The 72,089-nt window shown below is 36.1% G+C and overlaps 1 protein-coding gene and 2 long non-coding RNA genes across 3 annotated transcripts; 1 reads left to right on the forward strand and 2 right to left on the reverse strand.

Moving 5' to 3' along the window:
• Positions 1 to 41,733: 41,733 nt before the first annotated feature.
• On the reverse strand, positions 41,734 to 42,036 carry LOC123690529. Its single transcript, XR_006751154.1, has 2 exons — positions 41,896 to 42,036; positions 41,734 to 41,778 (listed from the first exon to the last, which is right to left on the reverse strand). It is a non-coding gene; the product is annotated as an uncharacterized LOC123690529 (long non-coding RNA).
• Positions 42,037 to 43,401: 1,365 nt separating this feature from the next.
• Positions 43,402 to 51,102, forward strand: LOC111003211. The gene is made up of 3 exons (XM_045633862.1): positions 43,402 to 45,228; positions 48,390 to 49,423; positions 51,081 to 51,102. Exons 1-3 carry the CDS (start codon positions 44,524 to 44,526, stop codon positions 51,100 to 51,102), a joined length of 1,761 nt encoding a protein of 586 aa, XP_045489818.1. The 5' UTR covers positions 43,402 to 44,523.
• Positions 51,103 to 68,850: 17,748 nt separating this feature from the next.
• Positions 68,851 to 69,746, reverse strand: LOC123690484. Its single transcript, XR_006751104.1, has 2 exons — positions 69,368 to 69,746; positions 68,851 to 69,166 (listed from the first exon to the last, which is right to left on the reverse strand). It is a non-coding gene; the product is annotated as an uncharacterized LOC123690484 (long non-coding RNA).
• Positions 69,747 to 72,089: the final 2,343 nt, after the last annotated feature.

The raw sequence follows: 72,089 nt of genomic DNA on the forward strand, positions 1-72,089 counted from the left end.
AGCATTTGATTGTGTCCAACACGAGACCTTAATCGGGAAACTCCGCCACTATGGCATCAAGAATACCGCACTGAATCTTCTGACTTCGTACTTACATGGTAGAACTCAGAAGGTCGAAGTGAATGGTAAGAGGTCCTCTGGGTCGGCAGTGGATATGGGGGTACCACAGGGCTCAATTCTTGGCCCTTTCCTCTTTCTTGTTTATATAAATGATCTACCTTTCATGGTAGAGAAAAAACATCAGATAGTTTTGTTTGCAGATGATACGTGCTTGATTTTTAAAATCAAAAGACAAATAACCAATTTTGACGATGTGAACAACGCTCTCTCTTCGATTGTCCATTGGTTTAGTATGAATAACCTTCTGCTTAATGCTAAAAAAACGAAATGCATTAAATTTTGTGCAAGAAATGCGAGGGTTATGGGTACTAGACCAATTATAAATAATGAGGAATTGAATCTGGATGATACAACTGTATTTCTTGGGATCACCTTGGATTCAAAACTTGGCGTTTATTTCTCAGATATGACCACAAAGCTTTGGGATCCTTACTCAAATTATTTTGGATACTCTTCTCAAACATATCTAAGCACTTTTTGGATACAAGTTTTTGCCTAGCGCGTAACAGCGAAAATTCATCGTAGTCTCTTGGATTCCTATAAGTTTTCCACCGTTTGTGAGCTTTTAATTTATCTTTTATTATATGAATCAAAGACCTTGAGTACCAAATAGGAAATTTACTTTTACTAATATTCCGGCTCTTAGGAACAGAACTTGAAATTATTTTATTTAAAATTACATAAAAATTATCTGTCACTTCATCAATAGTATCTCCAATTAAAACATTTACCCAATCAATATTCGACAACGCTTTATTAATATCCTCATAGTTAGCGCGACGAAAGTTATATTTTATTCGTGCTTTTGGGATGGTTTCACGTAAATCTAAGTCGGTAGCATCGATTTTTAAGCAAGGATGATATATGTCAGATTTTACTAGGGCCTTATCAGTTTTTGAACAGTCGATGGAAACGTTACTTAAAATTAAATCTAAGACATTATTACTACTATTAGGCGACAAATTATGTTGTTTTAGGCCGGAAATATAAATTTCATTTAAAAACATTTCGGAAATATTTTGTATTTTAGAGGTTCCTTTTTTTAATAGAATGGGCCCCAAAGGCGTCCAATTAATATTTGAGAGGTTAAAGTCACCGGCTATTATAAAGTTATCGTTTAAATTTGTGTCTATTATGCGGCTATACGAGGAAATAAACGTTTCAAGTCTTTCAGCCTGCATAGAATCTGGAGGTATGTAGACAAGGCCGATGTGGAGATTGCGCCGGCTATTGACTGCCAATGAATTATGGGGTATAGTTATCCAGAGTGTTTCAACATTATTGCAGGCCTTTCATATGCTTTCAATTGACAAGATACATAGATGAGTGATGATAAAAATCTGCTATTAAGCCATGACTCGGTTATCAAAATAATATCAAAAGTACAAGTAAGAAGATTTTGATAAAATTCATTTGTTTTTGTACGCAAGCCACGAACGTTTTGATAAAAAAAGGTTAAACTTTTGTCAAACATTGGAATACATAGAGATTGTACTAACTTTAATGTAGACTTTTAATAGAAATTTGTTATTTGGCTTTGTTATTACGCTGTTAAAACTATATTTTAATGACCAATTCAATCCAAGTCGAAATGAATAATTTAAGTAATCTACAAAACTAATAGTGAATTTATACACCGTTAATATCATAACAAAATATTGGTTCATATGGAACCAGGAAATCTCGTCTAGTAATTTTAAGAAGCAAAAACAAAGGAAGTAGTTTAAGTCTACCATGAAATACATAACAACTCTCAAATGGTACATACGAATAATACATAGTAGTAGGTGTAACGAACTATTTTTGCCAAATCCCGTTCGTAATTTATGGTTATAGCAGGGGACTCTTCGTTTCGGCGTAAAAAAATTCCACAGTTACGAACCCATACGTATTTAAAACCTTTATCGATTGCCAGCGCTTTCGCCTCCTTAAGAAGATGCTTATTATCTGGGGTCAAATGCTCATTTACGTAGAATCTTTTCGAGTCTCCTGACATCCCTATATCAGATGTATGGATTCCCCGTTTTTTACGTAGGCCAGATAATATTTTGTCTTTTACTTCGCGTGTCTTCAAGCGCACCACGATTGTTTTTTGCCAGGCATAGATTGCATCGGCTGTACACGATTGGCGAATTCAATATCGCCCGGTTGCAAATCCACATCAGCATGTTTTGCGATTTTTTGTATTAGTGAGCGTGTCGACTCGTTACTAGTTTGAGGTAAACCTACAATCTCTAAATTATTCATCCGGTTCCACTGTTGCTGCTTCCCGATTTGAGATTTTAGTTCACCTACCATGGCATTGCAATTCAAAAGATCATTCTTAAGTAGACTCAATTCCTCCCTCAGAGATTTTGTCTCTTCGACGTATGGAATAATGAAAGACTTGATTTCTTCTCGCAACTCCACAATAAGAGAAGCTTTTAGAGTTTCAATCAGTTTATTCTGTATATAACCTAGTTTAGTGTCGATTGCCTGGTTTATTCCCTCTGTAATTACCTTCTGCAAGTCATCCCTTGACAAGTGCTTGTCGCTTTGTCCTAGATCCTTTTTATGACGCCGCGTGGAGGCTTGCTGCTTTTCAGGCGATGCATCAGGGCAGCGCAGTCCTCTTCGCATACAAGGTGGGCATATCCAAGTATCACTCGATTCCTCCATTGTAAGTCCTGTACATTTACTGTGGCAACCTCTAAAGCACTGTTTGCATTGAATCTGCGTGCTTACGTCTAGGTCTTTAGAGCATGCAATGCATTTAAGCATTTTAACTAATAGTTTATTCTTTTTTCTTTATTATATATGGAAGAAAAATAAAAAAAATAAAAAAATGTAATGCAAGTTTAACAATATGTGTCTGTGTTCTCGCCGCTCGGAATCGAACTGGCCTCTGTTACACACTGCGATAAGAGCTTCATGCACAGAGCCACGACGTCCGTGACGGCACAGCTGAATATATCTTATAGTATTAAGAATTTAATTTTCGTGAAGATCAATGACTAATAATATTAATTAATATATAAAATAATTGTATTTCTAGTCACGCACTCACTTTGACAGTACTGACCTTGCACTAAATCACTTCATGTATCCACAATATAACTGATTGTAGGTAAATTTAATTCACTGTATTCACTGTATTCTTCCGAGAAGATCTAACATGCACTTTTTCTGCTTTTTAGCGGCTGATAATGTTCAAGATAGTTCCTCAATAACACAACTCGATCGTCACATTTAATTTGATTATTTCCGTTTATATTAATTTTTAAATATTAAATTTATTGAGACGATACGTGTCGACGCGGACGCTACCCTCAATATATCGTGTCGGAAAAGAGGCCAGGTGTGTAGTGTAGTACGAGAAGGGATTTCTTTCCACCGATAAGTCCAAAAGCATTAAAATACTTGTGATATTCGTAATTATAACATTAGCATTATGAAGTTTGTAGACAAAAACGATATAATCGCAAGCAGACGGATAGTGATACATTGCTTGCAATAATATATGGGTACCATTTTGCACTACGTGAGCGGTCGCGCAATGTATCACGTTCACTGCGAGAGTCCCGAATAACAAACCAAAGGTTAATTTCCACGAAATCTAGACATATCGATAGTGCTGTGCCAATTTGTAAGCAATGTCGATAATGACTAAGATACAATTGATTATTATCAATAGTACAAAGTATAACTAAAATAATTACGACCAATTATTAATATAGATTTTAAGTGAGGTATTCGTATTTTTTTTGGATTTAAGTTTTATGTAATTTTTCAATTGAAACTGACATAATTATTATGATTAAATATGTTTTAGGTTTCCAACAGATCCAAGTATAAGAAAACTGTGGATTGAGACAACTGGTAGAATTGATTGGATCCCTACTAAATGTAGCACAATTTGTTCGCAACATTTCGATGACTGAATGATGACAATCGGGACTGATTTATTTAACAACATAAGTCATCATCAGGTTGGCTTATATTCTAGTGCGAGCCATGTGACAGATCTAACTAAGGGTATTATAGAAAAATATATTAGTGTTAGATTGCATTTCATTTTGAAAAACCGTAATTTAAAAGAGAGCAAGCGTATGCTACTTTATAAATAAGTATAATAATTTTTTTATTTGTGAACTGGTGATAAGCACCAAAAATATAAGGTTGAGAGGCAACCGACTTTCTCTAATAAACATGGTAGATATTCCATGTTAAATCCTAATGTTAATAATAAAATTGGTTTTAAAATTCAGTTATGTATTTTTTATTTCATTCACTTTTATTTATTTGCTTCTATATTCGCATAAATACATGTTCACAACATGCATTACAGAAGTCCACAGAGTCCACAATACTTGCAAAGTAATAAGCAAGATTACATTCATTTTATCGATATCAACAGTCGACCTTTTGTCGCCCTAGCATAAATGAGCTTTCACGCGTGTATGAGTGTATGTCAAACGCAGTGATTGCGTTAGTGTGAAAACCAATAGCAAACTCACGATTTAAGTGTGTGTTGTTTACTAGTGTGCGTAATCCGCGTAGGCATTGGTCTCATGCTTGTAGTGAAGTTAAAGAGTGGGAGACAAACGGTGACACGGGTTCTGATACAAATCAGGAACTATTTCCTTTCTAACCTCCTTTATATTATGTTCTGTGACTAAACCGCATTCAAGACGGATTAACCCATCTTCTATTATTTTTGCAAAATCACCAGCACCCAATAATAAATCAATTCGACTTGGCATGAAACAGGTAGGGTCAGCCAACTCAATATTTAGTAAATCACTTTTATTCATAATTACTTTCTTCGCAGGTATTAATGATGAAATAGTTTTTAGAACGTAGACTTCAGTGTAAATGTAAGTAGAATTAGCTTTAATAGATAGCTGGACTTTAGACTTTAGGCAATGCTTTTCTTCACCGATACCCGAAACTGTGCCGTTGACTTTCTCTTTCTTTAAGTTAAGAAGTTCAACGACTCTGGTTGTTACAAAAGTCGCTTCTGAACCCTGGTCAACAAGGGCACGGAGTGTATGATAGTCACCCGAGCTTGATTTCACGTGAACTAGTGTAGTAGCCAATAAAACACCTTGACTCGATTTTTCTTCGCTGGAATAATGTGATGCTACTTTTGTTTCAATATCTTGTGATGTCAATGAAGTTGTTTTTAGTGATGCAGGAGCTTCCTGTTTCCTTTTTAAATGCAGAAGAAAATTATGTTTTCTCCCACATAACTTACATGAAATGTGTCGCTTGCATTCAGTCACCTTATGGTTTGGTAGCAAGCAATTAAAACACAGGTTATTTTTTAATGCAATATTATGTCTGTCTTCCACACTTTGCTTAATAAAATCTTTGCAATTATGAATGTAATGGTCTTTGTAGTTAGAGCATGAGGGCTTAGTATCAACACCTTCTTTAGCCACGTAAAAACTCTTAAAATTTAAAATTAAAATAAATTTAAAATTTTTGAGGCAATCTTCTAGTTTATTTAAAAGCACCTGCTGTTCAGCACTAACTGTTGACGTCATGATTATTTATATATATATTGTTTATATTTTAAATATATCATAAAACTTCAAAACGTCTTTATTCTTCACTTATTCACATTTATTGTTTCTGTGCAAAAAACGACAAATCAATACATCAAAAACCGGTTTCTTATCTAAGGAATGCGGCCGAGCTCACTATTTTTTTGTTTTGCACGTTTACTTCATCCGGCTCGATTATAGACCAAATGTTCGGTCACTTAAGGTTCAATATTCAATATCTACCACTATACTAATACCACATATTGGTAAATTAAATTTAAACACGTCTTCTCTCTTCAACTCATTTATTGCAACTCATGACTAAACACCGACATAATAATAATAAATATGAACTGGTTATTTAAAGAAAAAGAACTATATTTAAGTATACCTACTAAATTTAATGAAAATCGTTGGAGCCGATTTCGAGATTCCAGTATAATATAATTAATATTATATATATATATATATATATATACAATAATTGCTCGTTTAACAGATATAAGATAAGACAGTAGTACAATATTCCGTTAGCTTTTTAACTATCGGTACAATTTAAATAGGATTAAGATTTTATTGAATGTAAAAAATATTATTAGTATTATAAAGTGTTTTTCATTAACAATACAAGTAACGAACATGTAAGCAAGCGTCGTTTTATCTCAGAAATAAGTGAAATCTTAAATTCCGTCATTTCTAAGACTTAGCAGAGATTCTTTATGTCCCTCAAATCCTTGAGTGGAGGGATAACAAATCCGGCAGCCGGCCATATTGGGTGGAGATATTTAAAGAGATGCAAATGGCTCGGAAAACTGCCATAATTGAATGAACGAGGCCATTGCTTACCCTAGAATGTATTGACATAAAATAAATGGAATTGGAACTATTTTAGTATTCAATGTACAGCAAGAGACGAGCATAGACGAGAAATGTAACATCAAAATATACATTCAGTAAAATGCTTTAAAGAAAATGTGTGACGGTTTATTACAATATCAATGTAATATTGTTGGATAGTCAACAGAAATTGAATAATTAAACCTAGTCCGGAAATGTTTCTTCGTCATTAATTTTAATACATTAATAATTTTCGGATAAAAACACTTAGTAGATTAATAAAAATCTAATCTGTTATGTCATTACTTAGTATGGCCCCTCCCTGCCACCTTTGCGACGGAGACAGTAGAATAGAGTGGTTATCCCTAAAATTGTAATAATAAAAAATGACACAAAGTCCATTGTTTTATATAAAATGATAATATGTCAATAAAGGAAAGGTTACCGGCCAGTGTTTTTCAAGTTGGTTTACTTAGTCGAGTAGTTTAACTGACTGACTGAGAAGCACTTGTAATTTTCAAGACACTACAATATCTTTGATAAAATGAACTGTTTATTAAAATCAGTGGAGTTTTGTAGTTCAATGCTACATAAGATACAAATGAATTGATATAATGGTCAAATGGCCCTGAATTATTCCAATCGAATTCCAGTTTGCAGTGAAAATGTGTAGTTACTAATAGAATTTTAAGTGAAATAAAATAGAAATATACTATTACGTCGAGTAAAAGCTTGATAAGGCTTACTGAGGTATTAAAGGCTCGTATTCGCCACGTCAGCATAAAGAAATTGCGGAAACCGCATTCTCGCTTCGGTGACTAAAACAAATGACCTTAATATTATCCTTGGGTGAGATAACGCCCTGGGCTTTTTAAGGTTATTTAAGGAGATTTTTGTGTCTGGCATTGTTAGTTACGGATACTTATCTTTAGTACATTTTATTTATTTTTATTTATTCACACTTCGTTGAAAAGAAACACAAATGACACAATACATAAAAGTTACAAGGGATGCAACGGGCGGCCTTATCTCTTCCAGGCAACCCTAGTAAGCAAAGAAAAAAAATTGAAATGATGAGTGCAAGAAGTGCCAGAAGTTATATATATTTATCTATAGAACCTTACTCTAGAGAAAAATAAATAAATAGAATATTAATGACTTACTAAAACTAAAAAGCTAATCTTAAGGATTCATGAATAGCTCATAGCGATGTTATACAAGAGAAGAGGAGATGATTACTTAGTTTGTATTATTTCTTTAGTATATTCCCTTAACAACCTGTCTATAACGCATTCGAATATCGAGCTAATTAAAATCTAATAATAAATTGCGAAGTTTTATTAAAATGATGATGTGCTTGAACTCGTAGACTTCAGATAATTTGTTTCACATAACGGCTTCTATATACACGAGCTATGTTTAAAAAACAAATGAACGTTTCACCCCGCGAGTTATGAGCGAATTATCTATTCGAGTAAGACAATCGCGCTAGTAATATCCTGGGGCAGTGGTACCTAACACTTGTTATGGGGTCATTGTATTATATTTAAAAAAAAATCTTTAATACACAACTTGTCCCCTGATATGTGCAAGTACTAAACATAATAATTCCAACGTTTTCCAACGAAAAGTTTTGTAAATAATGTTATAAATTCGCTCTATTTAGTATAAATATTTTAACCGGTAAGAAATGTAGTTTCGAAAAACCTTTAACTGTCACTGTCACTCAACATACCTAATACACTCTGTATTTATCGGTCCGGGTACATTTTATATACAGGTTTAAGAGTAATGGTAAAAATTGCCAAAAATACAAAGGAATAAAGACCTTTATTGTAATAAAACATTATTTCTCAAGCTAAATGCTTGATTCCGCTCTCAAATCACTCCTGAAGGTGTCAGGTTGCAATATTTTGGTATTCTGATAAACAATAACCGCGACAAAAGCGCCGCTCAAATGAGATTGTTTATATTTGGAACTAAAATTTAAGACTCACATCACTTACGCTCAAAAAGTCTTGCTATTTTGCATTCTGATGAATGTCCCTTGGACACAAGGTAACCTTGTACAAGGCCTGCGTCCGACCGTGCATGACATACGCTAGCGTAGTCTTCGCGCACTGTGCCCCCTCGTATATCCACCGGATACAGGTGCTACAGTCGCGTTTCATGAGAATCGCGACTGGCGCACCCTTCTACGTGAGAAACGTCGATCTCCACTATGACCTGGAGCTCCCTACCATAGCCCAATGGATGAAGCTGGCGTCCAAACGCCACTTCGACAAGGCTAAACACCATCCCAACCCATTGGTGCGTAAAAGCATCAATTACTACCCCCCCAAGCCGAGGTTCGAGTCTCACAGGAGACGCCCTTGCGCGAGTCGCGGGAAACCCACCCATTCAGGCTAAGCTAAGCTTGCCCGTGCTGAGCTGTAAAGGCCCAAGGCCAATCAAGCAAAAACATAGATGTTCGAATTGGATTTATTACTAGATGTGGCATTGATGGCATAGTCTGATATAACAGGATTATATTAATTACGTTTTATATTTTAATAAGACTATTTTATTTTTAGTTTATTGTTCTATTTAGATATTTTAGGTAAATATATTTATATGATTTATATGGGTTCATAAAACATTTTATGTACCTATTGGGTTTTATTTGTTTTTGTCTAATAGAAGTCATTACTCATTAATATTTAAACTTTAGCGGTGTAAATCTAATCTACATAGGGTGTATTGCTTTATTTTTATATAGATATTTAATCACTTATTTGTATGTATTAACTGCTCACACAGTTTTAGTAGCTTTTTGAACCGGGCATAACTTTGTTCTCCTTTTACAACCGATGGTAACTTATTATAAATTGTAACACCCTCAAACTCCAGATTTCTTTTTCCATAGTTAGTTCTAGGAGGGCGCGTCACCAAGTAACTAGCGCGTCATAAGTTAATCTGTCGTGTCTCTTGTTTTGTTACAAATGTTATATTGGAATTAATTTCCTTATTTAATATTTTACGTATTAGAATACAAGTGTAGTATATGTGCGTTTGTTTTATGTTCATTATTTTTGTTACTTCGTATATCTTATCAGTTGGTGTCCGTAATTTATAGTTAAATATTTTTTTTATTAATCTATTCTGAACTCTTTGAATTGAATCTAAATAAGAATTCACTGCAGTACCCCACATTTCAATGAGGTAGTCGATATGAGGCTTTACCAAAGAAATATAGATAAGATACCGCACCTTTCGAGGGAGACAATCTGTTATATTTCGTAGTGCACCTGTGAGTGGGGTTAGTTTAAGATTGATTTTTTCTAGGTGTGGCTTCCAAGTTAGGTTACTGTCTAAAATAAGTCCGAGATATTTTTTCTTTGGTTTTTCATTCAAGTAGTTTTTCGTATATTTTAAGTTCGAAATTATTATTAATTTTTTGCCTGAGTTGTAATTTAAACTAATTAAATTTTTTTTTCAATATTTTGTGCAATATTAGAAATTTGTAAACAATCCGCCAGAACAGTGTGTTAGTGTTACAGTGCGGATTATCTGCGACAGAGCAGAGTTAAAATATTAAAATATAATAGATATTAGGGATAGGCAGTTAGCATTACGGTACGAAATAATTACCAAAGTTATTCACTAAATTTTGAATTCGCGCCAAACTGCCGCTATCACTTATGTAATCTGTGCTTGCTTAAATAATTAGATACGAACAAAGAATAATAACAACATAATCATAATCAGCAATATTCATATTTTCACGAAACAAAGTATAAAAATATTGTATCAGCAATTATATTTTTCTGTATTTACAATTTTCTTATTAACAAAAAATGTCACATTATAGCAAAATTGTTCTTGTCAATGTCATGTCATTAGACTTTGAAATTGAATATTGTTTTTCGTTTCTGAACGATCGCAATGTAACAGCTGATATGTGATAAAAGAAAAATTAACATTTGTTATGTTATAAATGTAAATAGTTGTATATTTATTACGTTACAGTTGTTATGTTATAAATGTAAATAGTTGTATATTTATTACGTTACAGTTACTAAAACTAATTTTCAATGGAGTTAAATTGAATTGTATTTTTAATGATAATTATGTTTCCTTTTGAAAAATTTCTGAACGAAATTCAAAGTAAAGCGAAGTCCGAAGAACATACAGACAGCGAAAAAATTAAAAATATCGCTCATATTTTCTGAATTTTTCCCTTATTCCCTGTGTTAGTGTTTAAAAATTAAAAGTGCACTGATATTCTTTCATAGTGGCCAAAGTGACGCCATACCCCATTATGAGTTATTCCACTCGGAATAAATTCGAGGTAAGCCATTGATTTTCTTTTGTTTGTATTTTCATAACAGGTGACCCCACGCAGTTTTCTTTGTTCCAACATGTTTTTTTTTTAAGACAATTTTGCCTTTGAACGCAAATCGCCGCAATTTATTTATGTAGCTCACAATTGCGTAATAAACGTATCGAAGAAGTAGGGAAGGATATTTTCATCTCAAAAAATCTTTTATAAATATATATAATTAATCTTTAACCGGTGTAACGACCTAAGTTCAATCAACTCGAGTCAACCGTTACACCAAAATCGTAAATTGTGTGAGAACTTGACATAATTTTATGCCATACATTAAACAGTGCAAAACTCATATTATGTATATATATATATATATATAAATATATTATACGTAATATATTTCTATTACTTCATGCAATGATTTTTTTTCCTGTATGCCTTGTATAAATATGTAAATAATATAATAGAAATTAATTCAATAATCATATGTTTGTTTTTTTATTACTGGGTAGTTATTTTTCATTATATTATTTTTCCTATGACATATACAATGTTTTAAATAATCAAGTTTATGATAAGATAAGTGTTATAAAGCAATGAAAGTGATAATTATGTATGTTTGCAAACAGTCCTCCGTTTTACAAGAGCTACAACCCAGTTCTACTTGTGTAAATTAATAGTTTGTATTTGATTAGTACCACACAAAGACCAAGGCAACTCTGATTGTATCTGTTGCTTTGATTGACAATAAGGCAATCAGCATTCTCTGCTTGACACATACTGTGTGATATTACCTTATTGTAACATTTTTTATACCATGAGAACAGGTGTTTGATAATTTTAGGACGGCCTAAAATTATCAAACACCTGGGATCCAATAATATCCAAATTAAAATCTCAAAATAAACAATCCGCGAAAATGGAGGACACCGTGAGCAATTTCTGCAAAAACCCTACATCTTTTAGTCGATACCAACTCCGGGGAAATAAATACAGATAACACAACATTTTCTGCAGCTGTAATACTTTTTTGACATTTAACACCTTTGTCTTCAGTCACCGTGACCACGCACGCTGTAAAGCACGCGAAACGTCGGTTTAAATTTAAAATTATGTACAAATAATTATAAGTTTAAATACAAATACATAACTATAATCCGTTAAAAAAGTGTTTTTCTTTAAATGTGTAAAAGTTATGTAAATAAAAGACAATACTTTGTTTCAACAAATAATCTCTTAGGTGCTTTCTCGTGTAATCAATAAGATTGAGTGCTTTCAAATTATCTTTAAAAGACAAAAAATTAATTACACATATGACTTTTGGAAGGTCTTATTTAAAGAATTATAATTACATAACACACCTTATAAGATTTTTAACATAGCTAACACAATACAATTATTAAGTAATTAAGTTGTACCTTTGGCTTTATAACCAGTCCACTTAATTGACTTCTCATCATAATAATATGTTAATTTAATCCTCATTAGAAACTATTCAAACTGTCAATATGGCGTCGGCAAACCACAACATTGATGGTGTTCTCCAAACTTTTTGTCCGTGTATACATAACCATAGAAATATTTTTATGTCATATGTCTAATCTTTTTTATTTCTGCCACAAATGACTCCATCGTACGCTATAGCCTTAGCATTAGTCAGCCAGTTTTTTTAATGTTGTTACAAACGCAACGCATGAATATCATTCAGGCCGTTAGTTAAACGGTTAGGCTGTTAATTAATTAAGCTAGTTGGCTGCGACATATACATAAATTAATATGTTTAATGTGATATAATGTATTAGGTATCAAAATTATGGAATATACTCGCTCTTGATGGCTCCAATTGGCAGAGGATCGATCTTTTTGACTTCCAAAGGGATGTTGAGGTGAGTGTTTATTAAGTTCTCTGTAGTTCTAGCATTAATTCGGTATCACGATGCTCTATATCCTACAGATTTAAAGGATAAAACATTTAAATACGTTTCCATAAAGTGGTTGAGAGTGGGGGGGGGGGGGGAGTTTCATCTCCCAGGGCCGCCAATCTCCTAATCTCCCCCTGCAAAAATTATATCAATTTGTTAAGGTGGCTCAGCTTATGCATTGTTGTCTAATTTCTTTATTAATGGCTGTGCTATAGGCTCCATTTTTGCGAATATGCATAGAAAACATGTAGGAAATTTATTTTAATACTTTCAAAAAACGTTCATGTACTTCTAGGAACTTTTGAATTTGCTTTGCAATTTTATTTCAACAACACCTTGAACCAATGCACTAATTCATTTTCTTCAGCGAATGCCATAATTTTTTGTCAAATTCCACATTACGTCATCATTATCAGAGGTGACGATCGGCAACCGGCCCATCGCCCTCAAAGTCATCCACAAAAGTCGGTCGTCTACCAAGCATAGAACTCGTAGACGGTTCAGATTCTGGATCACGTCCACTTCGAACACACGATATCCAGAGCAATCAGTGTCCAATATGTAGGTTGTACAGAAAAGCAATCTAAAAAAAGACCCATTAATATAGCCAAGTTTGCAAAAAAACGTAATTAAAGTAACGGAATGAATCTGTCAGTGTAATTTCTGTCAAAAATCTACATTCAAAATGGCGGGTTACGTTTCGTTTTACATGTTCTGAAATACAAGCTGCTTCACATATTACAATAATTAATAGAGAAGTATAATTTACTTTTAGTTTAACGATATTCAATGCAACGCACAAAAAATTTTTTTTCATACTTAGTCTAACCGGGACTTAACTCCGGGAGTCAAAATTACTTGGAGGGGTTCCTATGTATGTCCCGAGATACCTACATAATCAGTATCATCAAATTCACGCGAGGTATTTATAAATTCAACCCGTCAATAGTTTCCACAGCATATCGGAATATTAATTGGTCTTATCATTTGGGTTATATTAATTAATTTAATGGAAAATAAATAAATAAATAAATATTATCGTACATGATTTAAATTCTTTGTTCGACTTAAATGTAGATATTGCTGTAAAGCTGTGCTCCATCCAAAAGTTACCGCAGCAAATAGGTATCTTTATTAGTCTTTATCACATATATTCAAGTAGCTTTGTTGAAAATTCTGTAGCCTATGTACATATCATAGAAGAGTTCTAATAGCGATAGAATAATTCTAATTTATTAAGTTTAAAGTTTAAAGTCTTAATGCAAATAAATCTAAATTTAACAAGAATGGCTGCAAGTAAAACATAGACATAACATTTATTGCTTACAAAACGCACACAGAAACACACAAAATAACAATAATCAAAGAAAAAAAGAGGTTGTAAGTCACTTTACGAATAGAGAAGAGATTAAGAGAATGAGAAGGCTGGCAGTATTTGAGACTATAAATCTCAAATCCTAATGTTTAATAAATGTTCTTGATGACACTGGAATAAACTAGCGTTTAAGGTACAGGCTAGGCCTAGTTTAAACGCTAGTGCTCATAGATGTATACTATGTATAAGGTTGACCACAATGAATGTTGTAATATGTGTAATGTGTTATTTGTTTTTGGGTCTAATAAAGAAAATTTTTATTTTATTTTTTTTAATTTATGTGTGGGGTATGTTATATATAGTGTTATTCTAGTAGCTTTTGAGTGTCTCTCGTCCCTGATATGATGATGATCTCTCATCTCTAATCCCTGGGTCGTAGAACCCAGGCTGTGCATTATTCGAATTTGAAGGAGAACATCGTAAGGAATCGTGCCTGAGATGCCCGATGGCGGCACGAATGGCTGATCACCTACCTGCCTATAAGATATGATCATGTTACAGATATCTGAGGTCTAGACCTAAAACTATTTTATATATTAACAATGCGTGCGTAGCGATTAGCTTAAGACAGCTATTGCATATAATTTCATAAACATGTGTTAATTAAGGCATGATCACCATTAAACCGATTCCTCAATCCTGTTGTGCTCTTAGCTTCAAAGTACCTGATGGATGCGTCAGAAGGCTAGCTTGGACTAAACTTCTGAAAAGGCCATATGATTTGTTTTAGTTTAGTTAACGTTTTAAGGTTAACGGACCTTTTTCAACCGTTAAGTTAATTTTATTATTTGTTAGTGTATTTTCATTTATTCCTGTGTATTAAGGGCTGGATTTTTTTTGTTACCGTGCCTCATAGCATATGCCTACATAGCGAGCAGATGGTTGGGATGATAGTGGGTAGCAGGCCATTTTTTTGTTTTTTTTTTTAATAAACTAGCTGCCCCCGCGAACTTTATTTCTCCTTAATGTGATTTTGCTTGGCCTACCTTTTAAGTACATACCGAAATAGAAAATTTTGCTATGCTACCGCAGAGACTGGGTATCTAAACTTATTAGGTTTTTCTGTGATTTTTCTCTATATAAACCTCAAGAATTCAAGTTTTAAGTTCTTAACTAGCTCATAAAATAGAGGTTGATCGTAAAGGGCAGAAATAAAAACAAAGAAAATGTCTAAAAATTAAAAAAAATTTTTTGGAGTTTACCCCTTATCACTTAGGGATTTGAAAAATTAATAGTATCCGCTTCTCAGACTTACTGAAAAAAAATTGGCATTAGGAGTGTCCATGGGCGGCGGCATCACTTAACATAAGGCGAGCCTGCCCGTTTGCTCCTCTTCCATAAAAAAAAAATTCATAAGAATCTGTTTTCTCGTGTAATTACATTGGCTTTTTCTGATTCCAGGGGTCTGTTATCGAGAATATATCACATAGGTGTGGGGGTTTCCTTCGGCAACTGTCGTTACGTGGGTGTAAGAGTATAGCAGATGGGTCTATGAAGACCCTTGTGCAGGTAATTTATTGAATGTGCCATTTCAGAGTTATTCTGAAACTGAGCACGTCGAGGCAGAATATGAAATTCCACTCCACCATTGAGCGTTTAATGGCAGATTTTGGGCATCACCACATGTGGGAGCTCATCAGCTCAGCTCACAGAAGTTTTGTGAATTAATCCGACCTAGCACATTAAATGAAACTAAAAACATAAAATTTTACATTTTATTTAAAAAATAATAATTTAAATGTTCAAAATATCCGTTCTGTTACAAATTCTCACTCTTTTAATAATTTCTCTCCCTGTCGATTTACTTATTTTTGCATGGTGGATGTTTGAAAAAAACGCACTTGATCATTAGTCTCGCGGATTCGTAAGGGATTCTGTCTGGACCAAATGCGATTATTACGCCGGTTGTACATACCGTTGTTACTAAAGCTTGACTCGTCTGACCAAATAATGGTGTTCAAAAAATTTTGATTTTCTGAAATTTTGAGTCTCTCGATATGTTGGCAAAAATTGAGTCGTCTTTCAGCATCTCCCGGCCGTAATTTTTGCACTAATCGCCCTTCAATCAGCCAGTTGCATGGTAATTGTGAGCTCATGAAGAAGAACCTACTACACTTTATGTATCGCTTTATTATAATCATGTACTTATATCACGTAAAATCTCGTATCTTTGAAATGATAATGTTAATTGTTGGAAGCATGGCCAAGTCAGAGGAAATTTCTCTGAACAAAATTTTAAATAAAATGTAAAATTTTATGTTTTTAGTTTCATTTAATATGCTAGGTTATTAAGGAAAAAATAATGCTTATGAGTAGCCCTTTCAAACGCTCTTATAAAATACATGTAATTTTCGTGTCACATTTGGCGGGTTCGATACCCGGTTGAGGTAGACGATTTTTAAAAAATCTGTGAATGCAGTTCTACTTATTATTAAAAATTAAACGATGTCTTCTTTGTGTAAAATATCCTATCATTAATATTTAAGGTACTTTCCCTCCGTGTGGTATCGCCGTGGGACGCCCTGTATATATGTATATGTATATGTCAGAGAAATGTTGCCTTTGAAAAATTAAAAAAAAAATCCTTTATATAAATAACTTTATAATAACTTAGACACGTGTCCAAGTGTAACAGACATATCCTTGAAGGTGAAATATCTTGTCTCCTTAAAAACCGAACAAACTACTCCCTCAAAAGTTGGCTATTATGGGTGTTCATAGTTCATAATTATGTACTATATAGACTCTGTGCCTTGTCAAACAATATTAAATATTGGTTATCAAAGTATTTTTGAATAACTAGAATCGTAATTCCTTGACCTCTTCCCCTCCGGCGCCGCACAGTTTAGACGTGTTTTAAGTGAAAGTGCAGTTTAAATAATATTATTTATTTCCAAAATTTAAATAAATTTGGCATCAAAATTGTGTAACGATACCCGGCTCACATGAAACGTTGGGAGGTTTAGTTTTTCGTTGAGACTCGCAAAAATTGTCTCCGTTAAGTGCTGTGATCCTGGTACCGTGCCTCCATCAGACGACCGTAAGCCCCTCCACCGGTGCGTTAGCCCCTCCCACAATACACTGCTCTGTCCCTCTTTGCGCATACGCAAATCAGCTTACGCAATACGGGAAGGACGCTCGCCAATCAGGGCTGCTACACTTGTTTTTTTTTTTTTTATTTTTTTTTTTTTTATAGAACAGGGGGCAAACGGGCAGGAGGCTCACCTGATGTTAAGTGATACCGCCGCCCATGGACACCCTCAATGCCAGAGGGCTCGCGAGTGCGTTGCCGGCCTTTTAAGAATTGGTACGCTCTTTTCTTGAAGGACCCTAAGTCGAATTGGTTCGGAAATACTTCAGTTGGCAGCTGGTTCCACAGAGTGGTGGTGCGCGGCAAAAACTGCCTGGAAAAACGCGCAGTTGTGGAACGGCGGACGTCGAGGTGATACGGGTGGAATTTCGTATTCTGCCTCGACGTCCGATGATGAAACTCAGCTGCAGGTATTAATCCGAACAACTCCTCTGAACACTCTCCATGGTAAATGCGGTAGAAGATGCAGAGAGACCCCACATCTCTACGTAATGCCAAAGGATCAAGCCGCTTGGAGAGATTTTGGTCGTCAACGATTCGAACCGCTCTTCGTTGAATACGGTCAAGTGGAAGAAGCTGGTACTGGGGAGCACCCGCCCAAAGGTGGGAACAGTACTCCATGTGGGGCCGAATTTGCGCTTTATATAGTTGCAAGCGGTGGCCCGGAGTGAAGTACCGTCTCGCCCTGCTGAGCACACCGAGCTTTTTGGAGGCTAATTTTGCCTTTCCCTCCAAGTGACCGCGAAACTGAACGTCGTTCGATATGTCAACGCCAAGTATTCCAATGCTGGCTGTGGCTTTAAGGAGAGTGTTTTCGAAAAGAGGAGTAGCGACAAAGGGTGTTTTTTTAGCGGAAAACGCGCAAACTTGTGTCTTTTTGGGGTTAAATTGGACTAGGTTTAGTCTGCCCCAGTCAGAGACTCCACGTAGTAGGGTTTCTACTTCAGACACAAGTTTGTTCCGGTACTCATCGACATCTGCCCGAGAAATACTTGCCCGGCCAGTGTAAAGAGTGTCCCCAGTGCTGTCATCCGCATAGCAGTGAATGTTGCTAAGTTGCAACATATCATTGATATGCAGAAGAAACAGGGTCGGGGATAAAACACAGCCTTGTGGGACCCCAGCGTTCACGGGTTTAAGGTCGGAACATGCTCCGTCGATGACGACCTTGATGCTCCGATCGGCCAGAAAGCTGGAGATCCAATCGCATAATTTCTCGGGAAGCCCATAGGCTGGAAGCTTCGAGAGCAGTGCTCTGTGCCACACCCGATCGAAGGCTTTCGCTATGTCCAAACTAACCGCTAGAGCCTCCCCCTTGGACTCAATTGCCTCCGCCCATCTATGCGTAAGGTATACAAGAAGGTCACCAGCCGAACGACCACGACGAAAGCCGTACTGAGAGTCACTTATCAGCTGGTGGCCCTCCAGATACTCCAGGAGCTGGCAATTAATAATGGATTCCATTATTTTGGAGAACAAGGAGGTTATCGCTATTGGGCGATAGTTGGCCGGATCGGAGCGATCGCCTTTTTTAGGGATCGGATGTATCGATGCGATCTTCCAGCACTCCGGGACAGTGCCAAGCGAGTACAGGTACCGGAAAAGGCGCGTTAAGACCGGAGCCAACTCAGGAGCACAAGTACGCAGCACAATTGGAGGAATACCATCCGGCCCGCTCGACTTAAGTATGTCCAAGGAAGATAATGCTTTACGGACAGCACGTTGCCGGAATGTAACTTCCGGCATCGAAGAATCACACCGTGAAATGCTCGGTGGTGATCTCCCTCGGTCATCCAAAGTCGAGTTGGACGCGAAGAGACAGCCTAAAAGGTCGGCCTTCTCCTTCGCAGTGTGGGCCAGCGAGTCATCCTCCCTGTGCAATGGTGGAATGGAGGGCTGACAAAAATTCCCTTGGACAGCTTTGGCTAGAGACCAGAAGGCTCGAGTCCCCGAAGGGAGTTGGGCCAATCTCTCGCCAAATCTGGCAATGTGCTCTGACTTTGCTTTAGTGATTTCCCGTTTGAAGGACCTGGAGGCTGAGTTATATGCTTTTTTGAGTTCGCTGGTATTAGCATCACGAGATTTCGCCGCTTCTGCCCATGCCTTAAAGCATTCTCGCTTTCGACGCGAGGCAGTCTTGCAAGAATGCTTAAACCAGGGCTGAGACTTGCCACCGATCGGCACCGCAGAAAAAGGAATAAAGAGTTCCATTCCCTGCAGAACCACTTCGGCGACAGAGGCAGCGACGGAATCTGGAGCTTCAGACGAAAAGCAAATAGGCCCCCAAGGGTAGGACGCAAAGAAAGACCGCATCCCGTCCCAATCTGCTGACTTGTAGTGCCAAATACGGCGAAAACCCAAAAAGCGCGACCGCGAAGGGCGCGTAGATGGCACAGTACTCCGGACCACACAATGATCCGATGAACCCAATGGCGGGTCAACGGAGACTTGATAGTTCTCCGGATGCGAAGTCAGCAGAAGGTCCAACAAAGAGGGTTTATGACCGTCCACATCTGGTATTCGCGTAATCGCAGGGACCATTTGTGTCAGGTCGTAGGCTAAAGCAAAGTCGTGAAAGGATCTTCCCGCGTGATCGGTGGTTTCAGAGCCGAGCCAATCGGCATGGTGGGCGTTAAAATCGCCAAGTATCACGATTTCGGCGGTAGGAACCCTTTCAAGCAGGGAATCTGTGGCCATTTGGATGTGCTCGATGAGTCGGTCAGTTTCGTCATTTCCGCTATGGGACCTATACAGGCACGCATAGAATCGCGGATGGTCATCGCAGTCTATGCGGAGCCAGAGGTTAGATAGGTCCCTTCCTTCAAGCGTCCCAAGGCGACGAGAACAGATATCCTCTCTGACGTACACGCAAACTCCCGCCCGCGGCACAAATGAATGTTCCAATTTGTACCCCGGGTAGGAGAGGTAAGAAGTATCAGCCGGGGAGGATATCTGAGTCTCAGTGAGGAAGAATAAGGCCGGCTTCGCAGATTCAAGGTGAAAGTGAACCGCGCTTAGGTTTGAGTTGAGCCCCCTAACATTGGTGAAGTCCACTGTGAGCGTGGAAGGGGTTGCCTTCGGCGAATTCTTCCGTTTGCCCCGAGATCGAAACCTAAAACTAGAACTGGATGTTTTGTTTAGAGCGCAGTTTTTGCCCACCCCAGAATACGAAGGGCAGCCTGTGCGTCCACCACCGGATACTGATTGTTCCGATGATGGACGCCCAGAGGGGGATTCTCCACGTGTGGTACCCCCCTGGGGTAATCTTTCTTTAAACTGCACCGTCATACTCTGGGGAAGGGGGGGGGGGGTGGGCTCCGGGAGTCTCACTCACCGAACGAAACGCGAGTACAATAAGATAAACCTATTGCATCACTTCACGCCGGTTTTCTGTGAGACAGTGGTACTGCCCCGGTCGTGCCTGCCCATTTGGCTGAAGCCCGAAAGCAACAGCATGGCACTCCCACTAGGAAGGGGGTTGACTGATTGCACTGGTGAAATAACCTCTTTCACAGGTTATTTCACCAGTGGGCGATGGGGTCGTCAGGTCCCTACGCCGAAAAATCTGTTGCTGACATCTTTATCTGTTCCAACGAATTTTGAACCTTAGCTTTGACAACTGAAGTACATAATGAAAAAATCTTCTCCAACACAAGGAAATATTCAGTTGGAACGCGATGCAGGTGATAGCTCAACACAGGAGAGCGACCACGTCAATACTAAATCGCGGCAAAAGCGAAGACCTGCGCGCGACGAGAAGGACGATTTCCTCGTTCTTAAAAACGAAATCAGGGAATGGCTGCGATCTTTCCAACGTGACCAAAATGCCAGGCTCGACAAATTGCAAGACCAACAGAACAGCCGACTGGATGCCATGGAAGGTCGTATTGCCGAACTTTCAGCTAAATTAACAACTGCTAATAACACTAGTCAAGACATTGGAAAGTCAGTAGAAAGAAAGTAGAAACTTTGCTCTGGGCTTAACATAGAGATACACTCAGGTGATATTAGAGATGTTAGCCGATTCACCAGCAGGAAAGACAACATGTGTTGGAACCTCACCGTTGAACTTTCGAATACCCTTATAAAGAACAATATTTTAAGTGCGATACGTAAGTACAACATTGGGAATACAGCTAACAAGCTGAATGCCAGCCATTTGGGACTCGGAGGTAATAAAGCAATTTATATATCAGAATACCTAACACCTAAAGCAAAGCGCATTTATTTTCTTGCAAGGGAGTTTACGAAGTCAGAACAGTACGAGTACTGCTGGTCTGCTAATGGCAACGTATATCTTAGGAAGAAGTGTTACAAACTATTTTAGAGTAGGAATTTAGTAAAGAGAAATAAATAAAACAGCTGAGTTAGACAATGGTGCGAACCGCTCAATATCTTGGAACAGACAGGGGCGATATATTTATTATAACAGACTACATTGACAGATACAGACTACATAATATTAAGTGGATGCGTTCAGTTTAACATCCTCCCTTGAACGCAAACCCATAGCGATGAGGAAGTGCTGGTGTTTGGGCTTCGGTAGGGCTTTGGTGAGGCAGTCAGCAACCATCGAATCAGTGCCCACATATTCAATCTTGACATCACCACATTCAACTTTGTTCCTCAGATAGTGGTGACGAACATCAATGTGTTTACTCCTAGCATGATAACTGTAAGTACCTGTAAGTTTAATAGCACTTTGATTATCACAGTACAAAGTAATAGGTGTAACCTTTAAAGAAGGCCACAGTTCACAGTGCAACTGTCTCAGCCACATAGCTTCTTGAGTAGCAGCTGAGAGCGCCATATACTCTGCCTCAGTAGTAGACAAGGCAGTTTGCTGCCTTTTTGAATTCCAAGATATCGCTGCACCCTGGAAATTAAAAATGTATCCAGTACATGATTTTCTGTCTTCAGTACAGGAAGCCCAATCAGAGTCTGAGTATCCAGTGATTTCTTCATCAACATTACTTTTGTATACAAGCTGTAGATACTTTGTACCTTGTAAGTATCGAAATAACCTCTTAACAGCATTCCAATGCTCTTCTGTATGAGAACTATTATATCGACATAATGTATGCACTGCATAGCATATATCTGGCCTTGTTCCTTGTGAGATGTGAGTTTTCACATTGCAAGGCTTGCTCCAATGTTTCAGGATCTGGCTCAATAGATTTCTCAATTTCATTCTGACAGAGGAAGGTAGGCATAGCTCTGTGTTTTCTAGGCCTTAAATTAATTGTGTTTATAGGTGATTCACTCCTGGATATAGAATGCTCCGGGACATAATCATCATCACTTGCACAGACTGCACTATCAATTTCCTTTAAAGTCATGTCAGTAGTATCATCTAAATTATCTTCATTTATAACTACTTGCGATTCAGTAAGTGGTAGAAAAGCAAAATCTTTATTTACACTTTCTTCTAGGAAGATTACATCTCTGCTTCTCATTACTTTTCCTTCAGTTTTGTCAAACAATCTATAACCCTTGGACTCTAAACAATAACCTACAAATATAAGCTCTTTTGACTTACAGTCCCATTTTAACCTCTTCTCCTTTGGCACATGCATCATAGCTCTGCAACCAAACACTTTAATGTTACTGATATTAGGTTTAATGCCGGACCATAATTCCTCAGGAGTTTTATATTGTAAAGACTTTGTTGGTGAGCGATTGATAACATATGCAGCGGTGGCTACTGCCTCAGCCCAAAACTTCTTAGGTAGGCCAGAATTAATAAGCATACATTTAGCACGTTCTGTTAAAGTTCGGTTCATCCTCTCACTCATGCCGTTCTGTTCGGGGGTATAGGGTATAGTGAGTTGACGTTTGATACCAGAATCCCTACAAACCTTATCAAATGCTTCATTGACATACTCCTTTCCATTGTCAGATCTTAGTGTTTTAATTTTAGCATTTAATTGATTCTCTACTAGTAGCTTAAAATCTTTAAACTTTTCGAGTACTTGTGATTTAGAGCTGATAAAGTAAACAAATACCTTTCTAGACCAATCGTCGACAAAAGTGACATAATATCTGGCACCACCGAGAGACTTTTCCTCCATTGGCCCACATACATCTGAATGCACCAACTCCAGAAGGGCGGAAGCCCTTGTGCCAGCATGTTTGAATGGTTGCCTTGTTTGCTTACCTTTTAAGCAAGTATTACATACCACATGCTCCTCTCTACTTGATTCTATATCTGCTCCATCTGTAGACTCATTAAGTTTCTGAAGATCATTATAATTTAGATGACCCATCCTTTGATGCCATAGATGTACAGATGACATCAAAGCATAAGTTTCATTATGAACCACATATAAATTGTTCTTTATATATCCAGTGAGAATTAATTTAGACTCTTTATAAACATTACATGTATTCTTACTAAATTTTACTTGACAGTTATTCTGTGTCATTTGGCGGACTGACAGAAGATTAACAGCCAAATCTGGCACATATAAAACATTTTTTACTTGTATTGTACCAACTTTTAATTCACTTTCACCATCATATGTTTCTATATTTACTTTACCACAGCCTTTTACTGTTAATATTTTGTTGTCTGCAACTTTAATGTTTGTTACTAAAGCAGGTCCGTAGTCATAAAGCCAATCTCTCTTGTTTGTCATGTGCATTGCAGCTCCTGAATCAATGTACCAGCATCCACTCTCTAGGCCTGGTGAGGCTGGAAACGCTGCAACATAGCTAGAAGAAGTATTAATAGTTTCAGACTTATTCTTTTGATTTGAGCTGTTTGAGGCACAAAATTTGGCTAAATGACCATGCCTATTGCACCTAAAGCACCTAGGACCTTTACTATTTGCTTTAGAACCTGAACATTTACTATTCTTTGCCTTGCCTTTGTAGAAATTTGAAAAAAAAACAGATGAGTTGTCCGGAGACTTTACATCCTGTAAAATCTTTGTTTTAACTAAATCAGCAGTGATGGACACACCTGAGCTTTCCATAGCCATAATCATAGGACTATATGACTCTGGTAACCCGGCTAATAATAATGTGCCGAGCCACTCATCATCTACAATGAATTTTATATTACGAAGCTTGTGTGCACATGTGATGATTTTGTTGACATAGTTCTCAACACTACCACAACTTTCCAGATCTGTTGTAATTAGTTCTCGCAGAAGACCTACCTTCCTCAACAAGCCGGAGTCATCAAAAGCCTTTCTCAGGTTATCCCATACCTCAGCCGTGGTGGCATCCTGGATATGAACATAGTTCATAGGGTCAACTAGAAGGACTATTTTTGACCTTGCCTTCGTATCTTCGGTCTTCGTAAAAGCCATGCCCGATGTCTCGACACATTTCCACAAATCTTCATGCTCTAAAAAGGTTTTCACCGCGAAACTCCATGTAGGATAATTATCACGGCCCGCCAAACGATCAATTTGAGCAAAACGGGGGTCCGCCATTGTAAGCTGAAAAGTTAATGACGTCGCGACGTATCACGAAATCAATTTGCATCAACGTGATGCCTATCACTTTATAAATCCTACTTCCCTATTTCTATCCGGGCGTCTGGGCCCATAACCTGTTACAAACTATTTTAGAGTAGGAATTTAGTAAAGAGAAATAAATAAAACAGCTGAGTTAGACAATGGTGCGAACCGCTCAATATCTTGGAACAGACAGAGGCGATATATTTATTATAACAGACTACATTGACAGATACAGACTACATAATATTAAGTGGATGCGTTCAGTTTAACAAGAAGAACGGCTTTCATTACATTCTAATAAAAAATGAAGATCACCTTAACTCGCTAAGTAAAGCATGACTGGTGTTAGCTGTAGTTATATGTTTTTTATTGTTATTATTTATATTTAATTTCCTTACTTTTTCAAAACTCCATACAAAGATTAACACGTTCTACAAACAAAATATACTCTATACAGAACCACTCCACAGATATGACAGCAAAATAACTGAACCATTAATTATTGCTATGATTATGAATATATCAAATTTATCAAAGTACCACCATGATAGTGATAGGCCATATACCTTATACAATTGTCTACTTTTCCCTATTATACTATTCGACAAATATGACTCAATCGGTAATACAATCCTAAACACATTTAGATACAATTTTATGCCATTTTTTCTATCTATTTGAAAATTCGATAATTTGGGTTTAATTCGCGACATAGATGATACAAATTTCATAACCAACCAATATTTTAATTATCCGGAAGACTGTAAAGTTTTTTTCGAATCCACAGACCTCACCATTGTTACTCAAAACATCCGTAGCATTAATAAAAATTTTGATAGCTTTCTAGTGTTTCTTATTAGGCTTCAATTTAAGCCTGATTTAATTGTCCTAACTGAGTGTTGGATTGATGAAAATTTTACAGGTATTCACATAGATGGATATTCATGTACTTTCTCCCACAAATACATTAACAAATGCGACGGAATCGTAATTTTTCATAAAAATAACATTAACGTTAATATAACTGAACCGGCATTTACAGATGCTAACTGCTTAGTTAGTCATTTAAATAATAATGTTGTTATCATATCAATTTATAGATCACCTTCCTTCTATAATGTTGATAATTTTCTCGACTCACTCGAAAACCTCATTTTATCGTACAATGGACACCCTATCTATATAATTGGGGATCTTAATATCGACATTAAGGAGACGACCGACGATCGAAGAGCTCATAAGTTTCTTGAGCTAGTGAACTTCTACGGTCTTATACAAGGACACTTCTTACCAACCCGTGGAGGTAATTGTCTAGATCATGCACTCATTAGATCACATTCTCAATCACGCGTGGCTGTCTGCCCATCCCAAGTGAATGATCACATGTCTGTCATTATAGGAATGAATCAGACTAAACACCTGAATAATAATTTAGTCAAAGCCTCTCTTTTGATAAGTAAAGTTATAGACCACGACCAACTGTATAAAGATCTATCAGGGGTCGATTGGACCTTTCTTTATAACATCGAAAATATAAATGAAACAGTTGGTGCTTTCACAAGTACAATTACAAATGCAGTTAACACCAACACAAAAATCATTTATAAAAGAAATTCTCAAAGTATCAGAAAGCCATGGATAACACCTGGTTTGCTACGCTGTGTGAGAAGAAGAGATCAGTTGCATATCTTATCAAGAAAACAACCTAACAACGAACCGCTCCAAAAGCAATATACGCAATACCGAAATTTCTGTAATAACATACTTAAAAACCTTAAAAATTTACATGAGGCTAACACCATCCTTAAGAACAAAGACAAAAGTAGGAAACTATGGAAATCTATCAAAAATATATGCCACCTTAACCCAACTAAATCAAATTCTAATAAACTTCTTGATCTACAGGAAAACCCTGAAAAATCTCTCGATATTGTAAACAATTACTTCAGTTCGGTAGGTAATAAATTGGCTTCCGATATATTGTCTAAGACAAACCAGACTGAACATGACCTTTGCTACAAAGTATCAATTTCCGCTAATTTAAATTCTTTTCTTTTTCTTCCTTGTGACGAGCGTGAAGTCATAAAAATTATTAGTTCTCTTAAGCCAAATTCTGCCCCAGGTGATGATAATATTAGTAAGCGAGTGGTCATTTTACTAAAAAACATTGCTGCACCAATTTCTTATATCTGCAATCTTAGTATTGAGCAAGGTATCTTCCCTGAATCATGGAAAATAGCTAATATCACACCTATCTATAAATCAGGCAATAAAATAGATATTTCAAACTATCGTCCTATTTCTCTTCTCCCAACCCTCGCTAAAATCGCAGAAAAAATCATTAACGTCAGATTACTGAATTATTTGGAAAAAGAATCTATCCTTGCCGACAATCAATACGGATTCAGACTAAGTAGATCTACAGAAGATGCTACCACAGGACTGGTTGAAACCATAAGCTCCAAATTAGATGAAGGACAAAGATGTATCGGTGTTTTTCTTGATCTTGCCAAAGCTTTTGACACTGTTTCAAGGCCATTACTACTTGAAAAATTAGAAAGACTAGGAATTCGTGGAAATATCCTCCGTTGGTTTCAGTCCTACTTATCCAATCGAATGCAGAGGGTTCGAGTTGATGGGCATAGCAGTCAACTAGAAAACGTCTCATGCGGTTTGCCACAGGGAAGTGCCCTCAGTCCAACGCTTTTTTTAGTATACATTAACGATTTATGTTCACTTCAGCTCACCAATGCTAAACTCTTCTCTTTCGCTGATGACACAGCTATAGTCTTTTACTCACACTCTTGGGAACAAGCCGCATGGTTAGCTCATTTAGGTCTTCGCCAAATCTCTCAATGGCTTTTAGATAATCTCCTATCTCTAAATACGTCTAAGACCAAATACATATGTTTTCACATCTCGAAAACCAGCAAACCAAACCCTATCCCCCCTATTAAACTACACTCATGTCTGAACCCTTGCAACAAATGTAACTTTCCTCTCCTGGAACCCACGAAAACAACCAAATACCTGGGATTAATTATAGATTCAAGGCTTTGTTGGAGCCCTCAAATAAACTATCTATGTTCACGAGTTCGCAAACTTATAAATGTTATCAAACGCCTTAGAAAACCTTCTGACCCACATACAACCAAGATAGTGTATACTGCATTATGCCAGTCGATATTATCTTACTGCATATCGGTATGGGGTGGAGCGGCATTGTCCTCGATGCTTAAAATTGAGCGCACCCAACGTGCCATTCTTAAAATATCCTTCAGAAAACCTTTCCGATACTCAACCTCAAAATTGTACAGCGAAGCAGGGCTCCTAACTGTAAGACAACTTTATTTAATGGCAATATGCAGGCTTTTTTGGAAACAAACACCCCCTACACCAAATCTAACCAAACGCAAACCTTTATATAAACAACCTAAACATCGCACTTTTTTCGCTCAACGCTTTTTCTCCTTCCGAGGTCCTTTCATCTTTAACCACCTTATTAAAAATAAAATTATCACTAACATTTCAAAAATCACACTTCATACTTTCACTAAAAAACTCAAAAAATATCTTGTTAAGCTGTCCTATACTAACACTGAAAACATTCTTATCGTACAAAAATAGTATGGGTATAAATTTGTTAAGTAGAATTAATTAATTAAGTAACGTTTAGATGTAAAAGGAAGAGACTGGCTGCCCACAACACAGGGAATCCTAGTGTGGGGGCCAGTGCACTCTACTTTATAGAAACAATTAATGTATTTTGTGTCTAATAAAGTTATTTCTTTCTTTCTTTCTTTCTTTCTTTGGCTTTTTTCCATTTATTATATGGTATGTTTTTAGTTTTAATTAAATTTAAAACCATATATCAAATTAGTCACTTTTGACTCCATAATAAACATGGCCCCGTGTATCATCAAACATAAATCTTAGTGTCAAACCACTGTATGAAGTTTGACATATTTGACAGCACTCAAGACGAAATTGTGACTTGAGATACAGCGTAAATAAAAGGCCGCACTTTCAGTGGGTCTGAATCATAAATTTGATTCTAAATTTACCAATTCTTAAATACTTATTTTTTTAACCGGGGCAAACATAAGGAGGCTCACCTGATTTTATGTGATCCCGCCGCCCATGGACACTAAATACCAGAAGGCTCGCGAACGCGTTACCGGCCTTTATCTTTTTAGTTGTAAAACTACATATATACATATGAATTATCAAATAATTGTTTAACACAATTTCGTCGAAATGTAAATAATAATTTTGCGTTTTGTACAATAAGCTAGTTGTATAAATGTTGTAAAATAAATGTCAGACATTGTCGATGGCATGTGATATCTCGTGTTATTAATGTCAAACTTTACAACGGTCATTAGTAAAATCGAATCAGCAGAATCGACGTTAACGATGACATTTGACCACTAAAATCTGCGTTTGTGTCTGAGATTTGAAATTGCTAAAATACCGTTGGCGATACTGTAATGTGATGTGCGATCTTGATATTGAAAACAATATTGTTTGTGATAAGATGAATTTGCAACTTTTTTCATTTACGTTTCTCTTTCCGCATATATTATAAATCTATGTCGTTTTCGGTTTTGTAAATGTCAGAACTTGACATTAGTCATAATTGTGTCGTCAATGTCAAATTTTGACATGTGTCATAATCGACAAGTCAATGTCAGATCTTAACTATTTTAACGTAAGATAAGGCGACAATATGCTTATGTATATATAATATATCTAATCGCGTTTAAATAAAAAATAAAATACGTTTATTTTGGAACATAAGATCTTCTAGGTATCACTTATTCCACGTCAATCAATTCAAGCTTGTAGGCATCCCTACTCATCGGCAAAGACAGAGGGTGTACGCCGAGAGAAAAAGCTGGCGTAAAAAACTCTCGGTACTCTTTTAAAAAAGCAAATCATCAAACAATATTTAAAACAAATATATCAAATTAATTAGAGGCAGCCTGCCCAGCACTAGTCCCAGGCCCTTTTATCAACTAGATAATTGTTAAACTGAACGCATCCACTTAATATTATGTAATCTGTATCTGTCAATGTTGTCTGTTATAATAAATATATCGCCCCTGTCTGTTCCAAGATATTGAGCGGTTCGCACCATTGTCTAACTCAGCTGTTTTATTTACTTCTCTTTACTAAATTCCTACTCTAAAATAGTTTGTAACAGGTTATGGGCCCAGACGCCCGGATAGAAATAGGGAAGTAGGATTTATAAAGTGATAGGCATCACGTTGATGCAAATTGATTTCGTGATACGTCGCGACGTCATTAACTTTTCAGCTTACAATGGCGGATCCCCGTTTTGCTCAAATTGATCGTTTGGCGGGCCGTGATAATTATCCTACATGGAGTTTCGCGGTGAAAACCTTTTTAGAGCATGAAGATTTGTGGAAATGTGTCGAGACATCGGGCATGGCTTTTACGAAGACCGAAGATACGAAGGCAAGGTCAAAAATAGTCCTTCTAGTTGACCCTATGAACTATGTTCATATCCAGGATGCCACCACGGCTAAGGAGGTATGGGATAACCTGAGAAAGGCTTTTGATGACTCCGGCTTGTTGAGGAAGGTAGGTCTTCTGCGAGAACTAATTACAACAGATCTGGAAAGTTGTGGTAGTGTTGAGAACTATGTCAACAAAATCATCACATGTGCACACAAGCTTCGTAATATAAAATTCATTGTAGATGATGAGTGGCTCGGCACATTATTATTAGCCGGGTTACCAGAGTCATATAGTCCTATGATTATGGCTATGGAAAGCTCAGGTGTGTCCATCACTGCTGATTTAGTTAAAACAAAGATTTTACAGGATGTAAAGTCTCCGGACAACTCATCTGTTTTTTTTTCAAATTTCTACAAAGGCAAGGCAAAGAATAGTAAATGTTCAGGTTCTAAAGCAAATAGTAAAGGTCCCAGGTGCTTTAGGTGCAATAGGCATGGTCATTTAGCCAAATTTTGTGCCTCAAACAGCTCAAATCAAAAGAATAAGTCTGAAACTATTAATACTTCTTCTAGCTATGTTGCAGCGTTTCCAGCCTCACCAGGCCTAGAGAGTGGATGCTGGTACATTGATTCAGGAGCTGCAATGCACATGACAAACAAGAGAGATTGGCTTTATGACTACGGACCTGCTTTAGTAACAAACATTAAAGTTGCAGACAACAAAATATTAACAGTAAAAGGCTGTGGTAAAGTAAATATAGAAACATATGATGGTGAAAGTGAATTAAAAATTGGTACAATACAAGTAAAAAATGTTTTATATGTGCCAGATTTGGCTGTTAATCTTCTGTCAGTCCGCCAAATGACACAGAATAACTGTCAAGTAAAATTTAGTAAGAATACATGTAATGTTTATAAAGAGTCTAAATTAATTCTCACTGGATATATAAAGAACAATTTATATGTGGTTCATAATGAAACTTATGCTTTGATGTCATCTGTACATCTATGGCATCAAAGGATGGGTCATCTAAATTATAATGATCTTCAGAAACTTAATGAGTCTACAGATGGAGCAGATATAGAATCAAGTAGAGAGGAGCATGTGGTATGTAATACTTGCTTAAAAGGTAAGCAAACAAGGCAACCATTCAAACATGCTGGCACAAGGGCTTCCGCCCTTCTGGAGTTGGTGCATTCAGATGTATGTGGGCCAATGGAGGAAAAGTCTCTCGGTGGTGCCAGATATTATGTCACTTTTGTCGACGATTGGTCTAGAAAGGTATTTGTTTACTTTATCAGCTCTAAATCACAAGTACTCGAAAAGTTTAAAGATTTTAAGCTACTAGTAGAGAATCAATTAAATGCTAAAATTAAAACACTAAGATCTGACAATGGAAAGGAGTATGTCAATGAAGCATTTGATAAGGTTTGTAGGGATTCTGGTATCAAACGTCAACTCACTATACCCTATACCCCCGAACAGAACGGCATGAGTGAGAGGATGAACCGAACTTTAACAGAACGTGCTAAATGTATGCTTATTAATTCTGGCCTACCTAAGAAGTTTTGGGCTGAGGCAGTAGCCACCGCTGCATATGTTATCAATCGCTCACCAACAAAGTCTTTACAATATAAAACTCCTGAGGAATTATGGTCCGGCATTAAACCTAATATCAGTAACATTAAAGTGTTTGGTTGCAGAGCTATGATGCATGTGCCAAAGGAGAAGAGGTTAAAATGGGACTGTAAGTCAAAAGAGCTTATATTTGTAGGTTATTGTTTAGAGTCCAAGGGTTATAGATTGTTTGACAAAACTGAAGGAAAAGTAATGAGAAGCAGAGATGTAATCTTCCTAGAAGAAAGTGTAAATAAAGATTTTGCTTTTCTACCACTTACTGAATCGCAAGTAGTTATAAATGAAGATAATTTAGATGATACTACTGACATGACTTTAAAGGAAATTGATAGTGCAGTCTGTGCAAGTGATGATGATTATGTCCCGGAGCATTCTATATCCAGGAGTGAATCACCTATAAACAGAATTAATTTAAGGCCTAGAAAACACAGAGCTATGCCTACCTTCCTCTGTCAGAATGAAATTGAGAAATCTATTGAGCCAGATCCTGAAACATTGGAGCAAGCCTTGCAATGTGAAAACTCACAAAAATGGATAAGTGCCATGGATGATGAATACAATTCATTATTGGAAAATAATACATGGACTCTGTCAAAACTCCCTTATGGAAGGGTTGCTATTCCCTGCAGATGGGTATTTAAAACTAAATTAGATGGCGATGGAAACGTCACAAGATATAAGGCGAGGTTGGTTATAAAAGGTTATCAGCAGAAACAATATATAGATTACAATGAAGTCTACGCACCTGTTGTGAGATTAAGTTCCATTAGATACCTGCTTGCAATAGCAGCTAAATATCAGCTCAAGATAGAACAGCTGGATGCTGTCACAGCATTTTTACAGGGTGACATAGATGTGGAGCTATACATGTCACAACCATCCAGATATGATAATGGGACAAAAGAAGTTTGCAAATTGAATAAATCAATATATGGTTTGAAGCAAGCCAGTAGAACTTGGAACAAAAAGCTTGATAATTTTTTGAGTAGTATTGGATTTTCAAAATCGAATGTAGATCCTTGTGTCTACTATAAATATGAAAATGAACATGTTATGTTTATAACTATATATGTTGATGACATTTTGTTGTTTCACAACTGTCAGGAGTCAGCAAACAATATAAAAGCAAAAATGAAGAATAATTTCAAAATGAATGAGCTTGGAATTGCTTATTGTTATATTGGACTTTGTATTTCATACAGTTCAGAAGGAATAGCCATTGATCAAACTAGGTACATAGAAAATACATTAAGACGTTTTGGTATGGAACAATGTAACTCAGTAGGAACTCCAATGGAACCGAATATAAAGTTTTCAAGTTCTGAAAAATTTGAAAGTATACCTTACCAGGAAGCCACTGGCTGCTTATTATACATCTCACAAGGAACAAGGCCAGATATATGCTATGCAGTGCATACATTATGTCGATATAATAGTTCTCATACAGAAGAGCATTGGAATGCTGTTAAGAGGTTATTTCGATACTTACAAGGTACAAAGTATCTACAGCTTGTATACAAAAGTAATGTTGATGAAGAAATCACTGGATACTCAGACTCTGATTGGGCTTCCTGTACTGAAGACAGAAAATCATGTACTGGATACATTTTTAATTTCCAGGGTGCAGCGATATCTTGGAATTCAAAAAGGCAGCAAACTGTTGCCTTGTCCACTACTGAGGCAGAGTATATGGCGCTCTCAGCTGCTACTCAAGAAGCTATGTGGCTGAGACAGTTGCACTGTGAACTGTGGCCTTCTTTAAAGGTTACACCTATTACTTTGTACTGTGATAATCAAAGTGCTATTAAACTTACAGGTACTTACAGTTATCATGCTAGGAGTAAACACATTGATGTTCGTCACCACTATCTGAGGAACAAAGTTGAATGTGGTGATGTCAAGATTGAATATGTGGGCACTGATTCGATGGTTGCTGACTGCCTCACCAAAGCCCTACCGAAGCCCAAACACCAGCACTTCCTCATCGCTATGGGTTTGCGTTCAAGGGAGGATGTTAAACTGAACGCATCCACTTAATATTATGTAATCTGTATCTGTCAATGTTGTCTGTTATAATAAATATATCGCCCCTGTCTGTTCCAAGATATTGAGCGGTTCGCACCATTGTCTAACTCAGCTGTTTTATTTACTTCTCTTTACTAAATTCCTACTCTAAAATAGTTTGTAACAATAATCAATAACTTTATAGTAAGCCTTTTTACACAGCTTTTCTTTAATACATTTCTTAAATTTATTAAAAGGCAGAGATAAAAGAGCCTCTGGGATTTTATTAAAGAAGAGTATCCCTTTCCCCAAAAAAGAATTACTAACTTTACATAGTCTAGTACGGGGAAATTGCAGCCTGCGTTTGTTCCGAGTATTGACATTGTGCGTATGTTCTAATCTAGTATATTTATCACTATTTTTGTATACAAACATAATATTTTCATAAATATATTGCGAGGGAAAGGTAAGTATATTAATTTCCTTGAATTTATCTCTGAGAGATTCCCTACATTTTAAATTATAGATTGCACGAATAGCCCTCTTCTGCAGAATGAAAACAGATTCGACATCAGCAGCGTGACTCCATAACAATAAGCCATAAGTCATTAAGCTGTGAAAGTAACTAAAATAAACAAGTTTAGCTGTATCGACATCAGTCAGTGAGCGAATTTTTTTAACCGCGTAAACTGCAGAACTAAGTCTCTTCGCCAATCCGTTGATATGAGGGGACCACTGAAGTTTTGAATCCAAGGTGATCCCAAGAAATACAGTTGTATCATCCAGATTCAATTCCTCATTATTTATAATTGGTCTAGTACCCATAACCCTCGCATTTCTTGCACAAAATTTAATGCATTTCGTTTTTTTAGCATTAAGCAGAAGGTTATTCATACTAAACCAATGGACAATCGAAGAGAGAGCGTTGTTCACATCGTCAAAATTGGTTATTTGTCTTTTGATTTTAAAAATCAAGGACGTATCATCTGCAAACAAAACTATCTGATGTTTTTTCTCTACCATGAAAGGTAGATCATTTATATAAACAAGAAAGAGGAAAGGGCCAAGAATTGAGCCCTGTGGTACCCCCATATCCACTGCCGACCCAGAGGACCTCTTACCATTCACTTTGACCTTCTGAGTTCTACCATGTAAGTACGAAGTCAGAAGATTCAGTGCGGTATTCTTGATGCCATAGTGGCGGAGTTTCCCGATTAAGGTCTCGTGTTGGACACAATCAAATGCTTTGGATAAGTCGCAGAAAACACCTAAGGCGTCATGCGACTCCTCCCAAGCCTTAACTATATATCTATATAACTCAACGCCGGCATCGGCTGTCGAGCGACCCTTGGTAAAACCGAACTGACTATTGTGTAATAATTTGTTTGCGTTAAAATGACTTACAAGTTGATTTAATATAGTTTTTTCAAAGATTTTACTACAGGTAGGTATTACGGAAATAGGTCTAAAGTTACTGGGGTCGGACATATTACCTGCTTTAAATAAAGGAATTACTTTACTATGTTTCATAAGATCGGGAAACTCCCCACTTTCGATACAATTGTTGAAAATTATAGCTAGATGGGGGGCAATTATATCAATTATGCTACTAATTATTTTTACAGAAATACCCCAAAGATCGGTAGTGTTCTTAATATCAATAGTTCTAAATATTCTAACTATATCGTCGGCACCAATGCGATTCAGCGAGAACGGGAGACGATTTGAGAGACTTGGTAGTCGAAATTGGAATGTCAGAAAAGTACTTATCAAAAACAGTCGCTATCTCTTCGTTAGATTTGATTATAGTGTTACCGACACATAGTTCGATGTCACGATTGCGATCTTTGACTCTTCCAGTTTCACTATCAATTATCTTCCAAGTCATTTTAGTTTTATTTGTACTATTTTCAATCTTGTTTTTTATATATAAGGACTTGGCCGCGTAACAAACTTTTTTAAATAATTTAGAATAATTTCTAACATAGAGAGTAAATTCTTCATTATGATTGTATGACTTTACTGTACTACTATATATGATTTCCCGATGAAATTGGTTAAGAGGTAACGTTTAAGCAAATACGGTCTGCCCCATAACCTACCGGTGGGGCATGGGGCATATTTTTCTATTAATCATTATTTTTGTATAATAGTCAAATAAATGATGCATTTTTTGTTTGTTTTTTTTTTGCTTACAGATCTGGGAGGCCGGTGGCTAATTAACATATTAAAAGATTCATAAAAGGCTAGACCTAAAAATGTACAACAAAAATATTAATAATGATCACTTCGAACTACAAAAACAAGTGTGTGTACTTATGTACACGCGTTAGAAGTTATACTTCTTTGGCGTATGGAAAAAAATATATATTTAATTTACGGTGAAAATAAATTATACATACCGACAATAAACTTATAAATTAACTTAAAACAATTTATTCAAATCAGTTTTATTATTCAATATAATAAGTATATAGATATACAGATAAATTAGTAAATACTATCACGTATTATGTAAACACAAATTTCATTTAATGTGGAACCTAAATAAATATATTGTACTCACCAGTGGTGGTATTAGGGCTACCGCAATCGCCCGGGATGCCTCTTTTTTAAACTATTTTTCTACAATTGAAAATTGTTAAATAGAAAATCAAAACGATTTTAAAAAGTTTGGTCCCAGTGGGTGCCCGTGCACCTATAACGCCGGTACCATTCCCCCACTGTATTGCAATACTTCGTTCAGGAAAGCACCGGCGGGGTTACCAGAAATAAATAAAAAGCTTCCTCAGAGTCTTATTTTGGTCCTGACTTAGACTGTCCTGTTAGACTTTTGACAATATATTTTTATTTACTGTGAATTTTTCTGAATCAAATTAACCGTTGTACGCACCAAAAGTGGCTTAGCGATCTCGCCATATCCCATGCCCCACGGGACAATATCATTATCACTGTGATATTTATTTTGCTACTGCAAAACCACATTTCGTGTTCACTACGCAATAGGCTACCAATTAAATTGATGATTGGGATACATTACACGATAAATGATTAAAAATTATTTATTTTTGTATTTTTTATTAGAATAACTAAAAATATTAATTGTAATCAATATATAAAAACAATAAAATGAAATAAATCAATGGCGTCATAACCTATTTTAGATCTGTGCCTAAGATGGGTATCTGTTTCATGATTGGTCAATCCTATGCTTGACAAACGCCATCGTGTTAGTTCTATACTCCGATTTTTTTATTCGGTATAATTCTGATATTTCATAAGTGTTGCTAAAAAAGTCAAATGGGTCGAATTTGTCCTTGTTTCTCCACCAAAAAACGTACAGATTCGATCAATTTGAGGGCAATAAAAAATATAAAGTATTTTTTATGTTTACTATGAAAAAGGTAAATGTGTTTACTAACTCAAGTGACCTAATACAAAATAATAGATACTTATTTAAATATCACGAACAATATATGGAATTAATTACTTTAAAGTCTTTAGCTGGCATCACTGCCTACTAATTCCTGATTTAGAAAACCTTATTAATAAAATAAAATGTTATCTTAACTTGTTCGTTTTTTACTGTTTGTGATGAAAAGGGACGTAAATATCACTCGCCGTTAAAGCGTTTTGAATGTGAAGCAACGCACTTAATAAAATGGATATACAGGTGTCCCAAAAGTCCCAGTGTAGAATCCTTATTAAATGCGCTAACTTTTAAAGCTTCCAACTTCCCAAACTGGAGTAGTACATTTTTTTTTCAGGACGATCAGTTGAAGTAGTGCGAAAATTAATTTTGAAAATTTGGTACGGTATAAAATGACATTTTCCTAAATGTTGGAGTGATCAGCACAGAGTTTAGGATCATAAAACACTATTCGGGATGACGTAAGAGAAAAAAAATTGGCAAACAGTAAATATTTGTAACAACAGGAATGAAAAAACTGTCACATGGTGTGCATTTTCTGGAATAACAAAAAAATATCCATAACTTCAAAAATACATGACTTATTTTTTTTTTTAATTTTTCTGATAACTGGTGTGGCATTACCTATGAGAAAGTTTCGTCTTGACGTCGACTTTTGGGACACCCTGTATAATGGATTCTAAGAATCCTTGACAGACACTGAGCATTCAATTTTCGAATTGAACTCAACTTCCGGAAAATTTTGTTTGAATTTGGAACTATTTTTTTTTTTTTTATTACACTTCGTTGCTAAAGAAATACAAATAACACAGTATATATAAATTACAAGGGATGCAACGGGCGGCCTTATCGCTAACAAGCGATCTCTTCCAGGCAACCCTAGTAAGAATAGCAATAAATAAAGAAAAATGATGGGTGCAAGAAGTGCAGAAGTTATATAAAAAACAAAATAAATTTATATTAAAATATAGATCCTTAATCTATTAGTAACTATATATATTATAATAACTAACTAAAACTAATCTTAAAAATTCAAGAAAATAGAGAATTTACAAAACGAACAGAAGATACAAGAATTACACAGGTCACGATTGATCAGGATAGGATAAGGTTAGGAAATATTTGTATAGAAGAGTTTTAAAAGACGATAGGGAGGAAGCCAATCGTATAGACTCAGGCAGTTTATTCCACAGCCTAATGGCGGAAATCCTAAATGAATTGCCTAAGAAGGAAGAGCTGTGGGATGGAATTTCCAATAGACATCTATTAGAAGAGCGTAGCGTATAGTTAGAAGGACCTAAGAATTTGAAATTATTTTTGAGATAAGAAGGGGTTTTGGGATTGAAAAGAATTGAATATAGAAGCTGAAGAATATGAGCGTCACGTCTGAGTCGAATAGGTAGCCACCCCAGCTGCCTGCGGAACTTAGACACATGGTCATATTTCCTAAGACCAAATATGAAACGTATGCACAAGTTCTGCAGGCGTTCGAGCTTGTTGAGTAGCTCTTCATTCATATCAGAGGTGCAGGAGTCCGCATAGTCGAGAATAGGAAGCAGAAGAGATTGCGCTAACATAGTTTTAGTGCGGATAGGAAGGAAATTAGAAAGACGTCTCAGAGAATTAGACGCGGCGTATAGTTTACGGCTGATTACCTTTACGTGATGACCCCAGGATAGCGTTTGGTCGAAGAAGACCCCAAGGTTTTTTACATTTTTATTAAGAGCCAAAGCCACACCGTCAAGGTAAACGCCAGGGATCTGAGCCCATTTCACTCTTGAAATAAAGAAAGGGCTTCCTATGACAATTACCTGACTCTTGGAAGGATTAATTTTAAGACCAAAGTCTTTACTCCAGTTAGCTATATTTTTAAGAGCATCATTCATCGTTTGTATCGCGAGAGGAAGCCGATCCAGTGTAGACTGAACGTAAACCTGGAGGTCATCAGCGTAAAGGTGATAATGAACCAAAAGACGTGCTGTCAGTGTGTTAATAAAGATAGAAAATAGAAGAGGCGAAAGTACTCCACCCTGCGGAACACCAGTACTTACATTATTCCACTGCGAGTGTGTTTCATTAATTTTAATACGCTGGAGACGACCGTTGAGATAGCTATCGAACCAAGCAATAGCAGATGGAGAGATTTTTAAAGAACGAAGCAACCCAAGCAGAATTTCAAAGTTCACAGTATTGAAAGCATTGCTAAAGTCAAGCAGAGTGAGAACAGTGAGCTGCCCATCATCCATCCCCTGACGAATGTCGTCAGAGACCTTAACCAATGCAGAAGTCGTGCTATGCCCCGGGCGGAAACCCGATTGAAAAGGATCTAGTATGGAGTTCTTATTCAGAAATCCACTAAGCTGCGAGTGTATAAGGCGCTCTAGAGCTTTAGATAGGAATGGTAGAATGGAAATGGGCCGGTAGTCAGAAAGGTTAGTAGGATCAGGCCGTTTGGGAATAGGAATGACTAAACTATCTTTCCAAGAAGTAGGAAATTTACCAGCCTTAACTGAATAATTGAAGATATGAGTGATAACTTGAAGGACAGCTGGCAAGATAGGTAATATCATAGCTCGACTAACTTGGTCATATCCGACAGCATCCGAAGAGATGGACCGGATGCAACCCTCCACTTCAGGCTCGGTGAATTCAGTGAAATTAAAGGGAATGAAGTTTGGAGTAGGAAGAGATGCTAGATTATTGAGTGTCTTCTCAAGAGAAGATTTATCATGGGTAGTAGAAGAGGTAAAGTGAGAGTTAAGATTGTCTATATCAATAGCTGAAGAAATATCATTCTGTGCCACTCTGCCAATCCCCAATTTTTTGAGGAACTTCCAGATTTTCGCGGTGTCACCATTGGATATTGAATCGTGAATATGTTGTCTTTGAGCATCACGACAGCGAGTGTTACAACGATTACGAACTACTTTATATTTTTCGCGCTCTGCATCAGATTTGGCAGTTCTCATTTTAGCTTTGGCTCTGTTTTTTTTGTGAATCAAACTTTTTATCTCATCAGTAAGCCAGGGAGCAGGTAAATGTTTAAGTTTAACACGTCTCACTGGGGCCTGCTTATCATAGAGGTTTATGATAGAAGAGGTGAACAGCTCAACTTTGTCATCGAGGAAGGCTAAGTTGTATAGACCACTCCAGTCAAATTTGAATGCATCACTAAGCAGGCTCTCATGATCGATTCCACCAAAGCTGCGACGCATAACTACTGTCGGTTTCTGCTTGGGTGGCTTCGCATTAAAGGAGAGATAGAGAAGGTCGTGGTGCGAGAAAGCGACAGCAGGAAGTTGCCCATACTTAGCCACAAGGTGAGGAGAAGAAACAAAAATAAGATCTAAAAGTGACGGAGTAAGACCGGGGATTTTATGCGTAGCATTGAGATGCAAGTTTTGTAAGTTGTAGGAGTGAGTCAAAGAAATAAGCCGTCTGGAGCGAGAATCATTTTTTAGCAGGCATGTGTTAAAGTCACCCATGATTATTGTGTTTTTATATAAGGGAGAAAATTGATCAATTGTGTCTTCAAAGGAAGCAAAGTAGTCCACCGATGATGACGGGGAATAGAAGACTCCCAAGAGAAGCTTACAATTGGAGAGAAGAACTTCTATAAGGAGGTGCTCGGCTGCATTGCTAGGTGGAGGCTGTGGCGATGAGTTAATGATGGAAAAGGGGATGTGAGAACGCAAATAAATTGCCACACCACCTCCTCGCATGCCGATTCGGTCATTTCTAATTAAATTGTAACCAAGAAGAGAGTAAGTAACAGAGGAGAGGGAAGGATTGAACCATGTTTCAGAAATAAGAATGGCATGGATGTCTTTAGAAGCCAACGTGAGCAGGTCTGTATGATGAGCTGGTACACTTTGAGCGTTAATGTGTATAACGTTAAAGTGCTTAGACAAGTTTTGAAAAATAGAGGATAAGGAATCAGGTAGTGGAGGCGTGGAAGAGTCTATACTATGGAAGGAGTCACAATCGGACGATTCCAAAGATAAGAAATCAGAGTTATCACTATTGCAATCCATGAATTCACAAAAGTATGATAATTTTCCAAGATATATCCACCAGACAATGAGATATGGCTATATCCAAGAACAAATCACACACACAAATAAACCTATATAACTATAAGAACACAAAAGAGAATAGTTAACTAATAATAATAATATATAAACAAAACAAAAAACAAATTACAATTTAGCCCAAAAAATCACACTAGTTCGCTAAGTGGCTATCGTATCAGTGCTATAGCTACAGGTATCTCGTTGGAACACAGTCAAAGTATAAGGATAATATTATGTTTAAATTATTTTACATTAAAAAAGATTGTTATGATCCGAGAAACACACAGATTAAGACGTGGTACAATATTATGAGAGAATAATTTAATGATCTGTGGACGGACAATACAAACTATCCCTCGCTGACAATCACAAACTTTGACAGTGTCACATAAAGTTTGCTAGGTATCTGTCGTCTGTCTATCGGTCGATTTTTGAGGTTTTTTTGATGGGTGATGGAAGAGGGGATGGAGAAATACCCCCTGTGTCATTCCCAACCTGCGGAAACCCATAGTTACGGAGATATTCATGTTTAAAATTTTAAGGCTAGAATGGTAACAATTTAGAAATGTGTCCCTGAATTTGATAATACTGATTATGTAAGTGTCTCTTTACCTTTAATGGAACACCTCCAAGTTATTTTTTCTGCCGGAGTTCCGTCTAAATATTAATAAAGATTATTTAAACCTGTATAATGTATAGAAATTCGTAAATAAATCGTACATTTTCCATTGCTTATTTTTTTTTATTTTCAATTTATCCGTAATGGGAAAGGCAAAGGACTTTAGCCATACAGATTCCATTAGTTATTAGAGACGTGACATTTTGCATCAAAATCGTTTTTTTAATTTGTCGATAGTTTTTTTAGAATAAAAACTTGAATTTTATTCAAATATAATATAATAATATTGTTACGAAGACGGGTCAACTGCAATGTTTTTAGATTTTTCCACTACTTAGAGAACTTTTCAGCAGGCTGAAATATGATTTATGACCGTTTCAGGAGAGGGTCAATCACATATTAGAAAATCGAAATTTACATAGTTTTCAGGAGGCTGAAACATTTTTTCAGTCGGTTTCGGAACACGTATAGACGAATGGTACACTTTTCAGCAGACCCGTTTTCAGGCGTTTTCAGGCCTGGTTATAGCCCTTCGATGAAGGAATATTCTAGAACGAATTTTCTAGGTGTGGGACAAGCACTGTTTGATACGCGAAAGAGAGAAAAGATAAGAACCTTCTCGAAGCTAGACCGAGAACTCTAGAACGTCGTACGATAAGCACGTAGCAGTGTGCGAAAGAGATAGCAAGTACGCGCGTTCTAGAATTAGGCGATCGCTACTCAGTAGCGCTCCCGCCTAGAAAGTTCTCGTAAACATCGGAAACATCGTTCGAGATTCTTCCCAGGGATATAATTATTATAAGCGAGCCAAAACGCGACCACTCAGTTCAGTTTTGAATGCGATTCCGAGCGATAAACAGCGAAGAGAAAAAGTGCGATTAAGTGATACCAGTGATAAAGTACTGAGTGATTTAAGTGATTAGTGACAGTGTTTCATTGTGTGTGTTATTAGTGCTTTTCTGTGCGTAATTTCCAGATATTAGTGTGCACGAATTCCTCATAGATTTTATTGAAATAAACCCTTGAATAATTCGACGGCGTTTTCTATCCGATCCCCTAGCTCGTAACATTTTGGTGTCAGAATTGGGGATAGAAAAATGCCAATTACTCCAAGGGAGAGTCAAGAGGAGTTTGTAGCAGAGTCATCAGCTGCGGAGGGAGTGCAGACCAGGGCACAAGCAGCACGCGACGCCGCCCGGAGACAGAGTTTCGATGCGAACCGCGGGATAGACGAAAGCAACGATGCTAACATCCTCCTTGCTCTGCGACAAATGATGGAAGAACAGGCAAGACGACAAGAGGAACAGGCACGACAAATGATGGAAGAACAGGCAAGACGACAAGAGGAACAGGCACGACAAATGATGGAAGAACAGGCACGACGTCAAGAGGAACAGGCCCGTCATCAGGAAGAACAAGTTCGGCGCTTGATGGAGGAACAGGCTCGCCGTCAAGAAGAACAGGTACGTCAAATGGTTGAAGAACAGGCTCAGTGTTGCGGCATTGCGCAAACTTAATGTCAGGCGCATTTTTTTATTTAGTATATAGTGTAAGGTGGGGCGACGTGCGCCATTTTAATTAGCATTAAGCGTCACCAAGGATCGGTCGTGTAGATTATTATAGATATATTTAATATAAATCTCACAAAAACCAAAATAGTTTTATTATCCGGCCCAGTCATTCCCTAAAGAATGAACATGGTGGCCCATGAGGGGAACAAAGAAGAATCCGCGAAATAATAACAATTAATACGTAAATACGACGGCGCGGCGCGGCGACCTAACGATCTTCAACATCACATCAAATCATTCGTGTGGATGCAGCCTTGCAGTGGATATTTCTAAAATCACGGGCTGTATTGGAAAGCAGAAAAACAGAGAAGATTCGAGCAGTGGATCAGCTAAAGTTTCACATCGAGCAGTTACGAGTTCGTCCGCTAAGATAAGTGTCCTTCCTTAACTTATTCCTAAAAAACCTAATAGCTAACAAAATAATATTCCAAATCGTTCGTCATTTGTGTAAATTAAGTGTTTTTAGACAAGTTTTACAGCGTTTTATGCAAGTAAATTTGATATTTAGTGCAAAATTGCATCATCTTTTTTACCTACCCGTAAAACTACAAGCAATTGTTAATAGAACAAAGGAATTAACTTTTAGCTATTTATAGCAATATTATCTAAATTAATACATAAATTATTCAATTGTATGTTCACTATACCGTAAAATAGATCAATGGAAGTATATTAAGCAATAAAACATCACTCAATTGATATACAGTTAAATTGTTGTACGAAAATTTGGTTTCGTATTTTAGGTTTTTTGGTTTCGTATTGTTTATATATACAATATTTAGCGTATTTGCCGAATATTCCAGGCTAATATTTATCATCGCCGTTTGCAAGTACATATCCCGTTGGCTTTCATTGGCCGGCCGCGGCTCCTGCACCGGCCGGGAGCGAACGTTGAGCGGCAAGTACCACCGGAACGAGGAACGTGAGCCATTTCAATTGAATTACGTAGGAATTGCATTGCTAGTTAAATAAAGATAATCAATATTTAGTTAACTTAGATAAGTTTAAATTATATTGTTTTGTTGTTGGTTTTCGTAAGTGTTATATTTAATGACAGAAGAAATGAATAAACAAGGTTTACGTGATTTAATCGCTAGAAGAACGTCCGCCAAGGGACAAATTACAAAATTCAAAAATTATTTAAATAGCATTGCATGTTTAATGGAACTAGACAACGTTCAATTAACAGAGTTAGATTTAAAACTCACTAAATTTGAAGCTTTGTCTATTAAGGTTGATGATTTGCAGAGTGAAATAGAGGTTTTAAATTATGAGAATATTTCGGCTGAAATTGAGGAACGCGATAAAATTGAGCAAGATATAATTTTGAATATAGCAAAGGCCAAAACTTTAGTCGAAAAATTCTCTAAAAAATTAGAATGCGAAAAAAGGTGCAGTTCGGGTCACAACGCGTCATGTTGCATAGATGATCCTAATCACCCCCACGAATTCGGGTTGAAACTCCCTCAAATTCAAATAGCCAAATTTGATGGCGCATATTTCCGTTGGCTAGAGTTTAAAGACACATTTGAAAATTTAATTCATAATAATGACCGTATACCACCAATTAATAAATTTCATTACTTAATTTCTTATTTACAAGGTGACGCGGCTAGGGTTATTTCTAACTTCGAGGTGTCTGCTGAAAATTATGTCGGCGCATGGGATTTATTGTGTAGCCGCTATAATAATAAGCGTATTCTTATTAATCATCACTTAAATTTAATATTAAGCAGCTTCCTCGAGAATCTGAGCGTTCTTTGCGATTTCTAGTAGATCAAGTAACAAAGGATCTGCGTGCTTTGGCAAGTTTAGGGCAACCTACGCAATCATGGGATACATTAATAGTGTTTATGTTATCTTCAAAATTAGATAAACTTTATTGAAATGGGAAGAGGTTCGCAATAGCTTAGATGGTGATGTACCTAATCTGGAACAATTTTATAAATTTTTAATAGATCGTGCCGATATATTGGAATCTTTGAATCGAAATAACAAGTTAGATATCAATGTTTCTAAACCTCATGTTCAAGTGCGTTCTAGCCATAATAATAATTACAACGCTAATAATCAATTTCAAAAACAAGGACACGGACAAGGAAATCAAATAAAAACGTATCTAACTTATAAAAATAATAAAAATAAACAATTAAACACAAAATTTTCATGTATAATTTGTGATAAGAATCATAAAATATATGATTGTCCTACTTTCAAGGACAAAGGTTTAGATGAGCGAATACAAGACGTAATGAAATACAAACTATGTCAGATTTGTCTAAGGCAAGGTCATTCCGTAAATGATTGCCGTATGGGACCTTGTCGCGTGGCTGGATGTATGGAAAAGCACAACAGTATGTTGCATTGCTCGTCGAACCCATCTACATCAAGCTCTCGGTCTAGGGACAAGGATGAAACAAATATTTTTGTGAATTATGCTAATGAGGATACATGTCACGTGCTGTTGTCAACCGCTCTTATTGAGGTGTCGAATCCACTTGGTCAGCAAAAGATCAAGGTTCGTGCGCTTCTAGATTGTGGAAGTCAAGCTTCTTTTATAACGAAATCTTTGCAGAACAGATTGTCATTAAAGCCTAATCAAGTTGACACTCTAAAGGTCATTGGCATTGGCAACTGTTCAAGTAGTGTTACTGAAACTTGTAATATTCAAATAAATTCATTAAACAGCAATTATAGTTCAATGTTGTCTTGCTATGTTTTAAAAGATTTAACAGGGCAATTACCTAAAGGCCCAATTGAAATAACGTTTAAGTTGCCTAGGAACATGCAGTTGGCTGATCCAAGGTTTGACCGACCTGCTCCAGTAGACATCTTGATAGGTGCAGATTTATTCTGGGAAATAATAAGTGATGGGCAATATTCACTAGGTAACTGTGGTCCAAAGTTAAGAAATTCCCATTTAGGTTGGTTAATTTGTGGTCCTATTTATTCAGCAAGGTCTAGCAGAGCAATTCAGTGCAATCAATGCTTAGTACCCTCTCAACAGAATAAATTAGATGATTTGTTGATTAAGTTTTGGGAGATAGAGGATTTTCCCTATAACTCAATATGTAGAAAAGGTTACGATGATATGGAAAGTGAACAGCATTTTATAGAAAATACTGCTAGAGATAGTGATGGTAGGTTCAGTGTAAAATTACCTTTTAAAAAGGCTATAACTTGTTTAGGAAATAGTTATGGTTTAGCAAGGAAACGATTTTTTAATTTAGAAAAAAGATTTAGGCGAGATTCTCAATTAAAGATAGACTATTCCAAATTTATTGATGAGTATAAAGAATTAGGGCATCTGTCAGTTTTATGTCAGGGTAAGATATTTGATGAAGGTCCACATTATTATTTATGCCACCATGCAGTGATCAGGTCAGATAGTGAGTCTACCAAGTTGCGCGTCGTGTTTGACGGTTCAGCAGCAACTACAACTGGTTACTCGTTAAATGACCTATTAAAGGTAGGGCCTAGCATACAAGATAGTCTTTTTTCTATTTTATTACGAGCGAGACAACATAAATACTTACTTACGGCTGATATAGAAAAAATGTATAGGCAAGTAAATGTTAAAGAAGGTGATAGAAATTTTCAGCTGATACTATGGAGACCGAATGAACATCAGCCTATACAAACATTAGCTTTAAATACCCTGACATATGGAACGGCTTGTGCAAGTTACCTGAGTACACGATGTTTATGGCAAATAGGCCAAGATCAAGAGGATGAACTCATAAAGGTCATCATCCAAAGGGATTTTCTTGTTGATGATTTGTTGACTGGAGCCGATGATCCAGAAACATTAATTTATATACAAAAGGCTGTATCATGTGCTTTAAAGTCAGGATGTTTTAATTTACGAAAATATAAAACTAATTTTCCGTCTATTTTTACAAATTTTGAAATAAACAGTCAAGACAATTTAATATTTAGTGAAACCTCCAGTACTTTGGGTTTAGGTTGGACTCCTTCTACTGACACTCTTCATATACCAGTAAAAGAAAGTATATACATAGCGGGGCAATCAGTCACAAAACGATTCATTATGTCCAATGCTTTTAAAATATTTGACCCGTTAGGATTATTGAGTCCAGTTATTATTATTCCTAAGATAATGTTGCAACATCTATGGCAACAAAAGATTGGTTGGGATGAGCCTGTAAGTCAGAAGATAAAGGATGAATGGATAAAATTTGTGGATAATTTAAAGTATCTAAAAAATTTAAATATTCCGAGATTAGTATTGGGGAATTTACCTCAATTCATAGAATTGCACTCTTTTAGTGACGCATCGCAAATTGCTTATGGTGCATGTATTTACGTAAAAACAATTAGCAGCGACAATTGTGTCACTGTTCGATTATTATGTAGTAAATCAAAGGTAGCTCCTCTAAAGCCTACTACTATCCCAAGACTAGAACTATGTGCGGCGCAACTTGCCGGAAAACTCACAAAATCGGTATTAGAGTCAATTAGGTTTACACCCACGCGGATAGTTCATTGGTGCGATTCCAGTGTTGTCTTATGCTGGATAAAGGGGGATATAGGTAGATTAAAAACATTTGTAGCCAATCGTATAGGTGAAATAAAAGAAATAACTACTTCTTCAGCATGGCGATACGTGCCATCTGAACTTAATCCTGCTGATCTTATATCTAGAGGAGTTCAAGCTAAGAATATTTTAAATATGAACATTTGGTGGCGTTTGAATGCTTCAAATTATTACTCTTATGAAACAAAGCATCCAATCATATTGCATAGCAGCAACCGCCTTACTCAATTATATTTTGAGCGGGAGCATTTAAAGCATATGCATGCTGGTCCTTTGTTACTACTTGCAGCTGTGAGAGAGGTTGTCTGGCCAGTTAACGGGCGTCGTCTTGCTCAACGGGTAGTTAATAAGTGCGTAATATGCAGGCGTATGCGTGGGCAGACTCTTCAACCTAAGATGGGAAATCTCCCAGAACAGCGGATTACCCCAGATTACCCTTTTTTTAGCTGTAGGAGTTGACTACGCAGGTCCGTTTCTTATCTTGAATCGCAAAGGACGAGGAAGCCGCTTAATTAAATGTTATTTGTGTATCTTTGTTTGTTTGCGTTTCAAATGTATACATTTAGAGGCTATTAGTGAATTAACTAAAGAAGCATATATAATGGCACTTCGTCGTTGTATTGCTCGTCGGGGAAAGCCAACGGAGATATTTTCTGACAACGGTACAAATTTTGTAGCTGCAGCGCGAGAATTAGGTTCATTTATGAAACAAAATAAAGATTTTATATTTGACTTTGCAAGTCAAAATTCCATTATATTTCATTTCATTCCGGCATATACTCCTCATTTCGGTGGTATTTGGGAAAGCGGAGTAAAATCAGCTAAGCATCATATACGGCGTGTTATGCGAAACTGTCATCTTACTTTTGAGGAAATATTAACTTTGTTTGCACAGGTAGAGGCAATCCTAAACAGCCGTCCCTTGTGTCCTTTGTCATCCTCTCCCGATGATCTTCTTACCCTTTCCCCAGGACACTTTCTTATTGGAAGACCATTAACTTCGGTGCCTTCTATAGGTCTTGATGAATGCAAATTTGGGAACTTACAAAGATATCAGAGAATTGAGCAGTTAAGGCAGCACTTTTGGAGACGGTGGCAAAAGGAGTACGTGGCGGAGTTACAACAGCGCACTAAATGGAAAGAAAACTCTGCCAATCTAAATATTGGCGACTTAGTCCTGATAGCCGAGGACAATGCTGCTCCTCTCTGCTGGAAATTAGGTCGAGTGCAGCGGCTCATATATGGATTGGATGGAGTGGCCAGAGTGTCAAATATTAAAAATCGGACTACTCCATATCACCCACAGTCAGATGGAATGGTGGAACGTTTTAATCAAACCTTGGAAAGGCATTTGGCAAAATTGGTGGACAGCCAACAAAAGGACTGGGACAAGTATATTCCGTTATTTTTAATGTCATACCGGTCTGCGGTTCATGAAACAACGAACGTTACACCTGCTTTAGCCATGTTTGGAAGACAACTTAGATTACCAGCGGATATTGTAACTGGACGACCACCTGACACCCCGGAGAGTGTTACAGAATATGCGGCGGATCTGCGTAATAGACTGTATGAAATCCATGAACACGTACGAGCATCACAAAGCAAAATAAGTGAGACTACGAAGATTAGGTATGACAGGAAGACGAATCACATAGAATTTAAAGAAGGCTCGCAAGTATGGCTCCATAACCCAACAAAACGCAAAGGAAAATCACCAAAGCTTCAAGCCGACTGGGACGGTCCATACACGATAGTCACGAAGATTAATGACGTTACTTATCGGATAAAGAAAATGAGTGGTTTAAGGAGCAAACCGAAAGTCGTTCACATAAATCGATTGGCGCCCTATAAAGGAAGTAATGATGCTCGGGACGAGCATGTCTAAGGAGAGGGTAGTGTTACGAAGACGGGTCAACTGCAATGTTTTTAGATTTTTCCACTACTTAGAGAACTTTTCAGCAGGCTGAAATATGATTTATGACCGTTTCAGGAGAGGGTCAATCACATATTAGAAAATCGAAATTTACATAGTTTTCAGGAGGCTGAAACATTTTTTCAGTCGGTTTCGGAACACGTATAGACGAATGGTACACTTTTCAGCAGACCCGTTTTCAGGCGTTTTCAGGCCTGGTTATAGCCCTTCGATGAAGGAATATTCTAGAACGAATTTTCTAGGTGTGGGACAAGCACTGTTTGATACGCGAAAGAGAGAAAAGATAAGAACCTTCTCGAAGCTAGACCGAGAACTCTAGAACGTCGTACGATAAGCACGTAGCAGTGTGCGAAAGAGATAGCAAGTACGCGCGTTCTAGAATTAGGCGATCGCTACTCAGTAGCGCTCCCGCCTAGAAAGTTCTCGTAAACATCGGAAACATCGTTCGAGATTCTTCCCAGGGATATAATTATTATAAGCGAGCCAAAACGCGACCACTCAGTTCAGTTTTGAATGCGATTCCGAGCGATAAACAGCGAAGAGAAAAAGTGCGATTAAGTGATACCAGTGATAAAGTACTGAGTGATTTAAGTGATTAGTGACAGTGTTTCATCGTGTGTGTTATTAGTGCTTTTCTGTGCGTAATTTCCAGATATTAGTGTGCACGAATTCCTCATAGATTTTATTGAAATAAACCCTTGAATAATTCGACGGCGTTTTCTATCCGATCCCCTAGCTCGTAACAATATGATATAAATATTAGTTTTTTATATGTTTATTGATGATTTCAGAAACAGTTCTTAGAAAAAAGAAATTCATATACTAACCTAACCTAACCGAACTAGATAATAATTCGGTTTTTGAACGGCTCCGGCGCTACGGAAAACGCAGCCCCTCCACCCTCTTCCTCCGCGCCTCCGATTATTTATATACACTCTAGGGGTAGGGCAGACAAGACCACGTGGATAGTGGGGTGCTTTGATTCGGTGTTGGGTACTTTTAGGTTATTAAATAAAATGTTATTAAAAAAAATATTCATGTACTAACCTAACTGTTAAATGAAACGAGTATTTTATTTAATCACTGTGTTAATTATATTTTAATGTTAACCAGACAATGGCGAAAAAGGAAGTAGTCTTAATTATATTACACAGAGCAAATCATAGATACCAGATATAACATAGACAATAAGTAATGTATTCTATAATAATTGCTGAAGGCACCAAATTTACATTCCATAGACTAACACTCCTACTAAATTTGAGCCTTCTATTAAAGCTTACAAATGAAAACCAAACATTAAATAGCTTAGTTATAAAACTTTATATAAACATACTTGAGCAACACAGTAATATGATAGCTTTACATTTTTGGTTTCTCAATCACACCAAGTTTCTCTCTGAAATATTGAAATTTTACTTTACATAGAGCTTTTGTAAATATATCAGCTAACTGACTATTAGTACTAACATATTTCAAATCTATCAATTTTTGTGCGTATTTTTCTTTTACAAAGTTATACTTAATATCAATATGTTTACATCGTTTATGAAAATCATTATTCTTGATCGAACAAATAGCACTTTGATTATCTATATGAAGATTAATACAACTCTGTTTATATTCGTTAATATCAAGCATTAACTGCCGAACCCAGAGAGCTTCTTTTGTAGCACAGCAGGATGCCATAAACTCTGCCTCAGTGGTAGACAGAGCGACGGTTGATTGTCGTTGAGTGCTCCACGTCACTGCTGCTCCATTTTTCATGAAGATGTAACCAGTGATAGACCTTCTGGTGTCAGGATCATTGGCATAGTCGGCATCAGAGTAACATTCAAGTATGTTACTTTGAGTTGATCTGACAGTTGGTGCAAATGTCTCAGTATAGTCAATACCGCTTTTCTGTGTGAATCCTTTAGCGCATAGCCTTGCTTTGTACCTTAGTCCTTCAGTTTCATCCTTTATACGAAACACCCATTTACATCCTATAACTCTAGCTTCAGGTAGCTGTTCTACTAACTGCCATGTACCATTATCACTATGTGCTTTCAGCTCTTCTTCAATCGACTTCATCCACAAGTTAGAGTCTTTTGATGACAATGCTTCTGCATATGTTTGTGGTGTGACAGAGAGTGGTACATTACTTGAGCATAGGTATGTCTTAGGTTCTGTGTTCTTATTAATTTTATTTCGAGGACGAAGTGTAATATTAGAACTCTGAGGATACTTCACTGACATCTCCGGTACATACTCAGGGTCATCAGAACCATCGCTGTGATCCACGGGTGTATGAGACGACAAATCTGTGGTGTTATCTTCACGGTTTGAAAAACTTTCAATTACATGATCTGATTCTTTATTTTCTGATTCTGACAATGAGAGAGGAACCACATTTCTTGTTATACTATTCTCTAGGAAAATTACATTTCTACTTTTTATGATATTTTTTGTTTTGGAATCTAATAATCTATATCCTTTACTATTTTCACAATAACCAACAAAAATAAGTTTCTGTGATTTAGAGTCCCATTTCTTAATTTTCTCTTTAGGTATTTGAGCCATTGCATAACAACCAAATATTTTCATGTGACTTACATCAGGTTTCCTTCCACTCCACATCTCCTCAGGTGTTTTATAATTTAGTGCTCGTGTAGGTGAACGGTTCACTATGTATGCTGCTGTCATTATTGCTTCAGCCCACAAGTTTTTCTTGCATTTCCAAGTGACTTCACTTCCATGGGCCCGCATACGTCGGAGTGAACAAGTTCTAGCAATTTTGTTGCTCGGAAACCTTCACTTTTGAATGGCAAGCTTGTTTGTTTACCTTCTATACAGGAAATACAGGTCACATTACTGCTCAGGGACATTTGCACACCTTCAGCATAGGTGTCCAGCTTCTTCAGGTCAGTGTAGTTCAAATGACCCATACGCTGATGCCATAAGTAGAAATCATCATTTTCTGTTGAAGCAGATATGTATGCTGGAATACTATGTGTATTTAGCCTGTACATTATATTTATCATTTTAGCAGCTGCAACTTGCTTGTTTGTTTTATTCAAAATTTTACAACCTTGTTTGTCAAATTGTACTTGACAGCCACTATTTATTATCTGACTGACAGAGAGAAGATTCGTAGCCAACTCAGGAATATAGAGAACATTCTGTACCTTGATAGTTTCCAACTTACCTTGTGTATTGACAACATTAAGATTTACCTTTCCACAGGCCTTCACAACTACAACTTCTTGTCATTAGCTACTCTTATTGTGGAAATTGGAGGTGTAATTTCATCGTAAATCAAGTTACGATTCATTGTCATATGCATTGATGCTCCAGAATCAATATACCAATTATTGTCGTTGTTTATTGTTGCAGATAGCACAGCAACATACCCAGAATCTGTGTTCTCCTTAGACTTCTGTTCCTTTTTCTTACTTCGGCAATATTTGCTTATATGCCCATATTGATTGCACACATAGCACCTTGGACCTTTACTTGTTTTGTTTTTATCTTGAGCTTGTTTGACAAACTGATTTCCCTTACTTTTGACATACAATGCACTAGACTCAGAGCTTTTCACTTCTTGCAGAAGCTTAGTCTTCACAGAATCAGCTGTAATTGTCACACCAGAGCTTTCAAGTGCCATGATCATTGGTTGATACATTTCTGGTAAACCGGCAAGTAATAAAGTCCCAAGCCATTCATCATCGACTTCAAAACCAATGTTTCTTAACTTGTGAGCAGTGGTCATGATCTTGTTAACATAATCTTCAATGTTCAGACAATTTTCAAGTGTTGTATTGATCAGATCTCTCAACAGACCAACTCGGCGTGTCAAACCTTTGTCATCGAAAGCTTTGGCTAAATTATTCCAAACTTCTTTAGCTGTTTTGGCTTCTTGTATATGTACATAGTTGATGGGATGTACTAATAAGATAATTTTCGACTTCGCTTTTGTGTTAAGTTTGGGATCAATTGCTTCATTGTCTTTCGCGGTGACACAACTCCATAATTCCTCATGTTCGAGGTAGGTTTGCACTGCAAATCTCCACGTAGGATAGTTTTCTCTTCCAGTCAGCTTTTCAATCAGTGCCATCGTATTATTTGAAGACATTTTTTGCTGATGAAGAAAATTGAAAAACGCGTGGCGAGTTTTGAGGTTATACTGAACTCAATTTCGTACTTTTCACTTTAACTATTTTGTTTTTAAATAAAATCAGGTGGTCTGGGCCCATAACCTGTTAAATGAAACGAGTATTTTATTTAATCACTGTGTTAATTATATTTTAATGTTAACCAGACAATGGCGAAAAAGGAAGTAGTCATAATTATATTACACAGAGCAAATCATAGATACCAGATATAACATAGACAATAAGTAATGTATTCTATAATAATTGCTGAAGGCACCAAATTTACATTCCATAGACTAACACTAACCTAACCGAACTAGATAATAATTCGGTTTTTGAACGGCTCCGATTATTTATATACACTCTAGGGGTAGGGCAGACAAGACCACGTGGATAGTGGGGTGCTTTGATTCGGTGTTGGGTACTTTTAGGTTATTAAATAAAATGTTATTAAAAAAAATATTCATGTACTAACCTAACCTAACCGAACTAGATAATAATTCGGTTTTTGAACGGCTCCGATTATTTATGTACACTCTAGGGGTAGGACAGACAAGACCACGTAGATAGTGGGGTGCTTTGATTCGGTGTTGGGTACTTTTAGGTTATTAAATAAAATGTTATTAAAAAAAATATTCATGTACTAACCTAACCTAACCGAACTAGATAATAATTCGGTTTTTGAACGGCTCCGATTATTTATATACACTCTAGGGGTAGGACAGACAAGACCACGTGGATAGTGGGGTGCTTTGATTCGGTGTTGGGTACTTTTAGGTTATTAAATAAAATGTTATTAAAAAAAATATTCATGTACTAACCTAACCTAACCGAACTAGATAATAATTAAGTTTTTTGATTACAAATAATTAATTTGATCATAAGTTACAAATAATCTATGGTCCATATTGGAAAGTTTAGTAGTATCGATACGTCAAATTTTTCGAACCCTTCACTAATCGATACGTGAAATGGTTGATGTTTGACATCAGTTATTTGTCAAATTCATTGTGTTATGGCGTGTTATGGAATGATATTTGTCCATTTGTATGGAAAGTATAAATAAATATATCTCATGAACCGTAAGTTTCCGCAACTTAATACTTTACAAAACGCTTTCTTATGGTGAGTACTATCTAAAAAAAAAATTTGAGCATTCAAATCGACGGGTCATATTGGAAAGTTTAGCCTATCACTTTAAACCTATGCCCAGAAACCAAGAAGAAATTAAAATCAAACGCACACACGGAACATAAGCGCATAATACATATGGGAGTTATTGAACCTTCTTTGAACCCTTCTTGTTACGGGTCTTGTCTCCTCTCAGCTTTGAATCATCAGCGGCGGCCGATAAGGGGATGCTGTCTGGGACCGTATCCAGTTCCTTCAGTGAAGAGATGCGTCGAAGTTTCCCATCAGCCCCTATCACTTGTACCCGTCCATCCCTGGTCCAGCATTTCGTGACACCAAACCGCTTTCTCGCCTCCATAAATAAAGAGTGCCTTGATTTAGTTAAAAACTCAGACAAGGTTATGCCTGTGCCTTTAAGACTAGTTTTGGCAGCCCAGATCCTTAATTTATCGTCATGCTCTCGAAGCTTTATTAAGATTGGCCTAGGCTTCTCTCTGGATATAATTCCCAATCGATGACACCTGGTGAGGCTCTGCTCTGTTAAGTAGGGACACTTAAGTAGGACGGATATCATCTTAGCTATGGAGCCTGAACTTTCATCCTTTGTTTCGTTAACCCCATGCAGCAACAGACACTTTCGCCTGCTGTACATCTCCTGCTCGTCCTGTACTTTAAATAGCATCGCCATTTGAGCCTGGAGATTCTCAAGGCAAAAGAGAACTGAACTTTTAAATACCTCGAACTCCTTAGCAAGAGGAGTTTGTTCCAGCGAAGGGGACCTACTCTGCGTTGCAATAAGGCGCTGCTGGAACTCTTCCATTTTGGCAGACACCATTTCGGATACATCCCTTAGAGACTTCTTAAGATCCTCCATAATAAGGTAACAGTGAAATTATATGAAATTAATTGTTCAAAAGAAGGTAGTTGAAAAGTGATTAACAAACTTTAAGTAAATTACAGTTAATTATAGGATAATATAAAAGAAAGATAGCGAATAATGTGTAGTGGGCCACTAGTTCATCACTGGAACCGTAAGTAAAAAAGTTAAAACTGAAATACTATTTTATTTTGGTACAAATCAAGAGACAATGCCATGACATTGACTATTATTAAGCTGTCATTTGAATCTTAATCAATTTACGAAAACTGTATAATACTTCTTACAACTTTCTTATACTTCAGGTTTCTGGATTTCAGGACATTCTAATTTCATAAATACTAGAATTAATTGCTACAAAATATGTGAATGTGAATTTATCGATATTTCTAGCTATTATCGGAAATAACTTTCTCTACGTGGGATTTTATACTATAGAAAATGTATATATCGTTTATAATTGCTATGAGATATTGAAGAAATTATGACAAATAATTGAACAAAAGAAAAACTTTTCTCGTAATAGGTATATAGAATTCATAATTATAAACCACTCCAATGATTTTTTTTGCATTCACACCAATACTCGTACAACATTGATGCCTGACATTGATTTAACTCGGTACGAGTTTGTTATTATCATAACGATATTATTTCAATCTATACTAATATTATAAAGAGGAAAGGTTTGATTTTTTGTTTGTTTGTATGAATTGAATAGGCTCCGAAACTACTTGGCAGATTTGAAAATTTCTTCCACTGTTGGAAAGCTACATCATTCCTGAGTGACATAGGCTATATTTCATTTTCAAAAAAAATAGGCATCCTTACTAAAATTACGATAACATTAACATTTGTTTATTATTTGATACAATTCTAACAGATGGCGCTGAGTTAAAGGTAGTTTAGTTTGGTTTAGGTTTCACATAAGTTCTCCTACGGTTTCCCTTGATTAATTTACTACTATGTAATATAACAAAAACCTTAGCCACAGCAACGCTTGGCCGAGTCTGCTAGTATTAAATAAAAATGTTAACCATGGTACTTAATACCATTCTAATAAGTTGTATATATATATATATATATATATATATATATATATATATATATATATATATATATATATATATATAATAAAGTAGATAATACAACATTAGTTCTGTAATAAAAATAATACAGTTAAATAAATTATTTTCTTTATTCAAAACAAATAACATAATACATATAAATATATCTAATAACTAACCTTAAAATTTAATTATTAGAAAATATTATTAAAAGGAGTCCCTTAAGGCAAGGTTCCGAAGATAAAAAAATTGTTTTTTTAGTTTTTTACACTTAAATTAGAATTCAAACAGGAACCTATGTTATAAAAGAAATAAAAATAATAATGTCACCCAGTGAACGGCTATCCTAACCCCTGTTTTTGTCATACGTGAATCTCACGGCATTCTGTTAAGCAATTTCATTTTTCATTTTTGTGAGTGAAGGGAGTTGGTAGATGACTTACTAAATGAGTTGTGGTCTATGAATATCGTGACAATTAACCCATTTTATTTATAAAAAGAGTTAATTGTCAAAATTTTCATATAAACAAAATACATATTACAATTTTATTCGAAATAAAAAATAGAATACGTACATCAATCATGTTTTGGGGGACCTAGATTGAATTCAAATTGGATAAATACACTTGTTTAATGTAGTGTAAATATAAAAAAACGTCTTGCCAATTATAACCTATTACCTTATGAATATTGTTAAGAATTAAGATGATATTGATATTGACCGTAAAGCCCATCTGGCAAAGGGGCCGCTTAAAGGTAAGTTATAAGCTTATTTATTAGTACATCTTAAGTTACGTGTTTTATTTATAACTTCCAATGAAGAGTTTATATTGAGTATTTACTCTAACCCTACAGGCGACAACTGATAAGCCATGGTGTTTGTGGGGGCAGACAACTTAAAAACATTAATTATATTTCAGCACAAAACAAAGGATACTTAGCATCTGGATATATTATCACAATTTAAGAATATTATCTTGACAAAAAGATTATCATGTCACTCTTAAAGTGATACTCTCAGCAAATGGTCTAAGGATTCAAACTAAACAGGATGGATAGATATCTTAAATTTCAAAATGTTACTAAAGGTGAGTACCAAAGGTTTCATGTAATATTTTGTTCAGAATAAATGAATAATAATCATGTTGGATCAAATCTATAAGCATTCAATTGCTCAAATTCATACCATTGTAAGTGATCAATATTGATTTTTATTGATATGTTGGAAATGATATTGCTATAACTTATTTTATAAATATAGAAGCAATTAATATTAAAAAGGTAGTCATTGCTGCTGACTCCAGTTTAGCACTAAACATACCCTTTATGGGCCTGAACCATAGATTTGTTTCATTTATAAATAATTGTTTTTATGAAACAAATCAGGCCAAAGTGCATACTTTTCTTAGATTTTTGGGTTGACTCAAATCCAAATCAAAGAAAATCTAGGGCAAACCGTTATTAACATATAGGATTTTTATTCATACTGTTGAATCAAATATTATGTGCAAAGTAGTGTTATAAGTGCCATTTGTTACAAACTATTTTAGAGTAGGAATTTAGTAAAGAGAAATAAATAAAACAGCTGAGTTAGACAATGGTGCGAACCGCTCAATATCTTGGAACAGACAGGGGCGATATATTTATTATAACAGTCAACATTGACAGATACAGATTACATAATATTAAGTGGATGCGTTCAGTTTAACATCCTCCCTTGAACGCAAACCCATAGCGATGAGGAAGTGCTGGTGTTTGGGCTTCGGTAGGGCTTTGGTGAGGCAGTCAGCAACCATCGAATCAGTGCCCACATATTCAATCTTGACATCACCACATTCAACTTTGTTCCTCAGATAGTGGTGACGAACATCAATGTGTTTACTCCTAGCATGATAACTGTAAGTACCTGTAAGTTTAATAGCACTTTGATTATCACAGTACAAAGTAATAGGTGTAACCTTTAAAGAAGGCCACAGTTCACAGTGCAACTGTCTCAGCCACATAGCTTCTTGAGTAGCAGCTGAGAGCGCCATATACTCTGCCTCAGTAGTAGACAAGCCATCTAATTTAGTTTTAAATACCCATCTGCAGGGAATAGCAACCCTTCCATAAGGGAGTTTTGACAGAGTCCATGTATTATTTTCCAATAATGAATTGTATTCATCATCCATGGCACTTATCCATTTTTGTGAGTTTTCACATTGCAAGGCTTGCTCCAATGTTTCAGGATCTGGCTCAATAGATTTCTCAATTTCATTCTGACAGAGGAAGGAGGTAGCTCTGTGTTTTCTAGGCCTTAAATTAATTCTGTTTATAGGTGATTCACTCCTGGATATAGAATGCTCCGGGACATAATCATCATCACTTGCACAGACTGCACTATCAATTTCCTTTAAAGTCATGTCAGTAGTATCATCTAAATTATCTTCATTTATAACTACTTGCGATTCAGTAAGTGGTAGAAAAGCAAAATCTTTATTTACACTTTCTTCTAGGAAGATTACATCTCTGCTTCTCATTACTTTTCCTTCAGTTTTGTCAAACAATCTATAACCCTTGGACTCTAAACAATAACCTACAAATATAAGCTCTTTTGACTTACAGTCCCATTTTAACCTCTTCTCCTTTGGCACATGCATCATAGCTCTGCAACCAAACACTTTAATGTTACTGATATTAGGTTTAATGCCGGACCATAATTCCTCAGGAGTTTTATATTGTAAAGACTTTGTTGGTGAGCGATTGATAACATATGCAGCGGTGGCTACTGCCTCAGCCCAAAACTTCTTAGGTAGGCCAGAATTAATAAGCATACATTTAGCACGTTCTGTTAAAGTTCGGTTCATCCTCTCACTCATGCCGTTCTGTTCGGGGGTATAGGGTATAGTGAGTTGACGTTTGATACCAGAATCCCTACAAACCTTATCAAATGCTTCATTGACATACTCCTTTCCATTGTCAGATCTTAGTGTTTTAATTTTAGCATTTAATTGATTCTCTACTAGTAGCTTAAAATCTTTAAACTTTTCTAGACCAATCGTCGACAAAAGTGACATAATATCTGGCACCACCGAGAGACTTTTCCTCCATTGGCCCACATACATCTGAATGCACCAACTCCAGGAGGGCGGAAGCCCTTGTGCCAGCATGTTTGAATGGTTGCCTTGTTTGCTTACCTTTTAAGCAAGTATTACATACCACATGCTCCTCTCTACTTGATTCTATATCTGCTCCATCTGTAGACTCATTAAGTTTCTGAAGATCATTATAATTTAGATGACCCATCCTTTGATGCCATAGATGTACAGATGACATCAAAGCATAAGTTTCATTATGAACCACATATAAATTGTTCTTTATATATCCAGTGAGAATTAATTTAGACTCTTTATAAACATTACATGTATTCTTACTAAATTTTACTTGACAGTTATTCTGTGTCATTTGGCGGACTGACAGAAGATTAACAGCCAAATCTGGCACATATAAAACATTTTTTACTTGTATTGTACCAATTTTTAATTCACTTTCACCATCATATGTTTCTATATTTACTTTACCACAGCCTTTTACTGTTAATATTTTGTTGTCTGCAACTTTAATGTTTGTTACTAAAGCAGGTCCGTAGTCATAAAGCCAATCTCTCTTGTTTGTCATGTGCATTGCAGCTCCTGAATCAATGTACCAGCATCCACTCTCTAGGCCTGGTGAGGCTGGAAACGCTGCAACATAGCTAGAAGAAGTATTAATAGTTTCAGACTTATTCTTTTGATTTGAGCTGTTTGAGGCACAAAATTTGGCTAAATGACCATGCCTATTGCACCTAAAGCACCTGGGACCTTTACTATTTGCTTTAGAACCTGAACATTTACTATTCTTTGCCTTGCCTTTGTAGAAATTTGAAAAAAAAACAGATGAGTTGTCCGGAGACTTTACATCCTGTAAAATCTTTGTTTTAACTAAATCAGCAGTGATGGACACACCTGAGCTTTCCATAGCCATAATCATAGGACTATATGACTCTGGTAACCCGGCTAATAATAATGTGCCGAGCCACTCATCATCTACAATGAATTTTATATTACGAAGCTTGTGTGCACATGTGATGATTTTGTTGACATAGTTCTCAACACTACCACAACTTTCCAGATCTGTTGTAATTAGTTCTCGCAGAAGACCTACCTTCCTCAACAAGCCGGAGTCATCAAAAGCCTTTCTCAGGTTATCCCATACCTCCTTAGCCGTGGTGGCATCCTGGATATGAACATAGTTCATAGGGTCAACTAGAAGGACTATTTTTGACCTTGCCTTCGTATCTTCGGTCTTCGTAAAAGCCATGCCCGATGTCTCGACACATTTCCACAAATCTTCATGCTCTAAAAAGGTTTTCACCGCGAAACTCCATGTAGGATAATTATCACGGCCCGCCAAACGATCAATTTGAGCAAAACGGGGGTCCGCCATTGTAAGCTGAAAAGTTAATGACGTCGCGACGTATCACGAAATCAATTTGCATCAACGTGATGCCTATCACTTTATAAATCCTACTTCCCTATTTCTATCCGGGCGTCTGGGCCCATAACCTGTTACAAACTATTTTAGAGTAGGAATTTAGTAAAGAGAAATAAATAAAACAGCTGAGTTAGACAATGGTGCGAACCGCTCAATATCTTGGAACAGACAGGGGCGATATATTTATTATAACAGTCAACATTGACAGATACAGATTACATAATATTAAGTGGATGCGTTCAGTTTAACAGTTACCATAAAACTCTTAATAATAATATTTGGCTTATTTATGAAACTAGTTTTTAAGAAACTTTACTTAGAATTATAATAGTATTCCATACATTATTTTTAAACTTCACAAGATACCTACTACACTACACTTGAGGTTATCCTAATCAAAATAGCTTTAGTTTTTGTGTGTTGTTTGTATTTATTACAATTAATAAATAAAATAAAATAAAATAAAAAAGCCTTTTTATTTCCTACAAATATACGCTTACTTATCTAATTAAAATTAATACCATCTACTATATATATCATATTTACTACTAGATTATATTTACTATTACATTATTTTTTTGTATTATTTGCTAGCTTGGTTAGATTTTAGTATACTTAAATAATATAATTTGTAGGAACCCCATTATTGGGTGAAGGCCTCCTCCAAAGATGCCCATTTGTCTCTGTCTTACTTTGTTTTTGTTTGGCTATTTTTAATGTTGATCTAATTAATCGGTGGTCTGACGGATAGTTTAAATTCAGGGCTTCAAAGTTATTGAATAGTGTTGGTTGGTTGGATAATATATAGTCGATCTCATTTTTGTGTTGTCCATTTGGGGATCGCCACGTCCATCTCCGGCTACGGTTTTTCTTGAAGCATGTATTGATGATAGTTAAATTGTGTTCAAGTGCGTAGTCGACAAGTCTCTGTCCTCTAACGTTTCTTTCACCGTCCCCATGTTGATGCAGTATTAAGTATTCACCTTCTTTAGGAGCCCCTACCTTCGCATTAAAGTCGCCCATTAGTATAATGTTCTTATGTGTTATTTCCATAGCTTTGTCGATAGTTTTATAAAATTCCTCTATTTCTTCTTCTTTTGCGGATTCTGTGGGTGCATATACCTGTATAATGGATATCTTAAATTCGTGAAGTATTAAATTTAGCATTGCCACTCGTTCTGTTAGGCCGATGAAGCTTTCGATGTTGTTTTTAAGAGACTTCTTAATAATGAAGCCCACTCCAAATTTACCTGGTGTACTACCAATGTAGCAGAATATTAAGTTGTCATATTCCTCTATTTTATTAGTCGTCTGATCTCTGAGATACCGATTACGTCATAATTGATTTTTTTTTGTTGCTTCATTTAACTCCAAACAGCGTTCATGTTTATGTTTATGTTCGTCCTCTTCCCCCGGACCGCCGATAGGTGTAGACGTGTAGTGGACCCCTTGTAAAAGTTTATTTAAATATTAAATAATAAATTTGGTAACACTAAATTCAAAGAAGAAAATAGGAGCGCATAAAATCACAAGAGGTAACCGGCGTGTGAAGATACCCAACGTGTGAAGACTACGTAGACAGAGAAACGATCCTGCCACCCTGGTACCTGAGATCGGCGACAACAAACCAGCGCCTGCGCAGCGAACAAGAAGTACGGGTAACACACCTAATTATTAACTATTGGTCATACGTGACCTTGAAGGCGACCACTCACCGCTAAGCTCCACCTTTCACAAGCGCCACTGGATAATTACCTAATTAGCGACACCCCTTTCGCTAATTACCTTGTGACTAATTGGCCCGTTGTAAGATACGCATTAGTGGTTACTTTGCTGTGCATTATTCCCTGGTACAATGTCCGCAACACAGTTAAATAAGTCGTTATCTGACAGTAACATAAATGAAGCAGGTATTGAAAGTACACCACCGAATTTTAATTCCATGCGAAATAGTAGGGTCAATAAAAGGTGCAGAGTAGAAAGAGAACAGGAAATGCATACTTCACCCGCTGAACCTTCGGATTTTTCTCAATTTAAATTATACATGAAAGAATTGTTCGCGTCATTTACGAAGACTCAGCAACAAGAACTTAGAGAAATTAATAACAATCTCAAGGAAATGCAATTAACTAACAGTAACATAGAAACATCAATCACGCGTTTGTTTGCTCAACAAGAAGAGTTTCAGAAGAAGATAGAATCACTAGAGGTACAGACTAAGAAAGATAGGGAGTATATTAATATCCTAGAAGATAAAATAGAGGATCTGCAAAGGACAACTCGGAAGACATGTATTGAAATTAAAAATGTGCCAAAGAACGGAAACGAAAATAGAGACGACTTAATTAATATGGTATTGTGTCTCTCAAAATCTGTAAATTTTAATATGAGCCAGCAAGACATAAAAGATATTTACAGAATCCAGAGTAGAAAGTCTGGGGTAAATAACACCCCCATAATTGTCGAACTAGCCTCATCGATTCTTAAAATGGATTTACTTCTGAAAGTCAAGAGCTACAATATTAAAAATAAAACAAAGATACAGGCTAAACATCTCGGATTTACCAAAAATGAAGAAACCCCTGTCTTTATATCGGAACAGTTAACATCAAAAGGAGCCCGACTATTTTTCCTGGCCCGAGACCTTACAAAATCAAAAGAGTACAAATTCTGCTGGACTAAACATGGCCGAGTCTTCGTCAAGAAAGATGAAAATTCTCGGGTTATCCTCATTAACAGCGAAGCCCAGGTACACCTTTTGCTACAGGAAACGTGACTATACTGTGAAACTTCTTTTTATTTCTTACTATTCTTATCGCTTATTTTTTGTGCATGTATTAGTATTAAGAAAATAATTATTAGTCTATTCATACTTAAAGTTTTAGCATTTATAATTAACCTACATTGTTTTGATAAACCAAGTAACAGTAGTTCAAAAAGTTGTAATCTACGGTATCTAAAAGTATTACTCAGTGTAAAATCCCTTTTTTACGGACATACATACACACTTAAACACACATACACAAAATCATACACACTCTTACACAATAAGTTTAACTGTCTCAATAGCACTATATGTACTCTCAAAACATCGTTATCCTGCAACGGTACTTACATGCAATTATTCAATAGAGTAAAGGGCAAGCTACGCCATTCTGCACGCGTAACTGAATATGGATAATCATTTAAACACCTTATGGGAACTAGATAATACAGAAATTAGTAACTCAAAAATAATTGACATCGAAGAATTTAGTAACTACGTTGAGCAAAATAATTTCACTGTCTTGACACAAAATATTAGAAGTATTTACAGTAATTTTGACGACCTTCAGGTAAATTTACAGCAAATGAATCATGATGTGGATGTAATGATCCTTACAGAGTGCAGACTAAATAATAGTAAACGCTTACCACTCCTCCGTAATTACTCTTCATATCATACTACAAATCAGCTCAATCAAAATGATGGCGTTGTAGCATACATAAAAAACAACCATCTCTGTCGGGTAACAGAAGTTTCACTCTCGCACGCCTCGGCTATACAGCTAATTATCGCCGAATACGTTATTATAGGTATATATCGTTCCCCATCACACGCCTGTGCAGATAATTTCATAACTTCCCTAAATAGTTATCTCGATACTATTACTACACCTAAAAATATTATAATAACTGGGGATATAAACATCAACCTAATAGGTAGAGAGTCTGAATCCTTACAACAGCGTCACAATAGATTAAATTATTTAAACATGCTGGCAGGACATGGGCTGCTTCCCGGGCACTGTCTACCTACTAGAGAGTCGAACTGCCTCGACCATGTTTTTCTGAAATTCGATAAACTTAAGAGCTCTGCTTTTGTGGCTGTCTTGACTACAACTATCACGGACCATGCCATGGTAGTATTAAACCTAGCACAAAAAACTGTAACTAGAAACTGCCATAGGTATTCAACTTCTATTGACTTTGAAAACGCGTGTAAAGACTTATTTAACTCAGACATGTCATTTTTCAATATTTACAATGATCCGGAGACCTTGGCTAATAAATTTATCCATGAAATAAAAACCATATTACTTTGTAACACTAAAACTAAGACAATCTCTAATAGCAAGCGAATTCTTAAACCTTGGATATCACTAGGAGCCCTACGCTGTATTAAACTTCGCAATAAAATGCAACTTAAACTAAAGAAAAATCCTTTTAACGTAATCTTAAAAATAACATTTAGACGCTTTCGTAACTTCTGTTCAAACTTAATTAAAAAACTTAAACGACAATTTCATAAAACTCAAATAGCTAACTCAGTTAAAAATCCTAAACAGCTTTGGATAAAAATTAATGAAGTAACTCAATTTAAAACCCCCAAATCCTCAAATACATGTCTACTGAATATTACTCCGAATCCGCTTGACTCACTAAACCGTATCAACCAATTCTTTGTTAAAATAGGGTCAACTTTAGCTGAGGACATTTTACTTAACTTCGGTAACCCAACAACTACAGACATTTGTTCTCGGGTGTCTTCGTTTGTTCTTCTTGAGACTAGTCCTCGTGAGGTGGATGCTATACTCATGGGTCTCGATTCTGGGAGCGCACCTGGTTGGGATGGTATACCCACAAAGTTTTTGAAAATGTCCAGAGACTTTATTGTCCCGCTCATTAGCCAGCTGGCTAATTCCTGCTTCAAAACAGGAATATTTCCAGCCGTATTTAAGAGATCGTTGATCACGCCTGTGCATAAGAGTGGGGACCTGAACGACGTCAATAACTACCGTCCTATATCCGTACTGCCATGTATCTCTAAAATATTAGAAAAGTTACTGAACAATAGACTGGTCAATTACTTAAATAAATTCAAAATTTTATCCAACACACAGTACGGATTTAGGAAGGGCCTGTCTACACAAGATGCCGTGACTGCACTTACTAATGACATAATTGATAATGTAGACAGAGGTATTAAATGCGTAACAATATTCTTGGTTTTTTTTTGGCATTTGATACCGTTTCCGTTCCCATTCTTCTGCGCAGGCTGGAAGCCATAGGAATTCGTGATACAGCTCTCTCCCTTTTTAGAAGTTATCTACAAGGTCGAAAACAACAAGTTAAAATTAATAATTTGATAAGTGAAGAAGAAACCGTGGAATATGGCGTCCCGCAGGGAAGCGTGCTTGGCCCGACATTGTTCCTGATATATATAAATGACCTTTGTAATATTCGGAGCAATGGCGGACGGATCTACTCATACGCGGATGATACCGCGATTGTGTACACGGGAGCAACTTGGATGGCTGTGAAATCCGCAGCTGAACTAGGTCTGGCTGAAGTAGCTGGCTGGCTTAATACCAACTTACTTTCACTTAATGTTAATAAAACAAATTTTATATGTTTTACTGCGAATCAAAGATCTCAGCCGGGTTACGACTTTGGAGTTAGGATTCATAGGTGTGGTGATCCGATTGCCCAGAATTGTAGCTGTCAGACCATAGAACGTGTCAACTCTACCAAATATCTTGGAGTTACAGTGGACCAAAGGTTATCATGGCACTTACACATCGAAACAATTATGGCCCGGGTTAGAAAACTTATTTGGATATTTAAAAACTTACGCTACGTCATGCCCGCGTCATTGCTTAATAAAGTTTATCTAGCCCTGGCTCAATCTATTATAATATACTGCATTCCCGTATGGGGAGGAGCAACTAAAACTAAGTTTTTAGATTTAGAGAGATCTCAAAGGGCCCTTATTAAAGTAATGAACTACAAACCATATAGATACTCTACCGATGACCTTTACAGAAATAGTGGCTTATTGAGCGTTAGAAAATTATACATTTTGCATATCACCCTACGTATGCACAAAACACTACCATTTAGTCCAGGTAAACTAAAGAAGAGACGTAAAGATATTGTAGCATACGCCCCACGCGTGCACACAGTTTCTGCTCAACGTCAATATACTACACAGGCTGCCTACATCTATAATAAACTGAATCAGAAATTAAATATATATCCGATGTTATTATATAATTGTAAGAATACCGTAACTGGGTGGTTGAAAACTATCACATATGAAGAAACAGAATTAATTTTGACGAGAATCAGATAAACACACACACACACACACACACACACGCACGCACACACACACACACACACACGCACACACAGACACACACACACACACACACAAACACACATGCACGCACTCACACGCACGCACGCAAAGACCGTGCGTTATTATTTGTTTAATTTAGTTAGTTTTTAATTCAAAAATAAATAAATAGAAAAATAATATATTTTGTAACTAAGTTTGTCAAGTCATATTTCAGTTGTTTTGGTCCAAACATTGTAATCTATAATTTAAGGGAAGTTGCGAGGTTGCTCCATCACAAGTATTATTTAACTTACTGGGGCTACCTCAATTTTACATGTATGTTAATGTTTGTGATTCAATAAAAAAAAATTAAAAAAAAAAAAAAAAAATGTGAAGATAGGGTCCTGACGTTGTAAGCTGCGATTTTTAATTTGGTTGTGTTTTTGTATTGTCTGATCACCGTCTGTGTGGCTTTTTTTTGGAGGGTTTTGGTCGTACTCTCCCGCGGTGACCGGCCGTATTGGGAGAATTGAGGTTGGGAGAGATTGCTATTCAGTGTTGTGTTGTGATGTATTCGTTTGGCGTTGAGTTGTTTCTGCTTGAGTGAGGATTAGTTTGGGCTTTTGTATAAAATAGTTCTTCATGCTTCCTTTGTTTTTCTTAGGTTGTTGCTTTTTAGTTTGTTGAACATCTTGGCTGCCGGGGTGAAGTGTCTCCGGGGATTCAGAGAGATTTCTTTTGTTTGACTGTTTATACAACGGTTGTTTGTTGTTCAATATAATAATTTTGTCGTACTTTATAAAGGCAGTATTGCCTGCATCTTTTTCTTTTTGAACTTGGACTTGAAGTTCTCTACGCTTATTTAAAATTTCGATTGGGTAGTCTTCTTTTAGGTAATATGAAGTATTTTGGAGGTAATGTTTATTTTTTTGGATTTTTAATTTGAATCCCAATGTGTTGAATGTTAATACTATAGGTCTAACTTTTTTGCCTTTTTTCCCCAGTCTTCTAACAGCTTCTATATTGTGAGTTTCGCATGGAATTTTGATGTATGTATTTATTATGTTTATGACCATTTCTTCGAGTCCATCGTATGACTTTTCGCTCTCTTCTACGCCAAACAAGATTAGATTTTTGCGTCTAAACTGTCTTTCTAGGTTGTTTATTTTTTTTGTTTGTTCTTCTAGGTTTTTCTCCAAAAGCTCGTTTTTTAGTTCTAAGTGATTAAACTTCTCGTTGAGGCTGTTGATTATTGTACATTTAATATCTTCTTTCATATCTAGCATGTCTTGTTTTTGTTGCTTTATATCTTGCTGCATGATAACTAACATATTTTTTATTTCCTCCATCGCCTGTTATGATGCACTTAGTGCCCTCTATGAAAGATGTATATATATTTTTTATATTCTATTTGTGATATTCTTATATTAAAATTAAGTGTTCAATATTTATTGAAAAATAAATTTTTGAAAGTTATGGTTCTCTTGAGTGATTTGAACTCGAACCTAAAGAACGCCACCGGCACCGCAAGCGATTTGACTAAGTGTCTTTACTGCATATGCTTGAAAATATCGTACAAGTTACACGCGTCACAGACACTAAATGAGTCAGTGTTATACCAAGTCTTGACACTTGTGCCGTTATTTTTTGCAAAAATTAGTTCACTTCACATCACTACACTATTCCACTTTAATGTTGTTCATTGTGCACAATTCCTGCATTTTAGGTATTCTTTTCAACATAAGTTATCTACAAAAGTCACTCGTTTGAAGCGTTGTGATTTTGGCGAATTATTTATGCTTTTACAATGTTTCTCGGCGGAATAACATTTACACTTTTTTATCTCGAAATATTACACCACTTTTTCTACTTTTGAAACGATATTATTTCTTGTTTGATTTTAAAAATACAAAGAATTGGGGACACGATACGAGTTGTTTCACGTCTACCCTCAACCTCCCAATTACAATTAATAACTTGCATAAAACAATATAGTTAATTAAATTGCTATTGCTATGCAATATTATTGTGTCAGTATGGTCACATGCCACATCTCACTATTTACTATTTTAACAGATAACAATTGTATTACAGCCATCAGCGGTAGTTGTCAAGAACGAGGCAGATAATGAACAATGATTGAAAAGAAAATGTATTAAACTGAGATCAACAATTGATTTATATGAAAAATTGTATGACTGTGTTTAAGATAATTGTGTACTTCATAATAATTTTTTTTGTAGTTAATAATATTATATTAATAAAATGATTAATTAAATCTACTATTTATTTAATGACTGCCTAATAAAAACATAGTAACCTTAAATACATGGCTAAGCAGAAATAAAAAATATATATGCTGTGTTTCTGTATAGGTAAATAAAAGAACAGAATAATAACTTACACAACATGATTTAATGTCAATAATAAACTTTTAACACAATACAAAATAACTTTCAGTAATACAAACTCAAACTTAAGTATAATAAAAACTAATCAAACCCAGCCTCACATAGAGCTAATCAATTACTACTTTATTTTGTAGACAAATATATTTATTTATTTTAATATATTTTCTAATCAGTTAAGAAAAAGTAATTGTTATGAACAAAAATATTAAAAAGCTTGATAAGTACTTGAACTATCATGTACATAATGATGGTATTTTATACTTGTGTAAAGCAGAATAATGTTCTTATTCAAAACCTTTTAATTTAATTTATAAAGATATAAGAACCGCCAATTTTGGTTGTTCGGGCTGTGATATCATTTATTATAAATTGAAGGATAGTTGAAATTCAATTATTTGAAAATATCTGCACTATTGTGTCTCTATATCCAGGGTCCTTGTCATTGATATAAATGTTACATTCTTCTTCAAAGGCAGAAAAATACAACCAGGATTTTTTGAACATCGGAACTCTGAAATTATTACATTAATAATTTTAGTATACCTACTCATAAAATAGGATGAATTTACTGGAGACACGACATGATGAAGAGTGGATTGAAAAATTGGTTCTGAGATAAAAATTATATTTTATTGCTAAAATAATAAAAATGTTTACATTAGATTATCTATTTACTAGACTCTTTGAATCTCAGCAGCCCATATAGGAAATATTTTAGGTTTCTTAAATACCACATAATGTCTTGGGTATTGGATAAAAGCGATAGTAACCAACGCCGAGAAACCAATTGGTCGTTTCATGCCTTTTTCTTCGCCATCAATAGATATTATATTAAGTATTTTTTAATTGTTTACATAATTTATTATTGAAATAGAGGTTTAAAGTGGAAACGGGCCTTCTGTAAGAATAAAAAAATTCTATTTTACTAAACTTACTGCTTATAGATATAAATTTGAATTTCGTAAAAAAATGCTGTATTTATAAATATTAATTTATAAACTTATCACATATATATAGATTGTCCTATATTAGAATATTTTCAAATAAAACCTTTAACTTCGCTAAAAAATGGCTAACTCACTTGTAAATCATGATTTCACCTAGGAAAAAGCAACTTTTAATTTGACGTAAAAAATCGAGTTCACTGCCGATTTTAAATCACATGAGATGTCAAAATATGGTGTCATCAGAATGTAAAATAGCAAGACTTTTTGAGCGTAAGCGATGTGAGTCTTAAATTTTATACAAAATTTTCCGGAAGTTGAGTTCAATTCGAAAATTGAATGCTCAGTGTCTGTCAAGGATTCTTCCAGAATCCAGTATATTAATGAGACGATAACCCTTGTAGAGGGCGCTTCACGCTTTCGCACTTGTATTGATTGTTCGGTTTTTATTATTAAACGGTTTTAGCTCACCCCGTTTGTTTTATTTATTTATTATTTATTATTCTTGGGTCAAACTTAGTAATTCAAATTTCACCCTCTTTCTGTCAACCTGACATTTTGTATACACTTTGGATTTTGGTGACAATAAAATTATGTTTATTCATTATCATTATAAACTCAAGATGGCCGCCGCTACAAAATGGCGGATAATTTATGTTTTATTAATCCTATCAATATGAGTATCAAATGAAAGGGCTCAACAAGTAGAATACAATATACTATAAAAAATTGAAATATAAGATGGCGGCCGCTACAAAATGGCGGATAACGTAGGTTTTATCGATCCCATCAATATGGGTATCAAATGAAAAGGCTCAACAAGCAGAATACAATATACTATAAAAAATTGAAATACAAGATGGCGGCCGCTACAAAATGGCGGATAACGTAGGTTTTATCAATCCCATCAATATGGGTATCAAATGAGAGGGCAGCATACAATA

The sequence above is a fragment of the Pieris rapae genome, chromosome W, assembly GCF_905147795.1.
Source record: "Pieris rapae chromosome W, ilPieRapa1.1, whole genome shotgun sequence".
Taxonomy (NCBI): Eukaryota; Metazoa; Arthropoda; class Insecta; order Lepidoptera; family Pieridae; genus Pieris; species Pieris rapae.

What these genes read in the sequence shown, in the direction of transcription:
- LOC111003211 (XM_045633862.1), top strand. Translation starts at nt 44,524, where the DNA reads ATGACAGAAGAAATGAATAAACAAGGTTTACGTGATTTAATCGCTAGA. An exon ending in GCTTCCTCGAGAATCTGAGC is followed by an intron (nt 45,229 to 48,389) that starts GTTCTTTGCGAT and finishes ATAAGTGCGTAA; the next exon opens with TATGCAGGCGTATGCGTGGG. An exon ending in CAACAAAAGGACTGGGACAA is followed by an intron (nt 49,424 to 51,080) that starts GTATATTCCGTT and finishes AATGTTAACCAG; the next exon opens with ACAATGGCGAAAAAGGAAGT.